We start from the raw sequence: 69,442 nt of genomic DNA, 5'->3' as shown, positions 1-69,442 counted from the left end.
TCACCCTCAGCTGAGCACAGTGTTTGCTTTTTCTTCCCTGCCTGGACTCCAAGACTGACAAGTGCTGGGAACATTCCATGTCCTACACTAAAAAAACCCCAAAAGACATGCAAGAGAAAACAATGTTCACATTTGGAAGCAAAGAACGAATCCATCATTTCAAAACCAATCCACACTTGGCAGGGAGCTGGGTAGGGAATGGAAACAGCCACATGAGCAAGCTGAATGGGTCACCAAAGACATTCTGGTGGCCCAGCTGTGCTGCCTGGTTTGGGGCAAGTGGTCTTGCTGGTCACCCTGGGAAGCCCAAAATATGCCAAATTGAGGGAGAGGTTTTGGGGTATTTTAGGGCACTTTGGAGCAGGCCATCAGCTCTTGAAGAGCTTAGCATTGGTGAACACAGGGCAGGAAGTGTCAGGCAGTGGCTCCAGTGTCAGTGGTGACTTGTCACAAAGAGGCAGGCTGGGTCAAGCATGGGCACATCTCCTCCCATGGAGGGTGAGCTCCATGCCACCGACTGGGGTGGTTTGGGCTGGCTCTGCCACCCTTCAGTCACATCCTCTGTCCTGTGACTGTGGATTCCTGGCTCCAGTGCAGGCTCGAGCCATTCACATCTCCTGGGGATCTCAGCCCCAGCACAGCACACTGCACAGGAGCTCCTGGATGAGTCCCAGGAATGTGGGAGGGCTGGCAGATCTCACCTCCTGCTTGCCTGATCTCTCACCCTGCTGAGCACCGGCTGAGAACAGCTTCAGCCAGGGACAGAGGGGAGATCCAGAGTGCTGCATCACAGGTTGTTGCAGCAGGGACACCAATGACAGGGAACCAGCAGTTTGCCAGTGACCACGTTCCCTTGCAAGGGAGAAGGGGACAAAGGATCGTGTGCAGACTCCAGCAGCGATTGCAGGCACAGACGTGGTCCCTGTGGAAGGTCTGCAGCAGGGTCAGGGTGAGGAGAGCCCCTGCTCAGGGCAGTGGCCGTGCTGCTGCTGGGAGGGCAGCCCATGCTCCTGCTAAGTAGCTTGGGAAGCCAGCCAGCACCTGCAGCCCCATCTCACCTGCCCTGCTCCTCCTCTCCTGTGGGGAAAGACAAACCTGGGGTTAGCTGTTCCTTACACATTCCAGATACTTACCTCCCAGGATTCCTGCTCTGAAGGACTTTGTTGATGAAAGACACAAAGCTGGAACAGACTGTTTGGCTGATGAAAGACACAGTGCAAGTTGCCAGCAGTGCAAGTTCCCCATGTTCTTGCATCAGGCTCCCAGGTTTCACTGGGGTAAGGCACAGGGTGCTGGCTATTATCCTGTTTGTTTCATTGACCTCCTGTCCCAAAAAGGGATGAGGAAGAACCTGCTGCCATTTTGTCCTTCTGGGGAGACTGGCAGGGGAGCTGGAGAGTACAGCTACATTCCATGGGTGCCCTGAGAACAGGTTGTTCCCCTCAGCTCCCTCAGTGGGACCAGAGAGGGGATTTGGCCCAGGGCTGTGCAAGATCTGTGGCTGGAGGGTAAGGTTTGAGGAGGATGCTGAAGCTGGAGTGGGAGCTGATGTGTCTCTGAGGGAGACAGAGGCATCACCCTGCAGCATCAGCACTAGTTCCTCTGTCCAGCACTGGTTCCTCTGTCCAGGTGAACACCTACCCACATAGGCTGACCAAGGACTTCTCCACGAGCATGGGCAGATGGTGAACCTTTCCCACTGCAGTGATGCAATCCTGGAATCACCCCTGAAGATGCTCGTCCAGACTCCACTTTCTGAGCTGACTCACAGTCTGCTTTCATCCTGGAACACCCCGTGCCTGCAGGGTGCCTTTCCCAAGCATCTGTGGGGGCGAGAGTTCCTTGTCATCCAGCCCTGCAGGTATCACACATCCCAGAGGATCCGGGGGCCTGCAGGGCCTGCATCAGCAGCTGGGGCTCATTGGGGTGCAGGCTGGGCTTGTAACCCAGGGCATCAGCAAAACATTTGTCCTTTCCCTGCCCTGTGGAGACCATGGGTCCCCAGGGCAGAGGTGACCTCCAGTTTGTGTGAGCAGCATGCTACTGAGGATGAGGTGGTCTTGGCAGAGGGATCCCAGCAGGCATTTCACAGTCCTCATTTGACTGCCTCGGGCTTGGCTTAAACATGGGTTGTCTCCAACCCAGTGAAAAGAGCTTCCCTGATGAGATACCATCACTTCCTTGGTAGGACTTTGAAGATCATTGTGTGTCCCTTTCAGCTCAGGGTATTCTATAATTCTACTCCCTAAGAGCTTCTCTGTCCTCAAGGACCTGCCCCTATCACTCTCTGCTGAAGCTGATCCCAGATGGAGGTGTGGAGTGAACCCCACCTCTGTGCCTCTCTTTTACTTATGGGTTGTTTTTTCCCAGCACAAATACATCTGGGCTGGCTCACGGGCTCTGTTTTCTTCCCTGGGCAGAGAGTTGTGCCAACAAAGCAAAGTTTCTTCCTTATCCCTCCCCTTTCTAATTATTTCCCCATGAATCCAATTTCACTATGTCCCGGAGCAGGCTTGGGTTCCCTGTTTACATGAAGTTGAAAACAAGGGCTGAGGCACCAGCTGTTGGCAGCAGAGCATGTCCTTCCTGCATTGTCCTTGGAGCATAGTGCAGTTTCCTGGCTTGGCTCTTCCAGGGGGTGAGACTTGTGCTCCTTCCTCCAGTAATGAAAGACATAGGAGCACCCATGTTGGTGCAGCAGGGCCCCAGGCAGGGCTGTGAAGCTATGGCTGGGCCCTGGGATGGGTCCTGGGCTCATTAACCACACTCCTGGCATTCCTACCATCCCTTTCCTGTGCACCCTGTCTGGGCTTCTTCTGGGACAGCCCCTGCTTGGGGTTCCTGTGGTGTCACCTGTCCCCACTGCTGGCCCTGCCTCTGCCCTGCCACAGAGCTCAGATGGCCTGGGCATGCAATGGCCTTGGCAGCTTAGCACAGCCCAGAAGAGAAACAACAAGCCTCTTTGGAAAAGAGGTTCCTTTGTCTGGATCCTTTTCTGTTTCATGCTGGGAGGCCCTGGAGTGAGTCTTTGCAGAGGAGCAGCGTCACCTTGTCGGGGGAACTGAGAGACACACATGGCAGATTAGGGGGTGCAGCAGCCCTTGACCATGCATCCCAGGCCAGTCTGGCACTGTCAGAGGCAAAGACGGTCCCCACCAGCAATGGCCACACCCTGATGATCACCCTCTTGTTGGAAGGAGCCAGCTGAGAAGTGGTGACAGTAAGGACAGGATGGCTCTCGGAGGTGGCAATGTCACATGCCATGGTTTCTCTGGTGTCTGGTGAGGCTGCTGCCCAAGCTTGCCTGTTCCTTGCCTGCCCGTTATGACCATGGAGAGATTGTCATTCATCAGGTCATGGTCTAGCAACATCTGCTTGTTTTGCTTGTGTTTAAGGGAGCGCTGTGGTCTCCCCTAAATCCTGTCTCCAGAGAGGGGGATTGGTGCACCAGCCCTCTGCATCCTGACTCCGGATGCACAGCAAGAGCAAACTGCTGTCTCACCTTGTTGGTGGCCTCGTGCCCTGTTTGGCAGTTCTGACATGACTGACATTGGAAGGCACCTCACATGGCATCTCCTGGTGGCAGAGGGTCTCTGGGTTGCTCTGTGCTAGGGAGCCCAGCAGGTCTGAGCGTGCCCCAGGCTGGAGCTGGGTGCTGCTGGTGTGGCCCAGGGGGTGCTGCCTCTCCTGCTTGCCCACAGCGCTCAGAGGCACCAGGGTGGCTCTGGGGTGCCCAGGCCCTTCCAGTGTACAGCTTGAGGGGCTGCATGGCACAAAATCACATCAAAGGGAGATGGGACAGAGAAGGACTTGTAGGATGGAGCAGGGATTTGGTTATCAGGCAGAACTGTGGGAAGCAGCTGGCTCCTGTCTCCCTGGCTGCCTGGGTGCCATCCAGCCTCGACAGAGCTCAGCCAGTGCTCCCAGCACTTCCCACACACTCGGCCATCACACAGACTGTTTGGGATGGCTCTGGCACGACCTGGCTTCAGGGAAGCCCAGCCCTGTGGCTTGGGCTGTGCTTGGTCACCAGTGGTGACTGCAGAGCTGTGGATGCTCCTGATTCACAAAGGCCTTTCTGTCTGAGGAGGGCTCGTACTGTGATTGTCCCTGTCCCAGATTCAACGCTTTTTCACACACTGCTCATCTTTCCAGGGCAGTGAAAGGGCCTTTGTATGCCAGCACAGTGGCTCTGTCCCCATGCAGAGTCTACCCCTCACTCCTTGGATCACACTGCATTGTTTGCACTGGGTTTGACCAGACCATGAAGTATCTTCTCATGTTCATCTATCCTCCTGGCAGAGCTGTCTAGCTGGCACTGCCAGGCAGGGAGGGACACTCGTTGGCTGTCCCCTCTGCAGGTAGGGCCTCTGTCTGCATCCCTGCAGCGGTGTGTCCACTGTGTTCCCACAGCGCCATGGGGCAGTGCCACTGCCTGTGTCCATGCAGGTCCGTGCCGTGATGTGGGCTGGGGCATGATGACTGTGCTGCTCAGGGGTGCAGACCTCGGGAGAGGTGATGTTCTGGCAGGTTGGGTGTCCCCTAGCAACTGTGGCAGGGTAGGAAGGGCAGTGTGAGCCCTCAGGCTCTTGGGCTTCCTGGGCATGGAGCGGTGGTGGAAGGACTGTGCCTCAACCCAGGAAAGTTTCTTCAGCCCAGAGCTGAGATGGGGCAGGGGCCACAGGTGATGGTGGCTGTCTCAGACCCCAGTTGCCCAGAGACCATCTGCAGAATGTCCCTGGGTAGCCCAGAGAGCTCTGGGTATCTTTGAAGTCAGGCCTTGGTTTTCCCGAGGGAGGATTTGGCCTGAGCCAGGAGCTGCAGAACCACCCAGCCCAGCAGCATCGTTGGGCTGGGATTGTCCCCGGCGTGTCTGTGGGGTGTAGGGAGAAGCCAGGAAGCTGGAGCAGTTGCAGTCAGAGATGACAGCAAGGGAGGGCTGGAGCACGAGGCACAACAGGAGTGCAGGCTTGGGAGAAGGCCAAGGCACAGGTTTGTGCTAGCAGCAGAGGCTCTGAGTAAGGAAATCCCCTTTTATTGCCTAGTTTGTTCTGGCTGGGCTCAAGGACAAGGATCTGAAGGTTTCCCTTGAGCACCATCGCTGGCCCCAGTACATGGTGTCCGCCTGGCACAGAGCCCTGTGCAGCTGGAGCCAAGTGGGGCAGTGCTGGGCGCAGAGCTGTGTCTGCCACCCCGAGCCCACCCAGCTATGCTGCCTGCAGCTGGATCCCGGGGATCTCACCGCCCTGGGAGGGTGTGCGTGCGCACGTGTGGGCACACATGCCTTGTGCACGCAGCTCGGGCGCACAGGATCTGAGTGCCAGCATGAGAGTGGGTGTATGTGTTTGTGCAAGCAGCTCCTGTGCACAGCTCCGCCCTGTGCCGCTCGCGGTGAGCGCTGCAAGGCTGTTCTCTCTTCTGTTATTCCTTGACTGTTTTTTTCTCCTCAGATGCCAGCATTTAGTCATTTCGCACCCTGGGAACATCACTGCTTTTTCCTGGCAGCCACGCTGGTGCCGTGTGTGGGATGGGGAATCTGTGGAGCTGCGGGCACATGGTCTCGGTGTTGTCCCCTCAGCGCAGGCATTCCGTTGCTGAGGGATGTGACGCGATGTGCTGGTTTGGAAATGTCCATCTGATGGAGCCATATGTCAATACCGGGGCCAGGGGACACTGAGTTGTGGGCACCGTGGCTTTGCTGTGTCTGGGGATGGAGCCTGGGCCCCACTGCCCTGCCCACTGTCAGACGGGCAGGGCAGGACAAGGGAGATGGGATGCCAACCCTCTTTTGGACACTGCACCAAGTAGGAGAAAAGTCTCTTTCCCAATATCAGCCACATGCTGCTGTTTTCTAGTGGGAGAGAAAACCACTGGCTGCACACGTGTGTGCCAGCACACGCCTCAGCCCAGCTCATTCTGTGCCCCCAATCCTGCCATGGCCCCAGGCCACAGCAGCTCATGTCCTTGCAGGTCACCTCAGCCATCAGAACATGTCCAGTGGCAACTCTGTGACTGATGGGGCACAGACAGGGACCCTGCACATCCTGTCAGCCCCTCTCTGGGGGCCTCCTGCCACCTGTAGCACCTGTTTTCTCCCACCTCCCTGCCTCTTTCTTAAGGTTTCACCCTCATTTCAACAGTCAAAACCATCCACCTACCATGCACCTCCCCTCCCTCTCTGAATCCAAGCTATTCTTCCTCTTGTTTTCAGCCAGCTACTATCCTGGAGTTAAAAATAACAAGGAATTTACAGCCCTTGACCTTGAACTTGGCCAAGTGCTTCCACAGATTGCAGTGCTTCCATTTTGTGCAGTGTCAGCAGAGTGCTTGTTGGCTCATCCTGGATTTTTCTCCATCTCCACAAGTCTTTTCCCCAGGGCACAGTACTGGGATGCTGTCCAGACTGGCACCGGCCGAGAGGGATGCTGTGAGCTGGTATGTAAGAGGGGTGGGGCTTCCCACAGTCAGGGTGTGATCCTGGAAGTTCAAGTCCCCAAGGTGTCATGGGATTTGGGGCTTTTGTCACATCTTTTCACATTCTGTCTAACGACATTTCCTTTGCTGATGTTATTAGTGTGGATTTAGAAAGGTTCCCAGATTTTCTCCTCCATAATTGGGAATGCAGGAAACCCAAAGGGAACTTGTTCAGTGTCATTGTCTTTAAAAGGAAAATTGGAATTGTCACTTAATGCTGGGATTCCTGCAGCCACAGGCCTCGACATGGACCCCCAGCCCATATTTGCAAATCATTGCTATTTCAGGGACGAGTGTGTACGTCCCTGTGGCCCTTCATGTGCCTCTGAGGTGAGGCAGAGCTGCTGTGATTTGGGCAGGACACTGTCACAAGGGGGTTTGATGGAAGCAGGGAAATGATACAGCTCCACCGCACCTGTGGGTGGGACACAGATGCACCCTCTAATGCACCCGCTGGTGTGAGACATCCAGACCCCTTGCTCTGCCCTTTCTGCCCCAAAAAGAGGTTGCGGACCATGGGCTGTGTACACACCCCAGGAGGGGATGGAGAGGGCTGACAACCCGCCTAGGTCAGCATGGACCCGAGCAGTCAGCAGAGCTGCATGGATGGACCAGTCTTTGGGAGCACCAGCCCCTTGCCAGTGGTAGGGCTGGGACCATCGCCTGAACGGGAACGTCCTGCACCGCTCCTGGTGCTCCTGACACCAGTGTCAGTTGTGACATGAAACTAGGGGGATATGTTCACCCATCTGGATGGATGCAGTGGAGTGTGACTCAGCCTTCTGGCTTCCCATGGTAATCCAGTTCTGATGAAGGGTTCTGCCAGGTCGCCCAGGATCGTGTCCCTGCTGTAGGACAGGGCTGAGTCCTACTGTACAAGGGAAAGCATGCAAGGTTGTGCTGTCCTCTCCCTGCCCCAAATTAGCACACAGCCCACTTGACTGTTTCCTTGTGGGATGAGTTTGGAGTGTCCATCATTTGAAGAAGTAACATTGATATTACTGCAGGCTGACAGCACAATCCTTTCTGTGACGGAAGCCCAGAGCCCCTCGGCAGCTTGGTGTGGGCTGGGCCAGCACAACCTGCTGTGCTCTGCCTGGAGATGGGCACACAAAGCTGTTGTCTGCAGGTGCTGCTTGTGGCCTCCCTGCTGTTCACTGTTGGCTGCCAGTGTCCAAGCTGCTCGTGCTGGTGTCAGTCGTGTGCCGAGTCCATCACTGTGGCCTTGGGTGCCAGTGGGTCCCCAGAGAGCTGGGCTGGCTCTCACCTGGTTTAAGCATCCCAAGAGGTAGCAGCTAAATTGGCCCTGCATTTTTCCATTGTGGCTGTTTCCAGTGCCTGCTGTCTTATTCCCCACTTGGTCTGGGGAGGCCAGGACAGGCGAGCTGGAGCTGTCTGGCTGTGGAATGCCGTGGAGTCTGGGGATGTGGCACCAAGGTGCCAAGCAGCTCCCAGCAGTCTGCAGAAAGGCTAGGTGTGCTAGGCAGGGCAAAGGAACTGTGGGGAAAGAGCAGGCAGTGCTGCTGGTGTTGTTCAGGGGACATTGCCTGGGTATTTTTTGCCTGTGTTGTTTCCCAGAGCAGGGGCAGTAAAGTTTGGCTTTGGGAAGGGAGCCCACAGGGAGTGGGAATGATTCATTGACTGAATTAAGCAGATTTATGAGGTGATTTCTCAAACGTGTGTGTCATGCCATCCTGGCTTGGCTGCACCACAGCACTGCTGCTAGGGCAGAGCCTGCCAGACCACAGCCCTTCCAGCAAAACAACTCTAGTGGGCAGCACAACTGGGAAAAACATAGCAGCACTGGTTTGGTCTGCACGGGAGGCCACGCATCCACACATCCCAGGGCCAGGCTGCTGCTATTCACAGTCACTGAGGAGCCCTGAGCAGGGGCAGGGACAGACCAGGGCTCAAGGAGTTTGAGCTGCAGTTGGGGATTTCAAGCTGGAGAGTAACTTGCTGGGGAAAAGGTGCAATTTCTCCTTTTTCCCTTGTTTTGCAACATCTGAGTTGCCTTACCAGGAGCTGAGGGCCACTGTTCTGCAGAACAGATGTCCTATTGGGCACTGGATGCCATTGGGGCCACAATCCATCTAGGAAGGATGCACTGCAGAGCTGTGGTGTCTGTGAGAGGTTTGAGACTGACTGTGGGGTCATGCCAGTCCATGGGCCCCAACAGGGACAGTGGGAAGAACTCAGGAGGTGCAGTGCCTGTGCCCAGCACTGGGCTAGGGTTAGGGGACCCACAGCTGGGGTTGTGCTTGGGTTATTCCAAGGAGTGTCCATGCCTGAGGAAAGGACACTGTTTGAGGATGGTCCAAAGGAAACCCTCATCCATTCCTTTGGATGCTCCAAAGGAGACCCCCAGGCTGTTTCTCAGGTTCAGTTTTCTACCAGCACTACCTCTTAGCCATGAGGGACCTTCCCATCAGCAGTGAGCTCCCCCAGAAAACATCACCCCTCCAGCTTGGATGGAACTTTTGGTGTCCTCCCTGCAGTGCCTGCCACACCCCAGGGCCATCACAGCCCTGTGGCACCCCCAACCAGGGACAAGCCTGTTTTGCTAAATGAGTATAAAATGAATCCTGGGACATTCCTGCCTGAGAGTAATTTAAAATCTACTAAAAGAGGTTACAACCTTCCAAGAAATATGTCTCTGGGAAGCTGCCCAGTGGAAAAGAGGACAGACCCAGAACATCCCAGCAGTGAGGGAAGATTGAAAACAAGCTAGGAATGAGAAAATGACTGTAGATATAAACACGCCAGGCAGTGCCTCAGCCTCTGTTCTTTGGTTGTTGTTGTTGTTTCTAAAGCTTTGATTTGGAAACTTGCTGCTATTTATAGCCCTCCCCTTTCCCCACAGTGGTTACTGTGCTGATCCCTTCCAGATGCTGGCTCCTCACAGACCTGTGCTTGGGGGGGCTATTGGGAGCTGGGGATTATTTTGCAGCATTGCAAATCTGGAGATATGAAGGGGAGAGGTGAACAGCCTCAGCACCTATGTGGGGGTGGGTTCACAAAGCACATGGCAGGAGTGAACCCACACAGGCACCACAGCTGCTGAGCTGCAGGAGCAGCTGCTGAGGAAAGATTTTTCCTGGATCCATTCTTCAAAAGGATGAAGCAATCCCCTACCATACAGCCCCCAAGGAACCCCAACATTCCTGTAGAGCGTGGATGTGCTCTTGGCAGTTCCTGGTGTAGACAGCCCTGGTCCCTGGGACATCCCTGTGATGTCAACATCTCTGTCCACCTCCAGCAACATCTTTCCCCATCTCAAAAGGTTGAATGAGTTGTAGGAATCCCATGGAAAATATGAGTCTGGGCTTTCCTGCCTGTGAGAGAAGTTTGGTGGTGACTCAGTGGCTGGTAACCAGGGCAGCAGCATACAAACAGGCAGTATGGAGCACGAGGGGGGCAAGGGGGTGCTGGATGGAGTAGGAGGAGTGCTGGAGACTCAGGGCAGCTGGCTCCTTGCCTGGCAATAAGGAGGCTCGGGGTATCTGTGCTGCTCCATGATGGCATGGGGATTCAGGGCCTGCTTGAGAGCCACCAAGGAGAAGGTACTTCGTGATTCAGAGGAGCAAGACAAAGGAAGCCTGATGCTGCTGTGTCCCGGGATGGGCACAACAGAGATTCCCTGGGATAGTCCGGGCCCTCCCAGCTGAGATGTTGAAGCCCAGGGAGAGTCAGGGGGTCTGGAAGCAGCTGTCCCTTTGTTTGGGTACATTCAATGGGTGGCAATGGGCAGCAGTAGAGCAGCTGTGATTTTGGGCTTGGTCTTTTCTTTGCCTTCTCAAGAAAACTGCTCCTGAAAAGCATCACAGCACAGCTCTGGAATCCTCCCTCAGGATTCCCCTGTTCACGAACAGATCAGTTTTAAAACGCCTTCAGCAGGTTCTGGGTCTGTGTGCTGGGACAAGCAGAGAGACCCTGGGGTGCCTGGCTGCGGGGGACGCTCCCCCAGGAGTGGCCCTGTACACCCAGCTCTGCAGAGGCACTGTGGGGACAGCCCAGCCTGGGGACTGTTGGGGGAGTTCTCCAGCAGAGCAGGGCTAGGGAGGGAGAACTGGGCACAGGGAGTTTTATGCAAGTTTAATAGAGGGGGATTAACATTCTCCAGAGATGCTGTGAGGATTTCAGGATGGCTGATCCTTGGGAGACATTGTTTGTACCCCCAAACCCACTCTCCTGATCTCTCCCCTGGCTGGTGAACCCTGGATGACTCCAGCTCGGCATCTCCCTGGATGGTCTGGCAGTGAATCAGGATTAACCTGAGGGTGCTGGGAAGCATTTCACCTGTGAACAGGATGCTTAAGGGCAGCAGCGTCCTGGCCCTTGCTGGATGCCCTGGCGTGCTCAGGATGGAAAGCGAAGGAGGCAGAGGGAGCCTGTGCAGAGGTGGCTCTGCCTGAGTTACTGTCACTCGCACAGCGGGGACACGCCAGGGGAGCTGTTGGCTAATCCAGAACCGGGCTGGAGAGCTGGGGACACCCCATCTCCGAGCCTGAACGTGCTAATCGTGACCCAGGCTGCCGGATGGGCGTTCTAGGAAAGGCAGAGATGCCCAGGCATGGTGAGAAGGGGAGGTCGGGCAGCAGGCGGGGCCGGTGGCCAGCTCTGAGTCACGGCCGGCTGATGACGTCGTGTCACCCGATTTTGTGGGAGGAAGCAGCAAACGCTGAGCTGTCGCCACAGCAACTGCTGTTTTCCTGCCCGCCTGGGGAAATGATGATCCCATGGGATGTACGTTTTTGGGCTGGTCCCTCTGCCTTGCACACACTCCTACGTCTATCTCGGGCTACTGGCTGGGCTGAGTGGGCAGCGGTATTTTAGGGCTTTTGGAGCTATTTTGGGCCGTGCTGTGCGGGCAAGCGGAAGTGACAGGTGTTGGTTCCTGCTCCCGGAGCAACGGCCGCAGTGGGGATGGGGCGGCCGGGGCGGGGCAGGGTGGAAGGCAGCCAAAGGAGAGCCGGGAGGGCTGGAAAGATGCTCATGGCTGGGCAGCATGGTGGGGAGCTGGGGGGGATGCTGGAGAGGCTCCTCAGCCTCCCAGGAATACCGCCCTGGTGCAGGAGCTGTGGGATCAGCTGCTGTGGTGCAGCAACTTGTTTCTCAGCCCTGGGGATTTTTGCACTGTGTTTTGTGAGGTGCTATTTCAGGCAGGCCAAGAAGCGGGTTGTTTTCCGAGAAACTCCCTGGCTCCAGCAGGCAGGCATGTATGTGAGGGGACAGTGCCATCTGCCTGCTGGGAGAGCCGGCAGCGGGGCGGGGGCACCGCCATGGCACTGGCAAGGGGCTGCAGAGCTTCAGCGTTAAGGACGGACAAAAGGAACTGCTGGGCTGATCCTGTGCGGAGTGAGTAAAACAGCCTGGAACGACCCGCTTTGGAGCAGCACACCCGGGTCTGTTTCCGCCTCTCCGTGTGAGCCTGGGCACATCCCTCCCCAGCACTCCCTGTGCTTGGCGGGGGCCAGCAAGCTCCCACTGCGAAAGCAGAAGTTGGCCCTGGCCAGGCCTGGCACAAGAGGAGCGAGTGGCAGAGGCAGCTGCACGTGGGGGCACGCTGGGCAGCGCAGCCGCCGCGCCACCAGCCTCATGCTTCTACTGCTCCCACCCATCTCGGTAAACAAGTCCCGGGAACAGAGATCTGAGTCATCCGCCAGCTCAAAAACACCCAAACATGGTCATGGCCAAGCAGCAGCTCCTCCGTGGGCCAGGCGTGGAAGGGGCTGCAGCAGTGGTGCAGTGCCTGGGCACAGTGAGGATGCAGCAGCCCTTCCTGGGACAGACAGAGTCAGCAGTGGGACAGCCCGAGGCTTGAGGATCTCTGTTATCCCATGGCTGTGATGCACCCAGCTGGACAAAAATGGGGATGGCCCAATCCTGCCAGCCCCAGGCATGTGGTGTGCATCAGTCCCTGCGGCACCAGGGGCACCGTCCGAATCTGCTCCTTGTCCAGGGAAGGATACAACAGACATGGCAAACACATAAAGAGACCAGTTTAAATAAATTTTTAACAAAGTCCTACTCTGCATGACTACGCTCAGCAGCAGTATAACCCTGCTGGGGACAGAAGCTTTTTGGGTGTCCTAAGGCACGTCAACTTGGAGACCCAGTTCATGGGGTCAGAGCAAGGTAGGGGGGGGTCTGGACTGGGATCCAGCTGTCTGTGACCACCTTCTAAAAATACAGGGCATAGCACATCTGGGCTTTCAGCCCAGGGGCCCTCCCCACCAGACTCCATCTATGCCAATGAGGCATCATCTGAGGGATCTGTTAGACCTGAAAATTGGGAGATTCCCAAAGGAAACAGCTTGCAGAAGCACACTGCCTCTTTCCATGTTTACGGTTCATTAAAAATAAGTGCTCATTTCTGATGCAAAAATTAAGCTTGAAACGGGAAGAAAATGTTTTGCATTTGATGTATCTGGGAGTTGATCCTTCTTGGAAGAGGTTTTGGCTGGAAAGCCCCTTCAACTTCTTCCAGGCCCCAGTGCCTTAGTCAGTACATGTGGGGACATGTGTTCCCCACTTGCACATGATCCCTCACCAAGACATCTGGATGGGATGAGGGGGATTCAGCTGAGGGGGATTCAGCTGAGGGGGATTCTGAGGACTGCGGACCCAGCTCTAGCAAATACCCTGGAACAGGTTGCCCTGTGCTGCTCACAGCCGGTGGCAGAAGGTGTGGGAGCTGGTGAACAGACCCAGGCTGAGCAGGACAACTTGCAAGCTCGTGGGAGGAAGAGGAGGAGGAGGCTGAAGGCTGAGCCCTGGCAGCATAACCTGCCAGTGATGGGAGCATCCCAGGGTTGGGATGCAATGAGATAGGCTGGAAGCAGGGGTACCAGGCCAGCCTCAGGGTTTGGTTCCTTCCCTCAACCTTTCCCATGAGCTGTCCACCTCCATCTGCCCTGCTGCCCTGTGGAGGTAGGAAGGGAAAGGCATTTTTGGCCTGGTGCCCTCTTGTCACTGCAATGGGAGCAGCTGGCAGAGAGCAGCTGTGCTTATTTAGTGCACTGTGCCTGGCTCCTGGCACCTGCCTCCTGGACACCACAGGGCTGAGTGCACTGTGGTGACAGGCCTGTGGCTCGGGTGGGGGTCAGATGGCCATACACCTCCAAGCTCTCTCTTCTCACGAAGCCCTGTCAGCTTTCAACCCCCAGCTGCTGGCCCCTCTTGGCCATGAGGACTGAAATGTCCCCAGGGTGGTGGCAGGGGCTGGTTCTTCCAGCCCTAGGCAGAAGTTGGTGACCCCAAACCACAGGGCACAGATGCAGCCCGAGGGTGAGCACACTGGCTGCCAGATCCAGGCCCTGGTTAGACACCCACCTCCAAGAGGGGAATTTTGTTTTCTTGCCTGAGTTCCTGCAGCCCTGGAAGGTCTATGCTGGCCCCAAGCCAGTGCCTGGATTAATTAGTATGTGGCATTCCCGTGCTGCAGCAGTGCTGTTGGCAGCAGCCTCTGGCTGCCTAATTGCGCCCAGCGTGTGTGCAGAGTGACCCTTGCCCCTCTCCCTGGCCAGCCCTGCCACGGGGCCTGTGGGTCGCCTGCCAGCAGGGTTTTTTGTGGGGGGCAGGCAGAGGGGAGCAGAGCCAGGTCAGAGCTGTTAAAATGATGCGTTCCTTCTCTGTTTCCCCAGTACAGGAATTCTGAGCGGTCACAGCCTCAGTGGTTCAGGTACTGCTGCCCCTCACAGTCAAGGCACAGGTTCTCCATGTGTGCCCACATGTCCCCACACTCCTTCTCCTAGGCAGGACTGTGTGGACTGCAAGCAGACCTGCTGCTGCCACAAACCCCTTGGTGTAATGCAGGCCTGCCTTGGAGCAGGGATTTGCTCCTGAGCTGAGAAGGACCTTCCTCCACTCCATGCCGTGATACAGTGGCAGGAGAGGTGTGAGCTCTGTCACAGCTGCACTGGACGTGGTGAGGCACAGCTGGGGCTGCTAGAAATGCTGCGGGTGCTCCCAGGGTGCTCAGCCCTGCGAGAAACAGGAACGGCCCTGCTCCCCCATGGCATCCTGAAGGAAGCAGGCAGCTGGGGCAAAGCAGGAGGGATGGGTTCCCTCACTGGGTGCAGGCTGTGCTGGGTGTCTGGGTGGGCGCTGGGTGCTTCTCTAAGTGTGAAACTATAGAAGAATGAGCAGTTACAGGAAGCTGGGGAATGTTTCCCTTTGTCCAGGACAGCTGCTAAGCTTTTGGTTAATATTAGCTCCCAGGCACTGCTTCACCACCCCAGGAGTTTTGGCGCAGCCCTTTCACTACCTAGGAGAGCTGGCAGTTCCAGCTGTGCAGCAGAGCCCCTCCAGGACCTGGAGGTTGAGAATGATCAGGTGGCATGGAGGGAGAGAGGTGGGCAGCATTCCTGCTCCAACTTCCTGAAGGAGCAAAGCCCGGGCCCTGTCAGCTGGGCTGGGCTCCAGCACTTTGGGTTTAGCTCTCTGGCAGCACCAGCTCTGGCTGGAGAGGGGCTGGCACCAGACTGCTGTCCCAGGGTAATCCCTGGCCCTCTGCAGCCCACAGCCCAGGCCTGCTTGCTGCTCCAACCCTTAATTCTCTAATTCTCTAACAATCACTCCTTAATAGTAGCCTTTTCTGGGGTGGGAGGAGAGCTGGAAAGCCACGTGGGCCAGTCCCATGACCAGGGCATCCTCCCTGGCAGGGTTGTGAGCAGTGACACCCACTCTGGCTGTACCCCAAAGGACAACACACCAGGCTTTGGGGACAGAGCGAGCCGGTCCCTGGCAGGGACTGACCTGGGGAAGAGGCACAGCCCTGGGATCAGCAGGGAGCTTTGGAACTGTCAGCTCATCTCCAGACCCATCTGTCCTCTTCAGTCCTGGAGCATGCGTGGAACAGAGCACAGTCCCGGGCTGTGGGCCCTGGGGCGAGGGGCAGGCTGCTGTGAATACCCTCCGAGAGGGACAGAGGCTTGGCCATTGCCTAAGGCACTTCCTGCCCTGGGGCATCGCTTTCCCACTCCAGTGACAATGGTGATGATGCGGGCAGTGATGCAGTGGCAGCCAGCTGTAGCTGTTGCTGTTATTGTAATTACAATAATAACAATAATAACGGTAATTACCCAGCTAAGGAGCCTGCATCCTCTGCTGCTCAGTGCTTTGCCCTTCACGCTCTTTGCCTGGGTCCTGGCCCTGCTCCCCTTGGTCCCTGAGCCCTTCTACTGTGGAGGGACCAGAGCTCTGGGTGGTGTCAGCACCAAGGATTTCTGCCCCATATCTGCCGCTGGACCCAAATTCCCAAAGTGCAGCTGCAGCAGCTTGCAGCTCTGCTCTGTGTGCAGCAGGGTCTCACCTGCACCTCCTGAGCCTTCAGCCACCCCAAAGGCTGCCTGGGGTACCTTGAGGCTCTGGTCCCACTGAGCATGGAGCCAGGCATGTGCCTTAAAGCACGTGTGTGTATGTGTCAGTGCCATGGCTGCAGCGCTGAGTATGTGTCCCTGCGTGAGTGCAATGTTCCACAGTGCTGGTGACACCAGGGCCAGCAGCAGCACCACCACTGCCATAGCCACAAAGGCTCCCTCTGCCAGGTAGCCCAAGCCCATGTCTTATGTGCCCCCAGAGCTGCCCCTGCCTCCTGGCACTGACCAGGGACCCTTGTGTTTGTCCAGGCACTGTCCCACTCAGCCCAGAACACCTTTGAGTCTGTCTCCCTGGAGTCACACCCCAGAAGTTTTCTGCATCCTCCTGGTTAGACAGCACAGATCCCTGCCACTGTGCTGTCTGTCCGTCTGTTTTGGGCTTGTGGGAGTGCAGCTCCTGTGTCCCGCAGTGACCCATCAGCCCGCCCGAGGCTGCCCTCATTCCTGGCCATCAGTGCAGGCTGTGCTTGTGAGCCTTGCTTTGGCCCCTGCAGTGCTGCTGTCCCTGCTCCACCCCAGCCACTCTGAGGCCTGAGCTCTGGCGAGGGGAAGGGGGCGCTCAGAGAGAGAAGGCACCAACTCCCTGGCCCCAGCCCCATGGGGACCCTGGCCATGCTTGCCCGTCTTCCCTGCCACTCCCTCTTTCTCCCTCTTTGTGCCTGGCCAGGGTCGTGGGGACCTGAGGCAAGAAGGGCTTTGATGTGCAGCTCTGCTTGGTGCCACAGCTTCTGGGCACAGCGGGCTGGCACCAGAGGGGCCTGGGCCAGGCGGCCACTTCAGAGGTGCCTCTGGCTTACAACCCAGCATGGCGCTGCCTTGTTTGTGCCTGGTGAGGCCAGGACAGTCCCCCAGCACTTGGCTCCTGCTGTGATATGTTCCCAATAAGGCTTATGGAGAGCAGCAGGGCCAGGGGAAGCACTGCCCCGGGAGATCAGGCCTCATGTTACACAAGAGAGCAGGTGCTGCCCTGGGGATGGCGAGGGCATCGGGGGGACAGGGAGACCCTGGGGGTGGCCCAAGAGGCCGCACAACTACAAAGCCTCTGGCTCCTGCATTGCTGTAGCCATCCAAGAAATTGGTTTAATTGGGAGCTGCCAGGGCAGGAAGCTGGTCCCAGCTGGAAGCCACGGCGCCGACACGCAGCCCCGTGCCCTCGGCCCCTTGCTGCTGCCAGGCACGGGGCAGGGGCTGCTGCTGCGGCCGCGTGAGCGCAGCCCGGGCTGCAGGAGCTGCTCTGGGCTCTGGGCTCAGTGCTGGCCTGGAGACACCCACAGCGAGCTCTCCTGCTCTCTCCTCTCTCTGTAGCTGTCGTTAGGCTGATGGAGCCCCTTCACACCAAGGTGGGATGGCACTGCAGCCTGGACCTTATTGGGACAGAGACAAGGCCCTGCATGCCCTGTGCTCACAGCTGCTCACCCTGAACAAGCCCCTGTGCTGTGCATTCACCCACGGGAGTTCCCAGCCTGGCAGTCACCTCGCTGATGGAGGCCAGACAGACAGAGCCCAGCCTGGACTCTGCCTTTGCCCCCACCCTCCCTGAGCCTCGAACCTTCCACAGTCCAAAGGTTCCCTCCTGGAGAATGAATTACAGACTGCTGGCAAGGCTGCAGCCATCAGCCTCACACCTGGCAGTGGCCACCCCCTGCTGGCTCTCCCACTGTGGGACCATCTCCTCGGAGCTCCAACCCAGCTGCAATGCCCCTGCCACCACATCACCTTTGTCACTCGTGGTCAGCCCATGCTCTGGGGGGCTGGAGAGGAGGCCAGGGCAGCTGAGGGCCTCCAGACCCACAGACAAACCTTCCTACACCTTGGCTCAGGCACCTTGGGAGCTTCTCCCAAGTGCACGGGGCTGTTCAGCATCACAGCAGCTCTGCTGTGATGACGCTTCTACCAGAGTTTGCTCATTGAAAATGGGGCCATGCTGATGTTCCATGTTCCAGAGCACCAGAATGCTCCCAGCAGGGCAGGAGTCCCATTTCATGCCTCTAGGACCTTTGAGACAGGACATTTAGCTATGTTTGGCTCAGAGGTGGCCAAGGACTATCTTTAACTTTGACAGTGTATCTATTGCTGTGGGCACCGAAGAATTACTGAATTGACTGATAGGAGAGTGCAGGAAGGTTGAGAGGGAAGTTTCTCCAGGGGTGGAGAGGAAGAACTGGAAGTGTTGTGCTGCTTTGCACTGTGCAAGTACAAACAGAGCCCATCCATTCTCCAGGAGAGCGGGGGCTTTTTGCAGCCCACTTTTTGCTATGTCTTCCAAGACCTGGGTACCCCTGGTGCCTGCTGCCGTGAGCCCTTCACCTGAGGTCCCCTTCTCTGAAATGCCAGGGTGGCTGCACAGCAAAAAGCAAAGGCCAAAAAATCGCTCTGGCTTGTGATCCCAGAGCTGGGAGATCTCCTGCCATGAAGCCAAGCCCCAGCCCTGCCGGGGCTACAGCCACCAGCTGCAGCAGGCCAGGCCCAGGCAGGGCAGTGCGGGGCAGAGCAGGGCTCAGACATGACAAATAAACTTGACCACTGTGTGGCAGAACCAGCTGGAGTGACCTTATGCCAGGGCCCTGACCTCCGGTGCAGCAGCCCGTGACCTGTCCCGTGGCAGGGCCAGTGTCTCCAGTGGGAGCAGAGGGGCCATCACAGCTGACTCCCAATGGCAGTAGGATCTTGCTTTTGCAGCGGCAGGGAGGGGCCTGGGGCCTTCTGGGGTTCTGCTCTGTCCCACTGCAGCAGACCACCAGCTGGCAGTGGGGTGGCCCCACACACCTTGGCTGTCAGCAAAAAGCTGTGCAGAAGTTGTCAGGACCTGGCACCCTGCCTCGGCCAGCACAGCCAGTGTTTACTTGGGGGTGTCATTTGTGTTCTCTTACTGTCCTGGTGGCTCTTGGGTAACCTCTATCCTGAGTAATCATTGACTGGCCTGGGAAGACTGGCAGGAGACACCTCAGATACCAGAGAGACCTGAGTGCTGAGCTCAGGGGAAAATGTCCATGTCACTGTCTGGAAACGGTGTAAACCTGGCACAGGGCTGCCCCCAGTGTCGCCCATAGCAAGATTAGGAGCTGTCTATGCCTGCCTCAGCACGGCCTGCAGGCAGCCCTGCGCTGGAGCGGCAGTGGGATTTGGAGGAAGCAGACGGAGAAGTCGGCCTTACCCAGGGTGCAGGACAAGCCTTGTCCCTCTGTTCTGCCCTCTGCTCTGGGAGCCAGGCAGTGTGGGCAGCTGCTTCTGCAGGCAGGGCACCACCCAGGCAGCTGGGGACTGAGACAGGCCATGGGCAGCCCCCAGACGTACAAGATAAGCCACTCCAATGGAGGCAACCCCTTTGTGACTTGTGTTCTCTTGTAAGCCCTGGCAAAGTCTGGAGCCTGGCGCCCAGATTTCCCACACTGATTTTCCTGGGGATTATGCTGTTTCTAATGATCAATTAAAGCAAATTGGCCAGGTCCCCCAGGCCCCTAAATCCCAGTTAATCCCTGGCACCTTCTGTAACTCCAAGTGCTCATTCATTAAGCGGCAGTCCCATGGGGAAGTGTTTGCTCCAAGCGTGGCTCTTCCCATATGAAACCTTCCGGGCCTGGGTTGTTTGTCTGGGTTCGAGAACTTGCTGTTTCTAATTGAGTTGTTTATTCTGGTGCTGTTTGCTCTGAACCAATCTCCCTTTCTTGGCTGGAATGAGGAAGTTCACTTTCTCAGGAACATTTTACTGCTTAGCTGCCTCCTTATCGCCACTAATGATCCCATTAACCTCCTAAGAGCTGTTGTGCTGGCTCTGGCATGGACAGGCAGGAGGCATCTCAGGTTGTTTGTGCCTTTTGCACTCTTGTCACCCTCCTGCATGACCCACCTGTTTTCCACCTGCCTCAGCAACTTTTGTCGACAGTATCTCCTGCTCTTCCCTAACACAATCCGACACACTCCATCCCCTTCCCTCTTCTCTCATCCTCTAAGATTGTCTCTTTGGGGCTGTTCGACCTTGTTTCTACCTGGGAATCTGAAGTCCTTTTGCTACAGCAGTCCCACTCCCACAGCTGTCCCAGCCCTGGGGAGTGTCTGTCCCGAGGATTACACACAAAGCCACCTCACCACGGGTACAAAGCTGTGGCTCCCTGTGTGCTGACCCATGGCAGACTGGGGGCAGATGGCTCCTCACTGGGCTCCAGCTGGGTGGGGGTGACAGAGCAGCCAGCATGTCTGGCTCCCAGAAGCATGACACCCCTGTGCCACAGCTGGACCCAGCCAGACCAAAGTGTCACAGAGTCATGGAATCCCAGAATGGTCTGGGTTGGAAGAGACCTCTAAAGGTCATCTCCTTCCAGCCTCCTGCTATGGGCAGGGACAACTTCCACTAGACCAGGTTGCTCCAAGCCTCCTCCAACCTGGCCTTGAACACTTCCAGGGATCCAGGGGCAGCCACAGCCACTCTGGGCACCCTGTGCCAGGGTCTCACCATCCTCATCATAAAAAACTCCTTTCCTATATCCCGTCTAATTCTGTCCCACTTGTCCTATTGCAACAGGCCCTGCTGACAGGTTTTTCCCTCCACAGGACTTGACCAGGCTGGGGACACAGCTGCAGCCCACAGGGCACAGGCCATGGCATTATTTTTATTTTTGCCAATGGGAAAACTCATCCTGCAGCATAGGAGGATGTAGAAAGGACACCTGAGGACTGAGAGAATGAGCCAGCTGCTCTCCTTAGGCATCCCCAGCAGTGCTCAGGGCAGGGAGAGGTGCTGTGCCAAGGGCAGCTGGTGGTGGTGAGGTGTCAGCAGGAGTGCAGTGCACCCTGTGTTCCCAGCACGCTGGGGTGGCTGCGGTCTTGCTGCCAGGTTACTGCCTGCTGTTTGTTTCACTTCCTGATACCAACAAATGTCTGTGGCTGGGTGTCAGGGCAGGGTGCCGGGGACACAAACTGCCAGGGAACACCAAGTATCCATCCCAGCAGCCCTGCCCCGGCCCCTGCCCTGACAGGGAGCCCTGGGCACAGGCAGCCCCTGCCCTCTGCAGCCGGCTGGGCTTGCTCCAGCAGGTCCCCATCCCGCTGGGGCTGTGGGGTTGGCAGTGTTCCTGGCAGGGGGGGACAGCCCTGGCACCTGTGATGGGGCCAAAAGCCCTGAGGGGGCTGTGGCTGGCCCTGCTGGCTCCTAGCCCAGCCCTAAGCAGAGGGCACAGGCCTGGGCTGGCTCCCCAGTTATGTAAGGGCGGCATGGCATTGGGACAGCACCAGCCGCTCCGCCAGGACTGCCTGTGCTGTTTTGGGATGTGCTGCCACTACCCCACAGGTGCCAGTGCCTGTTGGGCTGGCAGTGCTGGCAGAGGGCACAGTGCAGTGTGCCTGTGGTGGGCAGCCCTGCCAGCAGCTCCTGGCATGCGTGTGTGCTGGGAGCAGCTCCCTTGCCTCTGCCTGGGCCGTGGCCTGCCTGAAACCTCCGACCCAGCTGGGACTGCTTGGAGGCATGCTAGGGTCTCAGCCTGACTCGACCTTGGGAAAACCCCCTGCACAGGGAATGTGAACAGAGGGGAAACTGAGGCACGGCAGAAGGGTGGGTGAGCTGTGGGAATGGGCTGGACGAGGACCCTCAGCTCTGGTGCAGCTCCTCTGTGCCCTCCACCCACCCTGCTGCACAGGTTCTTGGCGGGTGGGCTCTGCACGCTTGGCTTATTGCTGGTGCATCCTCACACTTGCATCTCGCCCTCTGCAGCTGTCCCAGCTGGGGCAGGGTCCCAGTGCTCGTGGAACGCTTGTGCAGGTGTCCTGGGAGGCTGCTGCACACAGAGTCCCAGCACCGTGGCTGCCTGTGTAGGCTCCAGCTGGGTCTTGCTCTCACCATGCACCAACCCCCACGGCACTGAGCTGTGGCTCGCCTGGGGCTGGCACCACGGCTTGTGCCACTCTCCAGTGAGAGCCTCCACTGTGCAGCACAGCTTCCCCTTTGAGAGGGCCCAGGCCTGGGCAGCTGTGGGGGGCTGAGCTGGATCCACGGGGGTGCGGGCACCAAGGAAAATCCCACACATGCATGTGTGGAAAATCCCACACATGCATCTGTCTGCACAGCTCCCGCAGGACTGGGCTGGGCTGGGACATGATGTTCGGTTTGAGGAGCAGGGAAGCACACAGTGTTTGAGACACAGGGAGGGATGTTGCATAAGGCCCTTCTGCCTGGCTGGAGTGGAATCTCCCCAGGAGAACACAGTGAAGGAGTGAGAATATGCAGGGCTGGGGATGTCTCCCATATATCCTGGCCCTCGGGCAGACCCTCAAATTCTGCTGCCCTCCCTGTGCTGCTTCAAACCCCCTCCCAGGTGCTGCTCACCCACGCTCGCTGCACCGAGCATCACCCACACAGGCTTCCCACCCTCTGCAGCAGCTTGCACCTCCCGAGCCCTTTTCTCTGTCATTCCCCTGAGCTGAGCCAGTTGGGGCGGACCCAGGGCTGGGCTGGGAGACCCTGGGGGCCAGGGGAGGCCGGGTGCGGGATGTCAGGGGGTGCAGGATGCCGGGGTGCTCGTTAACCCCTGCAGCACCGTGGGGCAGTGGGGAGGTGGGGGCCCTGCAAGGGCTGCCCTGTGCCATTGGCAGGCACTTTGTCACACCACGCCACAGGACGGGAAAGGCTCTGCCTACCCGAGGGAGGAAGGCTGAGCTCTGAAACAAGCGGTTGGGAGCGGGTGGCTGCAGTGAGCGCGTTTTGCCACAGCCTGTCCCCGTCTGCCTCTGTGCTCTGCAGGACCCCAAGGCTGTAGGGACGGGACAGAGGACAGGGAGAGGCAGCAAACAGGACTTCCAACACCATCACTGCTCCCCTTGAACACAGCTGGATTGAGGGTGCAATTAAAACAAATGTGGCACAGAGCTCATTGCTGCAGGCCAAAGCTTCCCCAGCCAAGAGGGGCCAGGATGGCCGGACCATTTCCCAGCACCCACCGTAGTGACCTGGACAGTGCAAGCACAGCTGGATCCAGCTGCCCTTCCTGGAGCAGCTGTAAAACCTGAGAGGCTGGCAGCACTTGGGGGTCTGCTGTGTGTGTCCCCTACAGGCTGCTGCAGTGCCTGTGTGTGCAAGGGATGTGTATGCACGTGGTAGAGGAGCCTGAACCTGTTTACACACACACAGAGGAAAAGTTATTAGACACACAGGGAAAGTCATCACACACAGGCACTCACAGGGCACATGCGTGTGCCCTTGCACTAGAGCACTTGCAGGGCTGCCTGCACAAGGCTGCTGTGGGGTCACTGTGTTGAGACAGAACAAGGAGGAGAAAGCCACCCAATAGTGATTTCAAGCCTGTAGCCCGTGTTTTGCTGTTTACCCAGCGTTTCCAGGGTGCCAACCACCCCCAGCTCTGTGACTCACACAGGGCTGGGACTGAACCTCCCTCCCAACAGCAGAGACACAAAACTGTGTGGAGCTGTGCTGCTGCAGCACAGGGTATGGCCAGCTAGCTGCTCCCCAGCCCCAGGCACTGCTGGCCCAAGGAGGGCTCTGGATGGCCCAGATGTGTCTCTAGAAAACCCCACGGGAGGATACTGCACCTTGCTCCACACATCCTGCCAGGCTGGGGCTCTGCACAAGCACCTCCAGGCTTTAACCTGCAGTAGCCATCAACAGCCCCAGAGATGGAGGGTTTGCACATTTTTTTGCCCTCCCTCACATACCCCATGGGGTTGAATCAAAAGCTGGCCGTGCCCTAGAACAGGGTTGGGGGATTCCCCACCTCTGTCCAGCACTGTCCAATCCAGATGACCCAGATGATTACTCTCATATTTTGAGATTAAATCTAACATCTTGAGATAGCCCAAAATGAAAAAAAAAACCCCAACCAAACAAAAAATATCAATGATGGCTGTGAGAACAAGAACACCAGAGGAAGAGCACAGCTGGGGGTACATACAGCTCCACACAGCCTGACAAGAGCCTCCTTTCTGCTTGTGCCCCCACGTCGGCCCTGTTCAGGTGAGACACAGGGAACAGAGACCTGCAGGTTCACAACACTTTTCCCTACCACACATCCAGCCCCTGGAAGGGGCTGCCTGCTCACATTTCCAAAAACCCATCTTGGCTCAGCCAGGGCCATCTAAGGGGAACTAAACCCCACTGCAAAGGTGGGGAGCTGCCAGGTTTTCTCAGCTGGGGAACAGCATCAGCCCAGTATCCTCACCAGTCCCATTCCAGCAATTCCCAGTCCCTTCCCCACTGCCACCACCCTCCCGCCCCTTCCCAGCCACAGACACAGCTTGGGGCATGGGTATATATAAAAAGTAGAGTTTATTGCCACTTCTATCTAGATTTACACAACAGTGTCACCGCTTCTGACATCAAAAGCAATGTCCCGTCACATCCCAGAGAACGGGCCAGGGACAGAGGGGAGCCCAGGAACACGGGCTGGCTCCTCCACCCCGGTAGGTTAGAGCACAGCCTGCCTTGTGGCTCTGCCCAGTGCTCAGTCCAGATCCTCCCAGTGCTGCCGCACGGTTCTGTCAGGTGGGATGCCAGAGAGGAGTGAATCTGCCCCCTCCTTGGTGCCACTCTCCATAGCTGGCTGTCCACTGCCAGGTGCTCACCATCCCAGTCTGCCTTCGAATGCCCCAGATGTTGAGATGGGCATGGCTGACCCAGAGCGGGCACCCCACAGCCTCAGAGGCACCTCGTGCACATGTTTATACATAGATACAGCTACAGAAGATGCCCAAACTAACAAAACAAGCTTTTTTTCCTTGTAATCTCCACACTGCTGTGCGTTCAGCCACGGTCTACGTGCAGCTGCCACCCCTGGTGCTGCTCAGTCTGGGTTGGGTTCCAGCAGGCTCCTGGGTGGCTCACGGGACACATCTGCTTTGCTCACTAAACATGGATTTCCCTCCAATGCCAGGCTTTGCCAGAAAGAGACACCCCCTGCAGAATGCAACCACGGCCTGGGGCCTGGCGTGCGCTCCTTCCAACCGCAGGTTACCGTCACGGTGCCAAAGACTGCCCACGCCTGCCGGGACAGGCACCCCAGATCTCCTCCTGGCACCTGGGGGGCGGCTGGATGGGGAGGGGGGGCCAGCTGCCCCTGTCCTCCTCGCAGAAGAGCATCCTCATGACGGAGATGGCCACTGGCTCTGCGGGCTGGCCAGGGCTGCCCGAGGGGCACGGCGCAGTGCCAGGGTCTGGCAGTCCTTCGTGTGAGATGAAGGTGGAAACGATTTTGCAGGAGATTAAGTAGAAAGAGTTCTGTGGCTCTGCCCACCCCGAGGACAGAGCCACCTTACACCGCAGAGCCCCCGGAGTGCTGAGCCGGGGCAGCCACCCCGGGGCTCTGCTCCTCAGGGCACAGCACCTCTGCTGGGAGCCGCGACTGGAACTTCTCCAGCTGCTCAGGACTGGCCAGGGTCTTCAGGAGGCTGTTCTCACGCTCCAGCTGGGAGTTTTTCTCCAACAGTTCCTTGATTTGCTCTTTCAGGACCTCCACTTCCTCCCGCACGGCATACATTAGATGATTTTTCACGAGATCCTGCAAAAGGCCAAGGAAGAGACCAATTAATGGAGAGTTAATGCTCAAAGGGTTGATCCCTTCTGTTCCCAAGTGCTGGGACAAATGCCAAATGGTGCAGAAGCTTTTCTCAAGGACCATCCCTCCCCACCCCAGTGCACTCTCGGAACCCTGGCCAGGGCTTGGTGCTCATCCAGCATAGCTCCCTCAGCCGCCATCTCTTTGGTCTCTCTGCATCCAGAGGCACTTTCCAGCCCCCTCACCTACTCCGGCATTTGGGGGGGCTGAAGCTCCCGAGCACCCAGGGAACGGGAACCCGGCTCGGGCAAGCCCAGACCCCGAAAGTTCCCCTCCACGTCCACCCTCGCTGCCGGCGCACTGCGGAGCCGCTGGAGCCAATGAGCTTCGCGGCGGTCGCAGACAAAGAGGAGCCGTGCCTGGCAGCGCCACGGGGAGTGGGGACCCCCACCCTGGGCCGAGCACCCCCCCGGGAGCGGGAAGATCACCCCCGTGCACAGCACCCGCGGGGTGACGGGGAAGGTGCGGGAGGAAGGGGCAGAGCTGCAGCTCACCATCGCCTGCTCGATCTTGTTGTCAATGGCCACCACGCTGGCTCCGGAGGCGCTGCAAGAGAGCGAGAGGCCGAGGGTCAGCACCGAAATCCTCCCTTCCCCAGGGGTCCGTGCATCCGCGACACCTCGCCCCCAACCAGCGGATCGGGGCGTCCTCCTCCCCAAGGGAATTCCTCATTTCAGGCACCGGTCGCGTATGTCCTTTGCTCCCGGAGTAGCGCTGCCCCCCCACCTCATCCCCGGGGGTCGCAGCAGCACCCTCGGGCACTGGGACGCCCCTTCCCCCAGATCTCCGCGGCGAATGGCGGGGACGCAGGGCGCACCGGGGCCGCCCCTACCTGTTGTCGAGCTTCACGGAGACTACATCCCCCCCGAGCAGGGAGGAGAAGAAGGAGATGGAGAAGTTGTGGAGCTGGTAGACAGCCACCTCCATGGGGGACTGGTACATGCCGGTGCTCATAGCTGCGGGCGCAGGGACACACACTCGCACAGACGGAGCAAAACGCACTGCCGGGGCCTTCCCGCCGCCCTCGCTTATATTGGCGGCGCCCGCCTTGCCGGGAGGGGCGAACGCGGCGGAGACCGCCCGTCGCCCGCAGCGCCGCGCCGGGGGCTGCGCCGGTACTGCCCCCTACTGCCCCCGGTACTGCCCCCGTACTGCCCCGGTGCGGCACACTGCCCCTCAGTACTGCCCCCTCACCCCGGGTACTGCCCCGGTGCGGCACACTGCCCCCGGTACTGCCCCCGTACTGCCCCGGTGCGGCACACTGCCTCTCGGTACTGCCCCCGTACTGCCCCGGTGCGGCACACTGCCCCTCGGTACTGCCCCCTCACCCCGGGTACTGCCCCGGTGCGGCACACTGCCCCTCGGTACTGCCCCCGTACTGCCCCGGTGCGGCACACTGCCCCTCGGTACTGCCCCCTCACCCCGGGTACTGCCCCGGTGCGGCACACTGCCCCTCGGTACTGCCCCCGTACTGCCCCGGTGCGGCACACTGCCCCTCGGTACTGCCCCCTCAGCCCGGTACTGCCCCCGTACTGCCCCGGTGCGGCACACTGCCCCTCGGTACTGCCCCCGTACTGCCCCGGTGCGGCACACTGCCCCTCGGTACTGCCCCCTCACCCCGGTACTGCCCCTCGGTACTGCCCCCTCACCCCGGTACTGCCCCTCAGTACTGCACCTCTCTGCAGCCCCTGCGCCCCTTCCAGCACAGCGCCGTCCAGCGCAAGGACCCCGCGCTTCAGCACCGTGCCCCCCAATCTGCACCCCCATTCCACACCCCTCGTCTGTTGCAAGCAGAGTCCTGGGACCCCCGGCACCCCTCGTACAACCCCCCATAGCCCACAAGCCTCAGCATCCCGTTCCTGTGCTCCTGGGCACCCAGGATGGGGATTCAGTCGGGGGGACACATGCATCTGCTTGGGGGCCAGGAGAAGGGGTGAACCCAGTCTGCATTTGGAGATGCAGCCTGCAGGTCCCGCACAGTAAGGCCCCGTGACTGTGAAAGAGAGGCAGGAGGGAAAGGGGAGCCATGGGCATTCAAAACAGAACCCGGGTGGCAAAATAGAAACGTGAGAGAAAAACAGAAAGGGGCTGCTAAAAACCGGGGTGAATAAGAGAAACAGGTATGTAAAACAAACGGAAACAGGAGGGACAAACAAGAGAAACGAGAGCAGAGAAACAACCCAGGCGTAAAAAACAACTCCAGGAGGAAAAATGAAAGCCTGCACGCAGAGAAAACCCGGGATGCAGAACCAACCCAGGGTATACAGAACACACCCTGAAGTTGCAGAACAACAGCTGCGGAGTGCAGAACAGCGCCCAGATACAGAACAAAGCAGAGGTACAAAACGAACTTGGGGTACAGGGCAAAACAACCCCACGGTGCAGAGCCAAGCCTGTGTGCAGAACCTAGAAAGAAATCTACGGTGCAACAGATTGACCTTGGTTGCACAACAAATTCGGGCTACAGAACACGCCCTGGGTGCAGAACAACAACTAAGGGATGCAGAGCACACCTGGGGTCCAGAACAAAATCGGGCTCCGTAACAAACTCGGGAGCACCAAACACCACCAGCCCAGGGCGTCAGAACAGTCCGGGGTCACAGAACAGCGACGCGGGGCGGGGCGGCCGCGCGGAGCCCCGAGCGCTCCGGGCACCGAGCGCGCCCTCGGCCCGGCGGCCCCGCCCAGCGTTGCATAACCGGGCTGCGGGAGGGCGCCCCCCGGCGGGCACGGCCGGCACTGCAGCGGCTGGGGCGGGGTCCGCAAGGCTGCGCCGAGCGGCGCCCCCGTGCGCGCTCCCCGCCGTCCCCGTGCGCGCTCCCCGCCGTCCCCGTGTGCGCGCTCCCCGCCGTCCCCGTGCGCGCTCCCCGCCGTCCCCGTGTGCGCGCTCCCCGCCGTCCCCGTGCGCGCTCCCCGCCGCCCCCGTGCGCGCTCCCCGCCGTCCCCGTGCGCGCTCCCCGCCGCCCCCGTGCGCGCTCCCCGCCGTCCCCGTGCGCGCTCCCCGCCGCCCCCGCGCACGCGCCCTGCCGTGTGCACGACGGGTCCTTCCCGCGTTCACAGACAGATTTATACACAGAGCAGGTGGGTCTCCTCCGAGAAGTGGAAGCAGCGCCCCTAAAATGCCCCCAGCACCCTAGGGGCTGGGCTGGCACTGCCCACCCTGTGCTGCCTCCACTGCCCTTGGCTGCCCACTTATCTCTGCCATCTGGTTCTGGGGGGACTTTGCTCAGTGGCTGCCTGCTGCCCCTGACCCCGGGACCTCATTCCCTGCTGGGCATGGCGAGGCTGATGCTGGATGGCAGACCCCACACACGGCACAGTATCCAAGAAAGAGTTAGTGCTGGCAAGGCATGTGCATTCCAGGGATGCTGCAAAGGACACTCAGCACCCCGATCCAGGGGGCACTGAATATGACTGGGACTTGGCTGTTGGGAGAGGCCAGCGAACCCTGACTTGTGGGTGTGCTGCTGTGCCCCTTCCTCGAGCAGGGAGGGAGAGCAGAGTGGAATTTCCCCTTCAGAAAGGGAAACTGAGGCACAGCGCAGCACATCTGCTGCTGGGAGCAAGACCTAGCCAGGCAGCTCCCCACAAACCCCATCTCAGAGCAGAGTGAGGATGCTGTGCCATCTGTGAACTGCAGCCGGGGCATATGTGGGTGCCCTGGGACATGCGGGTTTGATGTGGGGATGTGAGAAAGCATTTTCTCCCTGGTGGGCCCATCTGGGACCTGGGGGAGGAATTGTGCACATCCCCCTGTGTCAGCACTACTCCGGCCCCTGCAAAGCTGCTGTGCAGGGGCTGAGCAGGGTGCTGGCACTGAAGAGAGTAGGCAAGTGTCTGTCCCCCAAGCCCCGAGGCTGGCCTGTGCTCCTCCCCTCACCCACACCAGGCCCAACTTACCAGTCCCTCCGTCTGAAGAGGCTCGGGGAGTACGGTGGCTGGAAGGCCATGCCACCCTGACCCTGCTCCAGCCCCTCGCTCCAGATGCTGGCTCTGCCTGTGGCTGCGTCCCCCAGCTTGCAGTGGCAGAGACAGCCTGGGTGTTGGCTGCATCCAGGGGCTCCAGCCACAGGGTAAACACGCTGGGAGATGACCTCAGCTGCACTCAATTGGCCCTTTCAAGGCCGATGGCCAGTGTGCCATCCCGAGCTGCGCGGGTGCCCCCCTCCCTGGGGAGATGAAAGGCCTCTGTGTGCACTTGTCCCCAGAGTGGCCGGTGGTGGGCTTGGTGGCAGCCCCTGGAACACAGATTTGTCCCCCCGCTGGGACAAGTCCAGACCACCCACACCAGGGGATGTGAAGTGAGTTTGCCACGGCAGCTCATGAAGCGTGCTGCTTTCACAGGGGAGAAGACAGGAGAGATGGGGAGAGCATTTTCTCCTACAGTTGGGCCACCTCCTGCCTTCTGCAGAGAGCTGTCAACAGCAGGGAGCTGGGGTGGCTGGAGCCCAGCCTGCCCCAGCCCTGGCAGCTGTGCCTCTGTGTCACACCTCCTGCAATATTGCCCCCCAGTCCTGGTCCAGCCTCCTTCCCAAAGGAAGCCCTAAATCATGAGTGGCAGGGACCGAGGGCTCCAGAGCCGGCACACCAGAGCCTGCCTGGCAGTCCTTGTCTCACAGCTTGAAGCTCCTGGTCCCTGCCTGGTATCTTTCTGATGCAGCACTCAGGCACCAAGGACTGAGAAAAAACCCCGGATATTTCTGCAGCTACTGGAGGGCAGCTAGAAAATGCTTTGGGGGAGATTACTTCAGCTCTGCCACCTCCAATATTTTTCCCATGGAGCTGGGACTACTGCAAAAATAAACTGGATTAAGTCACCGATTTCCCTGCAGTCCTCCTGGGTCTTTCCAGCCAGCACTGCTCAGGGCATGGGTTCTTCACTTAGGCTGGGCAGGATCTGTTGGCCTTCGAGAGGCCGCAGCAAGGGATGCTTGGGAGGATGAAGAAGCAGAAGTTTCTTTCCTGGCATTCAGTTAAATGGGGGATCCCTACACAGGCGATCAGGCTGGGCAGGGGGCTGCAGCCCCCTCGCAGCCCCACACCTCACATGGGGGCTCCTGAGTGTGTAGTGGGGTGCACACAACCAGGGTGCACCTTGCAGCCCCTACAAGCAAGTGCTGCCTGCACATGTGCGTGCACACACAGCACAGCCACACACCCACGTCCCCTGCATGCACACGTGTGTCTGCAGCCCACACGGGCGTGTGCTCTGCACACAGGGGCACGCCCTGCACATGCATGTGCACCTTGGTGCACCCTGCTTGCACACATGTGCAAGCACGTTAGTTTAGTACCTGGAGCTGATGATCTTGAGGGTCTTTTCTGACCTGTGACTCTGTGACGCACACTTTGTGCTGCTGCTCTGCGTGAAGATGCACGAGCGCTGCTGGCACCCCCTGCACACGCTGCCCTGACCAACAGTGATGCCCAGCCCTGCCTGCACACCCTGCCAGCGGCACAGGGCACAGCGGGAGGGCACCCCCAGCGCTCAGGCATCACCTGCAGCCCTGCTGCCACCTCCACAGTGCGAGCAGCAGGCTCCCAGCTCTGCCGCATCCTGCTTGGTGCCAGCTCTCTCCAGGAGTTCCTCTGAGCTGCCCCAATGCCCCCACAGCAGCAGGGTCCTACACGGGGCTCCAGCTGCACCCCAAGTGGTGGGGGGGGCCCTTTCCTAGCACACCACAGCCCTGGCCCTGCCAGGCTGCTAGCAGCCACCTCCTCTCCCATCACCTGCTCCTGCTTCTCCAAGCACAGCAGGGTGGGCAACACCCACCTTGCTCTTCCCAAGGAGCAGGTCACCATGGACTCCCAGTTACCCCGTGGCACCAGTGATGAGCGCTTGGAGCAGGCTGGGCAAGAGGGGCCAATGGTGTGAAGTGCATCCCTGAGGCAGCAGCATGGCAGCTCCTGCATCTGCACACAGTGACAGGAGGGTCATCAGGCTGGGCCCAGCTTGTGCCTGTGGTTATTTTGGTAACAGCGACAGCAGCCGCAATACAGGGCAGTTGTGACACTAACTGTTGTGCTCTCTGGGGGAAAAAAGCACCCACAGTTGTCATCAAGCAGTGAGGAGAGGTGGTGACGCCAGCCAATGATGATATCACCCCAGCAGTGGCCCTGCAGGACACCCCAAAGCTGCCAGCAGCCCCTCAGCCCTTACACAGCCTGTGCCTCAGCCCAGAAGGTGCCAGCCCCGCTACTGGGTGACATAAAGTGACAACCCCCTCCCCAGCAATGGGACTTGGAGCTCTGCAGCCACCACAGAGCTCTGCCAGGCTGGAGCAAGGGGTGACAGGGAGGAGGACGAGGGGATTATCTCTTGCTGCCTGGCATCCTGCACCTGCACAGTGCTGTGGGTCAGGGGACACGCCCTCTCCTCACAGCCCCGGGGACAAGCCGTGCTTTTGTACTGAGCCCCGTGTGTTGGACCTGCTCCAGGCACTGCAGAGCCACACACCGAAGGATGCTCCTGTCCTGGTAGTGGCCAATGGAGCTGGAGGGGTGGCTGGGGCTTCAGGAGCAGCCCTGGCTCCCCAGACTTGGCTCTCCCCCTGCTCCAGGCTGTGCTCATGGCTCCGTGGCACTTTTCCTGGCTTGCTCTCTCCCAAGGACTCAGCTCAATGGGAGGAAGGCCCTTCAGAGGGTCTGAGGCGTGGGAAATGTTTATAGCCTGGCCTCAGAGACACTGGAGAGCAAACTGGGAAAGGCGCAGAGCCAAGGCTGTCCAGGCTGCTCTGCAGAGCCAGATCTCCTGCTCCAAGGGTCAGAGCGGAGTGGCAGAGGAAAAGCTACTGCTTGCAAACACAGCTAAGAAAACTCTGCCTGTCACAGCCCCAAATCTGCAACTATGGTGGTACCAGCCAAGGGGCTGGCAATGCCAGCACCAGGGCATCCCTACCATGCTCTGCAGGAACAGGGGAAGTGTGGCTGGGGACACTGGTGATGGCTGGGGCCTGTGGGTGCCTCTGGCAGGAAGGGCTGGCTGTGGGACAGGGCCGAGGAGCTCCAGGTCTTGTCCAGCAGCTCCATCCTGGTTCTGGGAAAGGAGAGGTAGTGCTAGGGGCTGCCCAAGGGCAAACAGGCAGCTGAGTCTGCCCTGGAATCCCAGGATCCTGAACAGCAACTGCCTGCTCTGTGGCACTGGCGTGGGGCTTTTGTGCCAGTCCCAAGGGCTGTGGGCCTAGCACTGCCAGAGCACACCGGTTGTCCAGATCTTGGTTTCCTCCTCCTGGGGATTCCCTGGCTGAGCTGCTCCCTGCAGCCTGGGACTACCCTCCAGCTCAGCTGGTGCCTCCTAGGAACTGTGTGAGACACACAGGAGCCCCATGCAACCAGGAGCCCTGTGACATGGGGACCCAGGTCATGCCCATCAGAGCCTTGGAGGGGTCACAAATCCCCCAACATAGGGCATGTGCTGCTCCAGAACAGCAGGTAACCCCTTCTGGGCACACCTGGACGTGCCTGGGCAAGGATGCACCCCCTGCCTGCAGAGCTGGTGCTGGTGGCCTTGCCTGGTCCCAGTCCTAAGCCAGGGGACACCAGAGTCACGTGCGGCCCATACAGAGGTGGTGGCCCCTGCCACGCTGGGGAAGCCCAGAGACGGTTTCAGTGAGGGAAGGCCAGAGGGAAGCTACCCTTGGGAAGGCTGACAGGGAACATGTCCTCCTTCCCTTCATGCCCAATGGAGGCAGAATGAGCTCTGTGGCCACGGGCAGGGGACACAGGTGACCCACCCCACCAGGCAGCAGGCATGGGCAGGGATTGCGGTGTGGAGACTCCTCCAACCTGTCGGGCTGGAGGCAGTGTGGGGTGGTGGAAGGAGCCCTGGTAGGCTCCTGTGTCCAGCTGTGGGGCTGACTGCTTCCTCTGATAAAGGTACTTGGCTGTACTCCCAGTTCTGTTTTTTTCTAGCATGCGAGTGCACACCCTCAAGCCAGCCTGCTGAGAGCTGCAATTTTTCTTTAACTTTGTCTCTGGACCCTCTTCTTCCTCCTGTGCCCCTAGCAGGAGTTGCCTCCTAGCAGTAGTGTGAGGAGGGGAGGTAGAGAGGACCCAGTTTCAGCCATGTTGGAAGCCAGAGAGGACCCAGTTCCCTTCTCACCATGTTGGAAGCCCCCAGAATCACAGCTTCCCCAGGCATGCTGGTATAGGAGAGGAAGAGGAAAAAAGGCTTATTGGGTTGTTACCAGCCCTGGATCCTGTGGCCAAACATCCTACCTTGCTAGTGTTTGGCAACACCAGCCCCGTGCTGCGCTGCCAACCCAGTGCGGACACCCTGGTGGGTACCCTGCCAGGGACTGTGGGGCACCCTCGCACCTCACTGCTCCCCCCAAAGGGTCCCACAGCTGCCAAGTGCTGAGGTGAGAGTGCCAGGCATAGCACAGCCCAGTGAAAACCCTGCAGCTTTCTCTGAGCACCACGCCAGCTGTTGGGGCAGGGCAGCTAACCTCCACCATGCTACCGGCTCCCATGGACCACGGATGCCCAGCCCCAGGGAGGATTGCAGGCTGAACCCTTGGCAGAGCTTTAATCCACAAATCTGTCTGCAGAGCAAAGTGTTTCACACCCAGGGGCCGGGCTGGAGTGCTGTCACTGAACTCGGTGTTATCGCTCCCCGCCTACCTGTGCCCTGCCCCGGCGCTCCTGCCAGCCACGGCTCTGAACTCAGAGCTGTCCTTGCTTCTGAGCTTACTGGGTCATCCTGGAGAGCCCCAACTGCATCACCTCCATGTCCTGGGTGCTCTTTTTGGGTCCACTTTCAGGGCAGTGGGGATAGAGCATAGGTGGCTGCAGCACTGAAGGGACGTCCCACAGCACAGGGGCTGGCGGTGCCCTCGCACCCCACAGCAGGCACGCAGGGGCTGCCAGCCCGGGCTCTGCCCCCCAGCCCCTCCTTCAGCTCTGCAGGGATCCTCAGCCCAGAGAGGAACCCCAAAGCTGGGCCTCTGGCATCCTCCAGAAACAATCCCAGGCCCCTTTTCAGGCAGGAGCAGGCGCTCCAGAGCCCTGCTAGGTGCTGGCAGCTGCTGCCCTGCGGCGTGCAGGAGTGCCCGCTCACTAATTGGGAGGCAGCTCGTTATGTAATGAGGACGGAGGCAGGGAAGCTGCGGGAGCTGTGCAGCACACCCCACGCTACCCAAATCTGCTCTTCCAGCCCAGAATAAGCCCTGTTTATGGAAGCCCTCAAGCCCTTCTCTGGCCCCTTCCACAGGTGCTGGAGCCTGGTGCTCTCCTGCCTGGCCCAACGCTCGAGGGGAGCCCCAGCAGGAGCCCCAGCAGCCCCTCAATAGCCGAGGGACAGCTGGACCCCAGCCCCGCAGAGCTGACCCGGCAGGGGCTGGGGCAGAGGAGCTGAGCTCGGCTGGCACCCACAGCAGGTCAGGCAAGGACACGGAGGGCAGCACGGCTCCAGCAGAGATGGTTATTAATACCCTGCCTGGCCTTTGCGTGGAATCCCGGGCATTTCAAATCAGGACCTTCACTGAAACCCTGCCGTCACTGACATTTCAGAACAATAACAACGTGAAAGACAATCGGTTCCTGGCAGGATGCATACCTGTGGTGCTGCCGAGGCTCTCTGTGTGCCCAACCTCAGCAGCCAGCCATCACCTTGCTTGTGCCAACCCTTGGGAACAGCCTGAGAACACCCCCTGCCTCCAAACCACCCGGAGCAGTCCTGCTCCTTGTCACAGGCATATCGCTGTGATGGTCTCACTAAAGGACATGGAAATGTCTTGTCCTGCCCCATGGCATCTACCACCCTCTGCCAATCTGGACAGGGCTGCCATCCCCAGGGAATTGCAGGTGAGGCAAGGACTGGATCCCACCCTGATCCTGGAGTCTGAAGGGCCCAGAGTTTCTTCTCTGCCACTAGAGCTGTTCTGCAGCAAAAGCCCCCTCAAATATATATATAAAACTCAGCACACAGACAGAGGATGATGTCCTGTCCCAAAGCCAGCCACGCTCAGCACCTGGATAAATATAACTCAGAGCTCATTTGCAAAGCATCGGGATGGGTTGCAGCCTCTCTCGCCTCTCCAGCCCTCTTCCCCCAGCACACACCCTGGGGTAAAGTTGGAGATGATGACCTCAGGAGTCTTTTCCAACCTAATGGGTTCTGTGATTCTCTGCCCTCTACCAACAGAGCCTCAGTCCTCCTCAAGGGCAGGATCCACCTGGAGCCTCACTGGCCTTGGCAGTGCACATAAAGCACACGGACCCATACATGGTCACGTCCCCTGGGCACACACACGGCTGCCAGGCTCTGACAACATATATCCCAAGCCTTTCCAAGCCCTTTGGTCCCAGGCAGGTCACGATGCTCCCCCAAAGTACAGAGTCAGCTTTAACCCTCTTTGTGCTGGGCAGTGGCCAAGGAGGTGGCGTCAGGTCCCAGCACAGACTGTCCAGGATCAGGCCGTGTCTCACCAGGAAAGGATAATGTGATGCTGGAGAGAGGAGGCATGATGCTGGGATCAGGGCAGAGCCCTGCAGCCTCCTTCAGCTCCAAGCTCTTCCTCATCTTTACAGTTAAAAGCTGGAAAAAATCCTGTCCAGCCTTTTCCCCATAGGGCCATGCTGTCATCCCTGCCTCACCTTGGGACACCTACTTCTGCCTGTGCAGAGCCAAATGCCTGCCCTAGCAGATGGGTAGTGCTGGAGAATCCCCAGAGAACCAAGATGACAGGCTGCTGGGAAGCTGACGTTGGCATCACCAGACTGGCTCAGCTGTGCCAGCCCCCTTGGCCATAGCCTTGTGGTCAGGGGCAAATGATTCCCTCCCAAGGGGCTGGAGGGGCTGAGCATGGCTCTCCTGTGCTCCAGAGAGTACTGAGAATATCCTTCTGGAGGGAGCTGGGTCTTGCAGGAGCAGGCAGGGACGGGCATGGTGCATGGCACGGCACAGGCTGCTGCCAGCCCAGTGTGCTGTGGCACAGCCCCTGTGAGCCTGGTCTGCTGGGCCGTGGGGTGGGGGTCCCAAGGTATTGAGATGCCCATGGTGGAGACCAAGCTGAGCCAGCTGCCTGCCTGACATCTTCCCGAGGGTGGCAGCATTTGGGTATGCCAAAGTAAGCACCTCCCAGCAGTACAAGCTACTCCCTGCCACTGAAACAACATCTCCCCAGCACCTCAGTGGTGTGCAAGGCTTGCAACCAACACTGCAGGCCACAGGTCAGGCCACGTGCATCTCTGTCCTGTGGGAGCAAAGCAAAGAAAGCCCTGGTGCATGGCTGTGGGGGGCACGGGGACCCTCCTGGCCCCCTCCATGGCAGAGCTCAGAGCTGTCCCAGGGCCAGAAGAAGGAGAGTAGCACAGCTTGGTCCTACACCCACACCTCTCTCATGCTCACTCATGGCCCCTCTCCCCATCAATGTGTCCTTGTTGCTTCAGCCCACTCGACCAGCTGGAATGCTTGCCCTGGCCCTGCCACCTCGGGATGCCCTTTATGCCCTGGCTGCTCTCCTCCTGCATTGCTGCTGCAAAGTGACACCCGACAGACAGGAACAAGTGGTGCTGTGACACAAATGCCACGCTGGTACTGCTGCCCTGGCAGCTCTTGCTTGCTGGCCTGCCCTTACATTGGGAAAGGCAGTGCTGTCCTTGCTTTGCCCAAATTTGTGCTTCCCCCACCCCTCACACAGAGCTTCCCTGCCTCCCCGTGACTCCCATGGCTTGCCCAGGCCTGGGAGAAAGTCGCCCTCAGCTGCTTTCATGGCTCAGACCAAAGGATGGGTCACTGCCCAACCTGTTGGATTGGGCAGCAGCTCTGGCAGTGCCTACAGATGCTGTGGCTATGCAGAGGTGTCCCCTCACAGCCTGGAGCAGGATGGGCACAGGCTGGCCAGGCTGCCACGTGTTGCCTAGGAGTGGCTGGTGTGTAGCTCCTCTTCCCACCCAGAGCCAGGCAGGTCTCGCCTGGATCACAGGCTAGCACAGACCCAGGGGCTGCTTCCCTGCAGGGCCGACCTCCTCCCACCCCCCTGGCTCCCCTCAGCCACCTGGCCCAGGAAAAGGTGGTCATGGGCCTGCTCTCCTGGCCTACACTCAGTTGGGCTTGTGTTTGGGTCTTGTCCATGCTTGTCCTGGATGTCAGCTACATACTAGGATGTGTATCCACACATCTTTCCCCTCCTCCTGTGCTGCTGTAGGAGCACGTCAGCCAAAACAATGGGCACCAAATGGTTTGGGTTCCCTGGTGCCAGCAGCAGGGTGCCCTTATCAGGCATGTTATCGGGGTGTTCCTCTGGCACCCACAATCCTCCGCTGCGTATGCTATCTCCTCTTGGATGTGTTGGCTCATTCCCCAGAAGGAGAAAGTTCAGGCTGCAGCAAAACAACTGCAAACACAGGTGTGGGCACACCTAGCTCCAGTGCCCGGGGCCATGCACCCAGCCCCCCCGTGCTGTGCCACCTAGGGGTGGCAGGGGATCACCCAGGCAGCCCCCGCACCGAGGTGCCCGGACACCGGGCATGACAGAGGGACACAGCTTTGCACCACAGCACAGCCCAGCCCGTGACAAGCACAATGCATGGAGCTTCTTGGGACGCATCACACAACAGGGCATGGAAGACAGGCAGCAAGGATTGCCAAGGCACACTGACAGCGAGAAATCCCTGTCCCTTGGCATCTCTGCTCACTCCCTGCCTCACCAGGAGCACCACAGGTGCTGCTCCAGCAGCGATGAGTTTGAAAGCAGCCTGCAGTGCCCGTATCAGTGGCCTCTGGCCCACAGGCACTGTCACCGACTGCCCCAGCAAGCCGCCCAGGCGCTTGGCTCTGACCCCAGCCCTCGTAGCCCGTGCTAGGGACAAGGTCTTGCTTCCCCCTTCACCCACGGTGCCAACTTGCTGCAGCCTCCCGGGGAGGAGAGGAACCTCTCGCTCCTGCTCCTTCTCAGCGGGGCAGGTTCGCTGCTCCCCGTCCGGGCCAGGCACCAGCGCCTTGGCAGGTGTCCTAGCTCCTCCCTTCCCACCTGAGCGGCAGCTCGGCGTTATGTAAGTGCAGGAAGAGCAGGGCCGGCTCGAGGCAGCAGCTCTCGGCGTCAGACGCTGCTGGGCGAGGAGGCGGGAGCGCGCCGGGGCGGCTCACACGCGTGGGGCAGCCACGTGTGAGCCCACCCGCTGCCGCGCAGCCCGGGAGCGCGCCCACGCCGCGTGTGCCGGGAAGGGGATGCTGAGGTGTCTCTGAACGCCTGGCTGCCGCTCCCCGTGCGCAGCACCCACCCATGGCGGAGCAGCCAGCCCCAGAGCCGCTGCCCGCCGTGCCAGCCAGGCAGACATCTGTACCCGAGGCACCGATGGGCCACAGGTCTCCTCAGGGTAGTGGATGTGTCCCACCTGCTGAAGACGCTGGAAGTCTCGGGCACCTGCGGCACTACTGGCACAGCTCAGCTCTCTCGGGCTGAACTGGGGAGACCCAGACCTGCTACCCCTCACACATGCTGCTCCCACACAGGGTGTCACCAGAGCCAGCCCCATACGGCGCCAGTGCAGGACCTGAGACAGCTCTGTCCACTCCTCCCCTCTGGGGTTCACCTCATCAGGGCTGGGGAGCCTCCAGAGTGGCAGCCCCCAGGACCCCCCGTTCAGCCTCCTCTGTTCTCACTGCTAGAGGAGGGAGCAGGGCAGACCCCGCAGTTCTGCCTCCTCAGTCTGCCGGGGATGGATGGGAGCAGCCCCCAGCACGTTCAGCTGGGGGACACAGGCAGTCTGCCCAGAGCAACCCCGAGACCAGCTCGGACAGGACAGAGCCACTTTCCAGGCACGGGAAGCACCACTCCAGGCCAAACCTGTGTCCATTCCGGGGGAGGGCCAGGGGAGCTGCTGGAAGGACAGGAGCTGACATTGGGACTCTCAGACTCCCTACCCAGGCTCTCAGTGACACTCAAGATGGCTTTCGAGGCAGCACAGCTGCTTCCCAAGGAACCTGCTGCGCTCTCCACGCAGGATGGGGCCGATGCCTGCCTGTCGCTGGACACTATCCATGCCCCTGCGGGCACTGTCTGTGTGGACAGAGGTAGCCAGGGAGATGAGCACACGGTCCAGCGGCCAAGACACACAGCTGGGGGCTGTTGTCACTGCCCGGCAGACACAGGGCACCACAAGACAGGCACGGCAGAGCAAAGCCACCCGGACCCGCACCCGGGGACGGGCCGGCACCACGCACAGACTCCGTGCCAGACGCGGCCTCTCCCCACCCAGATTCCACCGCCGCCGACACCCCCGAGCCCGGGGGTCACACGAGTTCCCTTCTCTTGCCAGCTCCGAGCCCGCTGCCCCGGGGCACCCGGCCCCCGGCAGCTCCCGGGCTCCTGGCGGTGACACCCACCTGTGGAAGAGGAGGAGGATGGAGAGCAGGGTCTGGTCGATATTCCTGTTGCAGATACCCTGGTTGAAGAGGTAGCAGGGGTCCCGCACGACGGGTTCCAGCGAGTCCTGGCGCATGATGGAGCTCAGCTTGTCGGTGTTGAGGTTCTGTCGGACCAGCTGCTCCCGCAGCTGCCGGAAGCTGCTCACGGTGGGACTGCCCGGGTTGTTGTTCTCGCCCCCGGCCCCCTCCTCCAGCCCGCTCCGGTTGGCCAGATCCAGGCAGCAGCTGCAGCAGTCCAGCCCCACGGGCGACCGGCACTCCTCCGTGGGCGACGAGGACATCCCGGGGGGGCCCGTGCCTTGCCACGGCGGCGGCGCCGGGGCCGCTCCCGGGGCCGCGGAAGGCGAGCGGCTGCAGGACGTGCCCGGTGCCGAGCGCCGCGAGCGGCCCCCGCCCGCCCCGCTCCCGTTCCGCCCGCCCCGGCCCCGCCCCGGCCCCGCCCCGGCCCCGCCCCGCCCCGCTCCCGGTCCGCCCGGCCCCGCCCCGGCCCCGCCCCGCCCCCGTTCCGTCCGCCCCGGCTCCGTCCAGGCCCCGCCCCGCTCCCGTTCCGCCCGCCCCGGCCCCGCCCCACCCGCCCCGGCCCCGCCCCACCCGCCCCGGCCCCGCCCCGCTCCCGGTCCGCCCGGCCCCGCCCCGCCCCCGTTCCGCCCGCCCCGGCTCCGTCCAGGCCCCGCCCCGCTCCCGTTCCGCCCGCCCCGGCCCCGCCCCACCCGCCCCGCCCCCGCCCCGCTCCCGTTCCGCCCGCCCCCGCTCCGCCCCGTCCCGGTTCCGCCCGCCCCGGTTCCGCCCCGGCCCGGCCCAGCCCAGCGCATCCTGCCTCCGCTCCGCTCCTCGCCGCTCCGCCCCGAGCCGTCGTTCCCCGGCAGCGCACCCACCCCGCGCCTGGGGCCGGGAAAAGCCGGCCGATTGTAACCTGAGGTGACGCGGGGTGACGAAGGGCCGCGGTGCCCCTTTCCCGGTGGGGATCCTCGCCCCGCTCTGTGCTTTCCGGCGGTGGCGCGGGCGCTGAGGAGGCTTGCGCTGCCCGCGGCATCACTCCCTGAAGCATTGGTGCGGGCAGCCCGCATGGCCCCGGAGACGGGACAGGAAATAGGAAAAAGGGGATTAAAGGTCCCAGGATGGGAGGAAAAGCCAGGAAGGACCTGGCTTCACTGCTGGGAACGGCTGAGAGCTGCCTCGTCCGAAGCCAAGCCAGGCATGATGGAACGCACGAAGACTGGGGGCTGTGGATGTTGGGCACATTGAGAGTCTCGGCAGATGCCTGGGGGTCGCGGATATCCGAGGGGAAAAGGGACTTCTAGGAGGAGGAGAAGTGGCTTCCCGGCACTGCTGCATCTCAAGGTGAACATTTCTGCCACCACTGAACCGCACTGGGGGCTAGTGAAGAGTGAAGAGTGATTGGGGCACATGGTGCTGTCCTGGTGGGGCTGGGGTATGGGACAACACCTCAGGGAGGTGGGGACCACTGGCCCAGGACCCTGCGAACGAGATCCGTGAAGGCCACAAGGTACTGGCTTTGAAGAAGTGCAGAGATGGGGTGAGAGGGAGGCTGCGAGGTTGGGCTGGTGGTCAGTGAGCCCCAGGGACCAGCCCAGGTAGCCCTCACCCTTGATAGATGAGCAGCAGCTGGGAGCAGGTGGGGAAGGGCTGGGCAAGGGTCCAAGGAAGCAGAGCTGCCAAGGGGAGGAGCAGGCAGGCTGGGGAAGCCCGCCAGGGGCAGGCAGGATGTAGGGACGGCAGGTGGGTCTGTACAGCAGGGTTGCAAAAGGGCTGGCGGAAGGAGCTTCAGGAAGCAGCAATAGGAGGATTGCAGCATGTCTGAAGGGCATGGGATTGATAAGAGGTAAACCAGGTCAAAATCTGGCCAGGAAAGCCACTAGAGCACTTGAAGAGCAGAGGTCCCGGTGGCACCAGCGTTGTTAATGGGGTAGCTGCTGCCACTGAAGAAGTGGTGGGAGCGTCCAACTAACATTCCTGTTCTCTGCTTAGCATGAAGAAGGAAGATGCATGCCTTGAGGATGAAGCAGTTTCCAGGCCATTAGTACGAGAGTCATGAGACTCCCAGATCTACCACAGATCCACAGCTGGGATAGTGGCCATGGCGAACTTGGGCAGGGTTTCCCATGCCAGACCGCATCGGACCCGGCGACCGGCGGGATCCGACTCCCGCTGGAGGTGGCACCAGCCTGGGCTCCAAGTGTGGGCAGGGGAAACTGTCAGCCCTGGAACGATGCTGAAAACAAGTGAATTCCTAAAGGACGGACAACCCACAAGCTGCTCCAGGAGTGTCCTCTCCTTCTATGCGCTGGTGGATGCTGAGGGCTGTTTTTGAGGCGCTTCCTCAGCCCTCCTTGTGGGCTCTGAGGGAAGGAAGGGAATTGAGTCATACCCATCTGCCCTGTGGCAGGGGCTAGTGAGGTTCCTGGTGACCCCATTGTTGCGAGGACCCAGGGAAACAGGAGGGCGCTGAGATTTCTTCCATCCTTTGGGTTTCAGAGCGGCCCCCGCGAGCTGCGCCCCGGGCGGAGCGGAGCCCCACGGTGTGGGTGGGTGCCCGCGGGCCCGCGGGAGGCTGCTGCCATCCCGTGGGCACACAGGGAAGGGCGAGCTCAGGGCTGGCACCCCTTCCTCGGCCCCAGCTCTCCCAGCGGCTCTGCCCCGGGCCCCGACAGTGCTGGAGGTGGCTTCGGCACAGGTCGGTGACTCCTCCAGGCTCCTTGTGCCTTCTGGCTGTGCCTTCTCGCCCACGCCCCGCCAGCTGCACCAGAGCTGCCACACAGGTCTCGGGGCTGCTGCCCAGCCATCAGCTCCTTGCTCCTCATCAGCAACCAGCACACAATCATGGGCTACCACCTTCTCGCGTGCAAGCCACGATGAGCTCTCTAAAGCCCCAGATCCGGGAGCCACATCCTGGTTCAAGGTGATCAGCTAGTGGTGGCAGCTGGAAAGTAGGTTTCCTATGTTTAGCCCTGGCCTTTTTGGGTCCTGCTGTTCATGGGACTGGGACAGTGCTAGTTTCTGCACACCTGCTTCCCTCAAGGGCACCCACGGTGCTCCACACTCACACATGTCATTGCAGCCCTAAGCCACAACTGGCACAGGGTAGCATGCTGGAGAGAGTGAGGACTCAGCTGGCTCTGGGGCAGGGCAGGGCAGGGACAGCTTTAGCCCAGAAGCCTACTGCACTCAAAGGGGCTCCGTGTTAACCCCTCAGCTCTGAATGGGATTCCCTACCCCTGGCTGAAATGCAGGGTGTTCTGCTCCCAGCTCAGGGCAGGGACTCCAGTCCTGCCTCGACTTCTCCTGCAGCCCGCTGGACAACAGGGGGTAGTGGACTGGGAAGGAGAGAACAGGGGGAATGTGTGGGGGCCTGGGTGCAGCCAGCCCTGTGCCAGCCATGTCTCCAGCCATGTGCCATCTGTCTGGTGCCTGTCCAGGTCCCCCAGCCACAGCCCCTCTCCCCAGTGCTCACTTTGGGAAGGCCCTCCCAGTGGAGAGAAGAGGCAGCACCCTGCCCTGTTCTCAGGTGGTATCCAGATCACCTCTGCTCCTCAAAGACCCTGCTGCAGCTGGCTCAGAGCCAGGCAGGGCTCTGGGTGCAATCTGCCTTCCCTGTTCCTTGCCCGTTGGTGAGGTGGTGAGAGCTGGCTCATGCCGCTGGGCCATCTGCTCCAGGGGAGCCCACCAGTGCCAGGCCCCCTGCCAGGCGAGCCCCCTGCGCCTCCACGGGTGCTAAGAATAACCAGCGCCGTCAGCAGCCTCGGTATTTGCAGCACCGCCAGTGCCACCCCCATGCCAGCCTGCTGGGCACAGGATCCATCTGCTGCCTGACGTAAGTCACCAGCCGTGGGGGAGATGGGGGGGCAGTCTTGGGGGCCATGTGTGGCTCTGAGGAGGGGTCCTGTCTGCCTGCCCCCCCCCGAGCTCAACAGGAGGCTGTGTGGGACATGGAGGTATTGCTGCCCAGCGCCCAGCATGGGGAGCTGCCTGCCTTTCTTTAGTCCTGCTTTTCCCAGTGTTCCACAGACACCCTGTCCCCAGCTCTGCAGCACCCCTGGGAGATCGGGGCAGCCCCCAGGGCTGGTGCCAGTGGCTCTGCCTTCCTGCCTGCAGAGGGATGGGGAGCCAGCAGGCTCAGTCACCTGGAGTCCCCATGAAGGGAGATGAGCCGCCCCAGAGGCGGTGCAGAGCAGTGTGTGGGGCAGCTCCCCTGAGCACCAGAGCAGCTCTTTCCCCTGTGCGTGGGGCCACATGAGCTTCATGTGTTGGGCAGAGATCTGCAGCTGGCAGAGGAGTGGGCTGGGGATGCCTCTAGCTGTTGCCACTCTGTTATTGGGGGGTCCCACCTGGACTATTCCCCAGGAATGCAGAGCTACTGCTTCTCCTCTGGGACCTATATGAGCTGCATTTGCCCCTGTGCCCAGGCTCTGAGGAGAGGATTCTGCAGGGACACCGTGCTCCTACCAAGGGCAAACAGTGCAGAGCCTTCTTCCCAGGCAGTGAAGGTGAGCCATGCAGAACCAGGCTGGGATGGTTTCTCTCTGTGTGACGCTCCAGTAAATCATATAGGATATGCTGACAGCCTGGGCCAAGGCAACCTGTGGCATGTGGGGCTCCTGGCTCTCCTTTTGGCATGGGGACTCACACAGCCCCGGGAGTGGCCCTGGGCACAGTGGTAATTGTCCAGGGGCATTGCCTACTGAGACAGAGGGTAGTGAGCTATTCCAACACAAGGCTTTTCAGCTCATTGACGAGAGATTAAAACCAAGCTGGCATTTCCACGGGACTGATGAAAGCCTGGGGTTGTCTGGCAACAAAGAGGTAAAACTTGCTGTTCATCCGCATGGCAAGCACTAATTGGCACCGAGAAACCATCTTCAAGCTCTGTGAGGAGCGCAGCAAAGGGTCATAGGAGCTGCAGGGATGCACTGGGGGAGTATTGAAATCATTATGGCATCCAGGAGTGTGGGTGCTGCTGGGAGAGCATGGGGTGGGCAGGCAGGGCTCAGCTCTGTGCCACTTCGCCTGTTTGGAAATTGGGGTTTGGAGTTGAGCAGTCTCTGCCCATGGTTTGAAACTGGGGGCACTCCCTGCAAAGGACAGGTGAGGTTTGGGTAGAGGTTCAGCAGGGATGGAGCCACACTGGTCGTTTGGGCATTTTCAGATTTAAATTTTTTTTTTTTTTTTTTTTGTAAAATAGCCTATGCTTCCCTCTGGTGGGGAAGAATTGCTATGCCAGGGGAATAAAGTCTATGGATGCAATTAGACATGTCATACCACAGTGAAAAGCCCTCCCTGGATGCCCACAGTGGCTGGGGGTGATGAGCCACCTATTGTGCCACCCACAGGTAATGCCCCTGTCTCCTATGCCTGGAGCTTTGCACCTACCCACTTTCCTGCCTTCATTCCTAGCCTGTGATTCTCAACACGTTCCCAGGTGTCAGGGAGGTTGCTCCCATCGCTGGTGTTTTGTTCCTGCTTGGCCCAGGTGAAATGAACCCAGAGGGCCCCAGAGCTGTTGGCTCTTGCACCACTGGAACAGAGCACACAGGGCATGGTGGAAGCTTGGGGAAGGTGGGATGGCAGGGTGTGGGATGTGGGAGGCTGGACCCCACGAGGATCATCCCAGGTCAGGTGCAGATGGGGCAGCTGAGTTGTTGCAGAGGATACACAAGGTGGTGGGAGCCATCCCTCCTTCCTGCAGCGGACTCAGGAGCACACAGCCTCCCAGGCACGAGTGTATGTGTGTATGTATGTGTGCATACTTCCCTTCCTCATCCTCACCTCTGGGGGGCTTCTCTGTGCTCCAGCTGGTGTTGGCAGTCATGGCAAGTACCAGGAATATCTTATTTTTGAAAGAATGTACAAATATTCAATGAGACGTTACATCTTTCCTCCAAGACTTGTTACCTGCCTCCCCACAGCAATAAACTCCAGTTTTGAACGTTTTGAATTAAGAAGTGCTTTTGGCTGTGAGTCCCTCTTTCCAGCCCTTTTGGGGAAGGAGGAGCAGGGTGTGTGAGTGCCTCAGGGCTTGCCAACACACCCACCCTGCCAGCTCAAAGCAGCAGCAGTGGATTTAGCCTGAGGTGCTGTTGCCTGGCACCTGCTGGTCCTGCAGGTAAACCCATTACTGGTGCCACCACAGAGTGGTGATGTCCCACTCCTCTGGCAGGGCTGCCTGGCATGTTGCTGGAGGTGCAGCAGATACATCCCCCTCCAGGCTCATCTCTGGGGACTGAAGGGTCACAGGATGGGAGCACAGTGGGCTGCAGGTATGTTTGTTTGGACTGTCCTGGCTCCTCCTGGCTGGGTACCAAGCAGGCCCTCAGACTCTGAGCCTTGTCTGGAGGGATTTTGGGGATGCCACCGTGCTCAGACCTTTCCCTCAGCCCATTTCTTTTGCCCAGCCTCCTATACCTGTCCTCAAATTCCCATGGTGGGCGTGCAGCAGGTAGGGAGACCTTGGAGACCCTTCTTGCCCTGGAGATCTGTGGCAGTGTCTCAAGGAGCAGTGCCTGATTTGGCCCCCACCTGTGGCCACCCTCGAAGACACAGGAGCTTCTCCTTCAGTTCCCATCTGCCCCGTGCTCACAGCATGCTGGCACCAGGCAGGGATTGGTGTTTGCTCAGTGTAAAATAATCCCCCCCACCCCTCTCCTGGGGTTGATGAGTGCCTCCACCTTCAGTTTGTCCTGTGAAGGTGGAAGAGCCTCAGTGTCAAAAGTTGCTGCTGGAGGAGGTGTGACACAGCAGCTGGGCTTCCAAAAACACCTAATTTGGGATATTAAAAAATAATCATCCCTGCAAAGCAATTCATTTCTCTGGAAAGCCCCTGCAGTTTTGGAATCGTTTCTTCCCTACACTTGTTAATTTATGGGAGACATTTTAAGTGTTAATTTACAGGAGAGATTATAACTTATCACAAAGCAGAAGCAGAAAAGCCATGGTTACAATTTCCAAGTCTGACTTTAATTAACACCACTGATGGGCTGCCCAGCTGTAGCAGTACCAGGATCTGCCACACAGTAAATCCTGCCTGAAACACTCACTCGAGTGACCGCAGAAATGTGGGCTTTATTAATATCAATAAAGTTGCTTTATGGCAATTTAACAATTTAGTCGTGCTCAATGCTTATCCAGTGGATGGCCAGGTGAGTGGAGAAAGTCTTGCCCATGCCAAGTTTTCTATGGCCAAGGATGAAGATGGAGGCTGGCCAAGCTGTGGAGATGAGCTGGGCCTATTCTGGCTGCAGGAATCGAGCACTGCCCCAATGTGTCTCGGTGCTGGGGTCTGTGGGGACAGTCCCGCTCACAGCCTGGCCAGGGAGAGGCAGCACTGCCTTGCTGTGGTCACAGGGAGATGTTCCCTGGCTGCTCACTCCCTGAGACAGAGCCTTGCTGTGGTCACAGGGAGACGTTCCCTGGCTGCTCGCTCCCTGAGACGCAGCCTCGAGAGGGGCAGCCCCGGGTGTGTGCAGGGACCTTCTCGGGGGGCAGCGTGTACAAGGGGCTCGCAGCTCCCTGCGTCTGGTGGCTGTGCCCTGGGTGGCTCAGCAGCAGCACAGCACAAAGAACCAAGGCAAAGGAATAGGGAGGGATCACTTGCTTGAGTTCCAAGGAAGTTTATTTCCCCAGGGGAGTCAGGGACAAGTGACATCAACTGAGGGCAAAAGAACTGCTTTTAAGGAAGGGAGGGAATAAGGGGAGGACACAACTTTTCACCTACAGGAAGGCATTAGGGCAGGGGTGCAGGGTAAGGGCTATCTAATAGAAGCCAAGAAGGGGAAGGAGCAAACCTTGCAATCCGATCTTACTTTGAGGAAAGGATGAAGGACAGGGAACATCCAGAGTAAAAAGGTGTGCTATCTTTGACAGACAGGGGTAAGACAAGGGAATGAGGGAGGTACAAGCAGACTGACAGGGGGATTGACATACACTTGGTGGGAAAATCTTGGGGTAAACAACTCAGGATTGAACCATCAGGGAAGCCAAATGGGGTACGAGGAATGAACCATTACAAACTTATAATAAGGAATATTACAGAAGAACAAACTGTAAAATAACAGACTACCACAGAAAAGTAAACCTGTCACCCCCAGATCCTTACATGCTGAGCTGGCTGGCGTGGGGCAGTGCCATGGCAGAATGGGGGGCCTGGCTGCACCAGGGCAGTCGGGGGCTCCGAGCAGCAGCAATGGTGGACAGTCCTTCAAGGTTACATAAAGAAGGAGCTGTACTAATTAATGATGTCCCTGTGCTGCTTTTGGGGAGGGAATGAGTGGAGCTGCGTGTCCCATCAGTGCTGGGGCAGTCTCCCACCGTGGAGATGCCTACAGTCACCCTGGGACTAGAAACTCTCTGCCATCTTCTTGGCAATGACACCAGAATGCACCCCTTGGAAGATGGGTAGGTGACAGGAGCTAGAACATGATACACACACTGAGCTCTCTTCTGGAGGGTGCATCCCAAACCCTGCATCCAGCTGCAGAGTTGTGGAACCAGCTGTGCTCCAGTGACACCCACATGGCTGACCTGTGCTGTCCCCCACCCAGATCCTTCTGGGAGAGGACATCCTGCTCTGTACAGCTCACCTGTCCCCAGCTGCAGGTGGTGAGATGAGCCGGGACCTGTGATGGGCAGCAGGTGCGGCAGGTTCGGGGCAGCTCCCTGTCCCTGCTCACAGCACAGGAAGAAGCAAAGACGCCCCTGCAGACACTGAGAGGCGTGCGAGAGCAGCGGCACACGGGGACACGGACACACGCGGGGGTTCCCCGTGCTGGTTCCCCGTTTCTGTCTCCGTCCCCGGGCAGCAGCCGCGGGATGGCAGCAGGGCCCAGCGCTGCCGCCAGGGCCGTGGCTGCAGGAGCGGCCTGTGGGGCCCTGGGGAGCCTGCGGGGACCGGGGGCGGGGCGGGCAGGCCCAGCGGCAGTGTCCCGGAGCCAGGGTGTCCTTCGTGGAGCCCGGTGGGATCTGAAGGGGAAGGATGACTGCTGGGCAGCGATAAACTGGCAGAGCCAGGGAGCAGAGGCAAGGGGCAGCCTGGAGGCCGGACCAGGTGGGCAAGGACGGGTCCCAACCTCCCCAGGGGCGGGGGCACAGCACCCACCTGCCCAAAGGCGAGGGCTACGAGGTACCACAGTGTAAGGGATGCGATCATAGAATCATAATTTTTGTTGGCAAAGACATCTGAGGTCACTGAGTCCAACAATTAGCCCCGCACTGCCCTGGTGCTGTTTGGCCCACAAAGCCTCCTGAGCCTTTGATCCCAATCATTATAGACGTAATGAAAACACTCCGGCTGCCATCCCTCTGGTGGCCGCCTGTGCAAACACCAGGGGGGAGAGCAGCCCTAAGGAATTAAAGTCTTCCAGCAGATTCTGTAGCAAACGGCTTCTGATCCTACAGATGGCCTTTGCACAGGAGGATACCTCTGCACAGGCATGAGCGCAACACCCCAGTCTGATTCAGGTGTTTCACACCTCTATCATACTTCTGGACTTGGCAGAGAAAATAAGGTCCCAGGCTGTTGGCTGCTGGAACCCAGGAGAACATGGAGCTCTTTTGGAAATGCTTCCAGTGAATGAGGGATGCTGCTGGCTCAGCTGCAGAGGGCTCTTTGGATGAGAGAATGAAGGCTCTTTGCATCCATTGAAATGTCCCAGAGATGGTTCTGGGGTGATGACGTGCTCTCACAACTGAGAAGGGTTGGGAAAAGCACTCAGGGCAGCTGTAGCTGAGGACAGCAATGACAAGAAGGATCCGGGCCAGAATGGCAAGGTTGGTCCTGCTGGCAGCAGAATCCCTTGTTCCCATGCTTTTGAAAACAGGAAGCCAGTCCCAGGGAGATGGTGGGGAGGAAACCATGAGGGAGGAGCTCTGTGGACCCCTGGACCTTTGCAAAGGGCTCCTTGTTCCCACCTGGATTTCTGGTTCTGCTTGGACTCTGTGAGCTGCTGGAGCTCTTTTTCTCAGGCAATGTCCCTAAGCCTCAAACAGGAATTAATGGGCTCATGAACAGAATGTGAGTCTGAGTGGCTTAGGGAGAATGTCACTTCTAACAGCTAACCAGGTACATGAGTGGCTGCAGGAAGGTGGTGGGTGGAAGAGCAGAGTCCAGCCTGGCTGCAGCTGTGTGGGATTCACAAACACCCCCAAAGTGCTCATGAGATAACTGGGGCACTGATGGGATTGGCACACTGTTAGCAGTATGGGGATTACAAACTCCAGGGCTAAGTAAACCAGGTAGCACAGGCTGTGCTGTGATGGGCTACTATTCAACCAGCTGGGAATTGCTCATCAGAAGCTGGTGCAGAGCAAAAGAATAAACAGCATAAATAACTTTAGAATGAAGTAAAAGTTTGTTATAAGTTTAATGTAATTAAGGTAAATTAGTCATTACATAATGGTGAGACATGGACATGTAACAATGCCCTTTGGGTCAGTCTTATTTGCGTGGCCTTTATGAGTAAGAGCTGCTGGGATCCCTCTGTGGTGTAAGTGGGTGCACGATGAGGGGAGCACCTGCACCCTAAGTGATTGGACTTGTGTTCCTGAGCACAGCCTCTCTCACTCTCCAACATCCAGGCTGGGTTTCCTCAGGGACAGGAATAGTCTCAGCACAAAGAGAGAAGACAAGGCAAGATGCTTTCCTGTCAAAGCCTCATTATTCAAATTCAAGCTCCTCTTCAAAAACCAGAATGTCAAGAAACAGCACAGCTCAAGCACCAGTGCTCTCGTGGGAGAAATGTTAAAAGTGGGATCTTAAGCATCTAGTTTCTGTAACACAGGAAAGCCTTAGGTTGGTTGTGCCCTGATGGATTCCCCAGGATGACTTCAAAGGAGCCTCTCACCCCAGCCCCCAGCTCATCACCAGTGTGGGGTTTCATCTGAGGAGCCAAAGCCCAGGAGACAGAGGGGAGCCCCTTAGAAGCTGAGGTCCTGGGAGGCCTTGGAGGGGTGGTTTTGGTTTCAACAGCACATGGTAAACCTCATGCTCAGCCCTTTCCATTTCCATGCTGTGTAACAGTCTCCCTGCTGCTCGCCTGAGCAGCGCAAAGGTGCCTGGCCAAGGTAGTGCCTCCAAGGTGGGGGAGGCACAAATGACCTTCCTTACCCCAAAGAACTTTTTTCCTTGAGCACTGCTTTGGGAGATGTGTGAGCAGGGAAAGACAGCCCTGGTCCCAGACCCTCTCCTTGGAAGAACATCCTGCCTGCTCCCTGTTTGCTCACTGGGGGACAAATAGCCCTGTTTGTCTGCTGCAGCCTGGCTTGTGCTAGGTATCTTGCAATGCCTCAATTTAAACAATGAGGGACTTCAGATCACAACCTGACACCAAATAAAGGACAAACCTCATACAGCTGAGCTGGGCTGTATGTCCATTGGCAGTGTCCTGCCCTTGGGAGGCTGCTTGAGAGTGTGGGCACTCCAGGGACAGCAGGGAACAGGGTGGCTCACAGGTGGATAGTTGTCTCCATGGGAGGACGGAATTCCCAGACCCAGACTGGTGCCAGGGCTGTGGCTGTCCCAGGGCTGTGTCTGGACTCAGCACTGCTGTTGCCCACAGGAAGGGCCTTGTTCCCAGGTCTCTGCTCCCATATTTCAGAGCTGGGGTTTTAAGCCCTTGCAATTTCCCAGTGAAGGAAATCCCTTGGCACCCTGATCTTTGGCACCCTTTGAGTGCTTTGCGGCATTCCTGGGAAGAGGGGTACCTGGCTGGGAAATGAAGGTGATTTTTCTGCACTGTGTTCCTGTGGGCTCACATAAACCCATTCTAAACTCTCTGAGGATCCAGAGACAGGAGTGAGGAAGAAGGGCAGAATTCAGCCCCACCATCAGAAACAGCCCTTGCTTGGATGTATTGTCAAGCATCCTCAGGGCTCATCAGGGGTGGGAATAACCTGCTTTTCCTTCTCTACTGCTTCCTTTCCATTAGCATCAAGTTTCAGCAGTGTGCTGGCACCATGAGCTTTGGCTGCTGCTGTCTGGGACACTCCTGTGTCCATGTGAAGTCCTGCTAAGGCTGACCTGGAGGGGACTTCCTGCCAGAGCATAAGGACATGGACCTGAGGTGACAGCAGGCATCTTGCTGGGTGAGGGCTGCCTTGGTCAAGGTCTGTTCAGCACAGATTGTTTTGTCCATTAATTGCTGGTGCATAACCAAGGCACATTCAGCATCAGGTGTATCCCACACAAGGGACCTCAGGAGATGCTGATGGACCTGACACATTGAGCAGAGTCAGCCTGGTCCCTCTTGCCCCTCGTGATGTTGGTGCACGCTCTGGGTATGCTTTCCCAGTCTAGGACTCCTCTTGGCTCTCCCACATCTTCTGGTGCTAAGGAGGGTGTCAAGGGCCACGCTGGAGCACGGGGGCAGACTCCCAGTCACCTCTGCCTCGGAGCAGTCCCTCACTATTGTCAGAGTGCTGCTCCGGTGTCGCTCCTGCAGAGCTGCGTGCCCCAGCTGTGTCCAGCTCTGGGGGCACGTGCCCCTCGGGGACAGGCTTAGGAGGAAGGAGCTGGTGATGCCAGGAGAGAGACACCAGCTCGTGCTGCCAGCTGGATGCCTCAGCATAGCCAGAACACGGCACCAGCTCCCAGCACTGGGCCCCCACCCCATCCTGGGGCACGGCTCCAGCCATCCTTACAGTGTAACTTTCAGGCTTTTAATTAAACGACCATGAAACACTCATTTGAGATGCTTAATTTAAAGTGAGAGCTAATTAATTTTAAGGGCCTTGGCCACCTCTGTTTCATTTCTGAGTTAATTCCTGGGCTGTGCTGGTGGAGGTGCAGAGAGCAAGGAGTCTCTGGCTTCTGGGACAGTCTAGACAGCCCTAGCTGTGAGTGTGGCTGGTAGCCCAGGCAGAGCCTGGTGGCCCTGTGTGGGGCTGGTGGCCCTGTGCAGGGCTGGTACCTCACTCAACCTCCTTGCCAGGCTGGCTCTCACTCCAGCTCAGCTGAGCAGGAGGAAAATAGGGCTGAGTTGGGCCCCTGTCCCAGCTGGTGCCACAGGGCTGGACTCACACCCAAGCACCCCATTCCAGGGACAGGCTCTGCTCTGCAGCAGTGTCCCTGCTTCCAGGGACTGGCTCAGCATGGCATTGCCTCACGCGTTGTTTGCCAACCTTGCAAGAACCTTTTCCCCCACTTCAGAGCGGATTTGCTTTCTCATGGCTGGCCTCCCCAAGATCCCCAGTACCTTTGCAATGATTCCCATGGCCATGGGAGCTTGGAGGAGCTTCTCCAGCAGCATCTGCTCAGCTTGGGGATGCTCAGAGCACTCTGTCCAGCCTCCCAGTCCCAGGGTGTCCCTGATTATGATCTCATCGGGAAAAACATAGAGGGGCAGCCAGCCTCCACCTGCTCCCTACACCTGTGAGCCAAATGGCCACCAAGGGGGACAGCAGTGGCACTTGGCAGAGCCCCTTGCTGCTGGCTGCAGGGACGCTGGGAGCCAGCCCACGAGACCTGGAGAGCAAAGCTCCTGCCAAGAGCAGCCCAGGGCTGAGGAAGGGACAGAATTCCCTGCTAGAGCTGACACCATGCCTGAGGCATGGGAGGAGAAGGTAGGAGGAAGGGGTGGTCTGTCTCTCCCATGCTTCAGACCCACTGGGAAGGGGCTGTGGGTGGCTCTGGTGAAGGTGTCCAAGTATCCAAGTACTGGGGTCCTGCTGGAGCCCCTGGCATGGTGACCCCATGCCTGCAGAGCTGCATGCACCACAGGGAACACAGATGGGTTGTTTTTGAGGGCCTGGCAGACCTGCAGTCTCCTGCTTTATGGCTGACTGTAAAGGGCCTGCTATAAACTGTGATTGAAAACATGAATCATCTCACTAATTAAACAGAGTTAATTCCATGCCAGGAAATCTGTCTCCTTGTCAGGATCTTTGTTTTCAAATGGGAATAAATCTCAGGCAAAGCTAAAGATTGGCTCCTGAACGCTTTATCACCAAGCAGCAGTGATTTATCCTGCGATTTACCATGGCACCAGAGAAAGAACAGAATTAATAATAAATATTCATTTCTAAGCCACATGTGCTAGTTTGAAAGACAAGTGTCTTCTAGGGAAGGCAGGAACCTCCCTTGGAATGGAGAATGTAAAACCCTCCTCTCTGAATTATTATAATTTTGAAATTAAGGGGCTCTTAGGTAAAGATATGAGCATAGGGATAATAGTTCTTTACCAGTATGTATAACAAGGCAAACAAGAGGGCATTCAGGGTTCGGGATTCCTGGGCGCTCGGGGTTTGGCATTCCCGGGGCACTCCAGGTTCAGGATTCCCGGGGCACTCCAGGTTCGGGATTCCCGGGGCACTCGGGGTTCAGGATTCCCGGAGCACACGAACAGATGTTGCTCGGTCCCTCAGGGCTGAGCTCCAGCAGTGCCGGTGATTTCTCCCCACAGTAAGCAACAGCCTGCCCGTCCTCCTACGCCAAAGAGCAAGAGAGCAGCTGCTCCAACTCTCTCTTTTTACCTGCTCCCCATCCTAGCGGTACCTCTGCCCCTCAGAGAGAAACTTTCAGAGAAAAAAAAAAGGTATAGTCAGATGCTCTATTCTTCTTCGGACCTCAGACACAGTCTTTTGTCTTTTTTAATTACCATAAGTATCCGTAAGTACCCACTAGTTAGTTTCTTAGCAACTTATAGGAAAAAAAATCTGTAAGTAAAATAAAAAGAAAAAAAAAAGGAGGCAAAAAAAAAAAAAAAAAAAAAAAAAAAAGAAAAAAGAAACCCAACCCCCAACCCTCAACACCACACCAAGCCTGGAAATGTCGTCTAAACACCCACCAGAGCAGCATTACCATTCCACGTTTGATTTGGCTCTGAGAGCAACTCGCCAAGGCCAGCCTGGTGTGGTGAGGAAGATGAGGGCACTTTGGCCACTGCCCTGTCTGGCAGACTCGGTCAGGGGGGGTTGTGTGCTCCTCCCACGTCAGCTGGTGAGGATGACAAGGAGGGCCACAAAGAGAGCTATTTGTGCTTTAGAGCTTGTAGCAAAGCATCAATCGATGTGCTGCCCTACTCTGCATTGCACTGGTTCCTGCTGAGAGCAGTTTGGGTAAGGGTGGCTTGATGCTCATATCCCCTCTGAATCACCAGACTCTGGGCATGGCCTGATTCAAGGTGGGAAGGAGATTCTCTGGATAGCCTAGGTTTCAGGAGGGGTATGCAGGTGGCCCAAGTCCCCATCCTGACCAGGTCTTTGTTCACTGGGGCCATGAGCCTCTCTCCTCCTGTCCCAGCAAGCTGGGACTCATGCTGTCCTCATGGGACGTGGTGTACCCACGCTCTTTGCAAAGAGCCTTGGCACTTATCCATGACAGTAAATCCCTGCAAATGCTGCTGGCAGATTTCTTTCCAGTGCTGGGAGAGCTGGAGGACCACATCACAACGGTAATGTTAATATCACAATGGTAACATCACTATGGCTGCAGCACTGTGCAGGTACAGCAGCCTATGGTGGGCTTTTTCTAGTGGGGTCCTGTGGTGGGACCACAGGTTCTGCCAGCCCCCAGTCCTAAGGCTGTGCCTGGTCCCACCAGCTCCCATTTGCTTGTAGTGCCTCATTGGTATTTACAGAAGGTTTCCAGGGAGTTACCTCACATCCACCAGTTAGTGTCTCAACAATGACAGAGCCTGCATAAACACTGGAACAAGGCACGAGCAAACAATGACAAATAGTGCAAGGTGTTCACCTAGGAAGATCCTCTGACCTGTGTTAGCAGCATCTGCACAAGGCAAGAGAGGACGTGGAGCAGCTCAGAGCAGTGGGTGCTGCAGCTGAAGCCAGATGTTCATGTTACTACAATGAGGGGGAAGGAACCCCAGCCCTGAAGGAACCTCCTTCTCCTCAGCCTGCGCTCTCTGAGTGGATTTATTTGCATTCATGTCTTTGCAGCAGCTCAGCCAAGCAGCCCACAGCATGCTTGCAGTCATGCAGAGTGGACTCAGCAATGCCAGCAGGAAGGACCATTATGGTGGGATGTGACTCTGTGTCTTAGGTTGGAAAATGCAAGATGTGGCTGGGGGTGTGTATTCTATTACCATCTGTTTTAGACATGGGGCAGTTATCCTCTGTTAATTGGGCCACCTGTTAAAACCAGGTGGGGCAGTTTTCTTTCTCTCTCCCACACCAACCCTCCCTGCAGGAGATCTCTGCTGTCCATGGCCACTGAGTGTCCCTGCAGGGCTGATCCAATCCCAGCATCCCATGGGGAGCTGCTCCGCCCAGGGGAGGAGCCAAGCATTCCTGCCTGGATCCAATCTGAGCCTGGCACAGCACAGCAGCCTTTGCCCCCTGCACTGCCAGAGGAGCAGCTTTCTGCTGCCCTGCATGGCCAGAGGGAGCCCAGGCCCATCTGCAGCAGCCCTGGAGCTGCAGAGGAAAACTCCCCCCTTGTGCAGGATCCCTGCTGCAGCAGAGCCACAGCTGGCACTGCAGGAGGGCTGAGCCCCCATGGCATGGGGCTGGGACACCGCCCTGGCACACAGGGGGCAGGGCATGGTCTCACTCTGGCAATGTTGTCTTGTATTACTCACATATCTTTGCCGAGATAGAGAGCCCCTTAATTTCAAAATTGTAATAATTTGGAGAGAGGGGGCTTGCATTTTCTGTTTCAAGGGAGGCTGCTGCCTTCCTTAGCAGACACCTGTCTTTTCAAACCAAGGCACTCTGGGATGCCAGAAGAAGCTGCTTACGGCTGGGGCTGTAGTGCAGTTGTCGTGGAACACATCCCCAGATTGGCTTGTCCACTGTAGATGTGGCCCCAAGCCCTCATCTGGTTTATAGAGGGTACCAAGTAGGGATGTCACTGCCTCAGGACCATAGGGCTCACCAGGATTCTGGTGGTGCATCCTTGTGCACTGCTGTGCCTGTATCCATCGCTGCTTGAAGGCTGTGGAGAGACCAAACCCCTCCCAGCTCTGCAGAAGGCTTGGGGCTCCATGGAGGACCTGCAGAGAGGACTGGGGGACGTGCTGTGTCCCCCACTACCTGTTTGTCCTGCAGCAAACCAGGTTGGGATCTCTTCTTCACAGCCCAAAATCCCAGCACTACCCCAGTTGTTTTCTGCTGCCTTCAGAGCACTGGGAGGGAAGGATGGGGGCTTGTCATTGTCAAAATGATGTTAATTGGCTGCTCAGACTTCCTTCTGCAGCCCACTCAGACTTCCCCTGAGCCACTCCAGTCCTGACAGAGTTTGCAGGTGCACTCAAGCCCGCTTTGGGACCTGGGGTACATCTCCATCCCATTCCAGAAGGGAACTGGGGAGCACTGCCCGGGGTATGACTGGGCACCTCGAGACTCACACTGGGAGAATGGGAATCAGGGAAGGGTTTGCACCCACATCCTCACCCATATCTACACAGATGTGAGTGAGTGTGCTGTGACCCACTGTGGCCAGTGCAGGGACAGGGATGTGCCGCTGGGCATGGGGACGAGCGTGTCTTGCTGCAGAGCGTGGCTGACATGGGGCTCTGCAAACCAGCTCTGCCATTCCAGGTGCTGGGTTTGCTCTGAGTGTCTTTATCCAGCAGCAGCAAACAGCAATGAGGTAATTAGAGCTAAACCATGGAGTGCAGCAGGAGAGCACTGCCCTGCGCTGCCGGGAGCTGTGCTGTGCTTGGAGTTGCTCTTCCCACAGAACTAGGCCTTGTCTCCTGCACATGTGCTGATATAAAACCTGCTCCCTGGGTGATTTTGAGTGACAGGAAGAAAACAACGTTATTACCTTGAAAAACCACCAGCACTCATCACTTCTGCTGCAAGGCAGGTGGGCACTGCCAAGAGTGAGAACCAGCTCAGGAGCAGGCAGTGTCTGGGGGCAACTGGAGAGAGATCTGGCAGTGCCCTGGGGCAGCAGAGCTGTCATCAGCAGTGCAGGGAGCTGGGGGGTTCTGAGCTGTGCCTGGGCTTCCCAAAAAGCCCTTTCAACACCTTACTCCCTTTCAGCTCAACTACCTCCAATCTTCAGTCCACAACTTGTATCATTGCCAGATGTTTTCTCCTGCTGTAAACAAGGGATTTTCAAGGAGATGATTTTCAAAACCATTTGTATAGTGAAGAGCAGTAGATGAGAATATCACTGACAGTACAAAAGGCCTGGGAAGGATGTGAATGCTGCTGGAAAAGTTTTTTAGGTGAGTAGATGCTCAGGATTGTTTTGCCAATGTTTTCAGAGCATGTACCATTTATGCACAGGGTGCCCTAAGTCACCCGTGATGGCCCTGAGGGGCTCAGTTCTTGCCTCCAAAACACACAGAGGGACTTACTAGAGAAAATTTTAACAAACACTTTTGATGGTTTCAACAGTTTCTTGCTGTCTGGGAGACACATCAGTGTGTCCTGGCCAGAGCATCAGGCAACACAACCTGCATTTTTTGTTGGCTACTACTAATAAAACAGCTTCAGAAACGGTTCAAAGGGTCACAGTCATCAAGAGGTCACTTGTGTTGTTCTAACATAGGTCTGAAAAGGGGTGAAAAGGAAGGTTTGGGACCCTGGGGATGATGACATCCTAGTGTGCTGGTGAGGACTGTGAGGGCTGTGGGCCCTATAGGTCCAGGGGTAAGTACAAGGATGGTGCTGTGTGTGGCCAGGATGATGCTGTGCATGACCAGGAGGCTGCTGTGTGGGGTGCAGGGGGGGATATGGCTGCAGCACCAGTTAGGCTGGGCTCTCTGGTCTCAGGGTGCTGGCAGAGCAGGCTGACCAAGTGTTCTGGGGACCTCCACAGCCCTGTGCTCACTTTCCCCCCTTCCTCTGCACCCCATCCCATCTCTGTTCTGTTTCTGTCAGTCTCTGGCTGTTTCAAGCTCTTTTCCAGGGTGGACTGTCAGGCTGGCTGTGGTTTGAAGCAGAAGCTCCTGACATACCATAAGCACGTGGTGAATGGAGAGAGTCTGCAGGAGCAGTGGGAGATGTGGTGAAATGCTGCGGGCGCAGCTTTGAGCTGGCAGCAAGGTGGGAGCCCCTGGAGTGAGGGGTGGGCTCTGTGCAGTGGCTGCATCCCCTCAGCACCCTGAGCAGCTGCTGGGATACTGAGAGGCTGGGCTGGGGCTTGTGGAGGAACTGCAGCATTTGTAAAACCCTGGCAATGTCCTTTCTGTGGTGAGAGCCATCAGCCTTGCCTTCACCCTGCACCCACTTGTACCTCCACGGCAACTGGTGGTAGCTGGGGACAGCTTTACCCTAAGACCAGCCATGCTGGGAGGCAAAGCTCCTGCACCTACAGTGCTGGGAATGTTGCTGCCCTGGTTCTGTGCTTCCAGCAGGCACCATGGGCTCCCTGCAGCAAGCAGGGTAGCTAGTGGTTCTTCTCATCTCCTGCCTGCACAACAGCATGGATTGGCAAAAGTGGGTCAGTAAGGGGGTGAGATGTGCTGGTTCCTCTCTTCTGGGCTTTAGCTCAGCAGCTGGGAAGCCCAGCACCCTCCGGCAGACAGAGCCTCCCGTGGCTCCTTGTGGGCTGGGGGAGATGGAAGAAGAGCAGCGAGTTCCAGATTAATTGCAAGTTCAATGACTGTGTACATGAATATTTAATTATCTACATCTGCCATGAATATGCATGATATGCAGATGTGAATGGGAGGCAGCAGAGAGGTGGGTTTAGGCAGGAGAGCAGAAGAGGTCTGGAGTGGGAGGAAAAACTGGAGCCAGCAGCACCAGCTCCCAGGGAACCCACTTGTCCCTGCACTCTGGCACACAGGGACACCAAATGGCTGGAGCTGTGGGACTGCAGGGGACAGCCTGGGGCAGGCAGCAGGCACCAGGGTGGTGTTGGCACCAGGGTGGTGTTGGCACCAGGGTGGTGTTGGCACCAGGGATGGTGTGTGGCACCAGGGTGGTGTTGGCACCAGGGGTGGTGTTGGCACCCAGGGTGGTGTTGGCACCAGGATGGTGTTGGCACCAGGGGTGGTGTTGGCACCCAGGGTGGTGTTGGCACCAGGGATGGTGTGTGGCACGAAGGGTGGTGTATGGCACCAGGGTGGTGTTGGCACCCAGGGTTGTGTTGGCACCAGGGTGGTGTGTGGCACCAGGGTGGTGTTGGCACCAGGGGTGGTGGGTGCCCGCGTTGGTTGCCCTGCTGGCTCACACACATCTGCACTGTGCAGAGCAGGCCTATTCCTTTTGGCAGGGAGAAGCAAGGACACATTGAGAACTTCCCTTGTGCCTGAGAATATATTTATATTTCCCAGCCCTCCTCAAGGACAGGATCTCTCAGAGAGCTCCAGAGGTGCCCCAGGTCACCAACAGCCAGCAGATGCTCCACAAGCCAGGCACCCCAACACCCCAGCCCAAGGCATTGCTGCCAGATAAGAATAATCTTCTCACGGGAAGGAATTCCTCCCTGTGGGGATGCTGAGGCCCTGGCACAGCGTGCCCACAGCAGCTGTGGCTGCTCCATCCCTGAAGTGTCCAAGGGCAGGTGGGATGGGGCTGCAGTGAAACAGATGCAGAGCAAGGTGTGCCAGGGAAAGCCTCATATCCAGTCCTGTGGGATTGTTATGGGGTTGGTGTTGCTGGGGCCAGGCTGACAGAGGTGGGTACTGGGGTGCTGTGTATCTGTCAGCACGGAGCTTTTTATTACTTGTAACTACAGCATGAAATAGCTTTGTTTTGGGGTTTTTTCTGGCATTACGGAAAACTATTATGATATGGGGACAAGGCTGTTACTCTCCTTAATTTTCTCATCAAGAACACTGTTGGTGGCTCCTGGGGCAGAAGGGCCACGGTGGGGCCACATCTGTCACTGTCCCCTGTCTCTCTAAGACCGCCCAGCACCTGGGCATCCCCGTGAGGTGGCTCTGTGCCAGCCAGGTCTGTGCCATGGGGTGTGTTGCATCTCTTAAGCTTTCATGAGAACAGCTCAAGAGGAACAAAATATACTGCCCCAAATTCTCTGGAAGGATTATTTTGGTTTAAAACAGCATTTCACATCAAAATACATGAAATATGTACTCTAGCTTCCTCCCAAAGAAGAAACAAATGTTTCCCCCAGCCCAAGCTTTGGTATGAATGTGGTGGTGAAGAGCCAGTGCCTCCCCAGTTGCCAGCAGATGGGGATGTGCAGGGAGAAGCTGGCTCTGGAAAGGGCTCCCGGCCGGTCCTGGAGGATGGGAGGGGAGCTTGTCTACCGACACCCCAATGCTGCTGCTTTTCCTCTCCAGCCCCTGTTTGAAAGGGATTAGCTGAGAACATCAGAAGCATTTGCTTTCAGGACTGTTTGATGCTCCCCGGGGCTGGCTGCGTGCTCCCTCCGGAGCGCACAGAGGAGGGCACCCGTGTGCTGCCTCAGCTCCTCACAGGGCCCTGCTGGGCAGCGAATTCGCTCTGGGGCTGCAGCTGCGGCCACATCCCCTCCCAGCCAACAGAGCGATGAGAGGGTTGCAGTGGAACTCAGGGCTCACTGGTGGCTGCTGCTGTGGCAGAGGGTCCCGCCAACCCCACCATGGCCACTCGTGCCCTCCTCCAGCCCCTGTCCCTCCCAGTCCCACCAGGGAAGGCATCTGATGGGTCATTGTCAAAGGGACTCTTGGGTTAGGTCTCCTTTTCCCTGCTGCTTTTGCCAAGATGCAGTAGGCAGTATTGATGCTGAACACAGTTCGTGGATTCTTTTAAGCATTTTGTTTCCCTGCACTGCACAGATTGCAGCGCTAATCTTCTGTTCTGAAAAATCATTTAATATTTCTGAACCCACCATTCCCCCACATTTCTTCTCTGGAGTCCTTGTTCCTCATGATGTCCTGTCACATGCACATCATTTCTGTAGAACAACAATCTTTGAGAAGGAAATAAATTACATCCTTTCAGTTCTTCAAATAACAGGAGTTGCTCTGAGAGTTCCAGGATTATATTTCCTCCTTCAAGGTTTCTATGCAAAACGATGTTGCTGAGGGATGGACACAAAGAGGAAAAGGCATTTGCCACAGAGTGAGCACCAGGCTTGGGGCTGGCAGCAGAAGCTCACAGGTGAGCCCCAAGGGGTTTAGAGAGTGCCAGCAAGCCCAGGGACAGGGCAAGGGCAGGACCACAGCTGCTGGCAGCTGCATCCATCAGCCCTGTGCCATTACATCAGCCCTGACCACCAAAAAGCCTGGAACCTTGCAAAACTCCTCTGCTGAAGGATCTGGGGCCACCTTCCCCCAGGAATGTGCCTGTGTGACCTTGTAAGGACCCAGTGCCAGGACACACTGGGAGCAGAACTTGCCTTTCTGCTTTGCCCCGTCAGCTTTAACCCAAATCCTCTGCAGTGTGTTTGGGGTTACAGCTGCAAACCAGTGCTGCAGCAGCAGGGCACAGGGAGGGGACAGGCAGGACATTGAATGGAGTCAGTCAGACTGAATGGACAATGCTCAGGGGGAGACCTCTGGCCTGAACCAAGGGCTTGGACTTTGCTTCTGTGTTTGATCTTTCCCCCAGGGAATCAGGGAGGAAGGGCAGGATTTTCTCTGGCTTTGGCAGCTTCTCTTCCTGCTTTTGCAGATCTAGGTTAATAAATAAATCAGTGCAGCTTATTTTCCAGCCCAGATCTTCTGGTGCCCTGGTTTGCTACACTGATGGGTTTGTTCCCATCAGTGAGAGGTGGTAGGTGAAGGGCAGTGCACCCATGGGAGACCAGATTCCCTGTGTGCCCTTGAGCCAGAGCAGTGACTCGGGATGTGCTCAGGAAAGTGGCACATGGATTAATGGCACGGTGGCCCTGGGGTTGTGTCTGGAGCGGTGCTGTCCTCTACACCCCTGCCTTGGGAATGAGGGTGTCCATGGAACCCCTCCAGCATCTTGTAAACTTGCAGCAACAGCACCTCTGGTGCTCAGGTGTGGCTAAGAGGATGAACACACCTGCTTCTGCCTCTGGAAGATTAGGGAAGAGGAGGACAGGTGCTCATCACCAGTCCCTTGAAAGTGGAGGGTGCAGAACTACCTGCACTGGTGCTGCAAAGAGCCCACCTGCAGCACAGAACCACTGGCCCTGAGGAGCTCAGAGAGCTCAGCATGGAGCCTGTCCCCCTGTTGGGGTGCAGGAGAACAGGGCTCCCAGGGGCTCCCTTCCATGTGCCCAGAGCCCAGCTTCCAGCCCAGTGCCACTGGGGTACCAAAGACCAAACCCACGAGACCTTTCTCAGCTGGTAGAGGCTGCTTGTGAGCCAGAGGGGATCACGCTGAGGGGACGCATTGCAAGGGGACCCTCTCCTTGACCCAGTGCTGTCCAAGTGCTCTGTCAGTGGGCTGCAAGGAAAGAGGGGGGGATTTCAGGCTGCTGGGGTTTCAAACATCAATAGAAACATGGCAGATGTACGGAGTGGTGGGAGCCAGAGGGGAGCAGGACTGGCCAGGGTGTGGGTGCAGCTCCACTCTGTGCAAAGGATCCAGCTGCTCCTGCCTTTGCTCCGGAGCCAGGACGCCTGTGCCTGTCCTGTGCACGGCAAGATGCTGAGGGGTTGGGAGAGGCTTGAAAGCCGGTGACAGGAGGGTGGGCTTGTCAGGAGCACTCACATCAGCCTGCGAGAGCACAGAGGCACCTGGCAGGGTTGCTGGGCTCAGCTGACCGTGGGCATCGCTGCCTCCAGGCTGCTGCCGCCGGCGTTCCCAGCGCTGCTCCTGCCTCTCGGGCTCCCTCACTGCAGCTCCTGGGGCCGCCTTGGCTGGAGGAGCACAAACCCTCGCTCAGGGACAACAAGACTCCTTAGAAACGCATCCTCTGGAACACAGGAGCTGTACGTGGGGCAGAACTGCTCCCTGCTCCCAGAAAACTCGCCTGGGAGGAAGGAACAAGCAGCCCACATGACCTTGGCGCAGGGAGAAAGGTTCTGCCGCGTCTGGGAAGGGGCTGACACATGAAAAGTGCATCTCTGGCCCCCAGTAGCATCATGTTCTCTTACAAAGGTCTTTAAGACCTTTTATTCAGAGATTGGAGACAGATGGCTCGGTCCACTGTGCTATCAGGGAGGGCAGCCCGGGGGGCCAGGACACAGACCCTGGTGCCACTGGTGCTGTTGGTTCCAGGCAGTGACGTGGGCAGCAGAGGAGCTCAGGGGGCAGACAGCTGCCCTGGGGCTGTGCTGTGCTCTTTGTGTCACAGCAGCACAAATGCTCTCTCACTCCTGCTGCTCTCTCACCGGTCACTGACATCAGAGCCATCAGCACTGAGAATATCAAAAGTTTGGGAAACTGCTGGGGTGGGAATGCTGGGGATGCTGGTCGGAAGGGTGGGGATGTTGTGCAGCACAGCCCTTGCTGCCAGGCTCAGCTGCTAACATGCCCCAGCAGTATCCATCAGCGATCAATGGGCCACTTCAGTGTCAGGTGAAGGAAGAACAGGATGGGACAGAGTGGAGAGGAAGCCCCACACTGGCCTCTTGGGCATTAAATCGTGCCACGAGTCCTCAGCAAACCTCTGCTCCACTGAGCATCGCACCTGGGCACCTCAGTGGGTAAATTGCTGCCCTAACACTGCACATCCCATCACTTTTTTTCAGGAGCAAGCATCTCTTGTGAGAGGTCATTCAGTACCTGTCAATGCTGAAAATGTCTCTCCTCAGAAGCACACAGCACGCCTGCTTGCAGATCCCACCCAGGAATGACTGCCAGGGGATGTGGTGGGAGGAGGTCACAGATGACCAGGACTGGGCATCTGTAACCCATGAACTGTGCAGGTAATTGAGTTCCTTCACAGCTGCCTCTCCCTATGGACAGGGGGGATGGAGGTGACTCTTGGCTCATGACCTGTGCTAGAGTTTGGCTCAGCTCCAGCCCATGGGCAGCTCCTGGCTCCAGGCTCTGGGCTGTGAACAGTCCAGGAACGGGGAGAACGGGGTCAGTGCAGAACAAGCCCTGCTCACAGTCACCATCTCCTCCCTGTCCTTGGACCCAGCCAGTACAGACTGAACCAAGCTGAGAAATCAGATGGCTGAAAAATAACCTTTCTTTCTTGCCTTTCTTTTTCTTTGGGTTATTTCTCAGCTGGATTTGTCCCTGCTCTGGTTCACAATGCTTTGCCCCTGCTGTGGGTCACGAAGGATTGGGCACAGCAGAAGAACAAACTCCTCAAACTGTCCCTGGAACCATGGGAGGTCTGTGCCAAGCTGTGTCAAGAGGAACAGGCGCATGGGCTGGGGGCCAGTGTGATAACCCCAGAGCTTTCCAGCCCAGCTGACACCCAGCGTGTCCTTCAGACAGCACTGAGGGAATTCCAGAAGGGATAGGAGGCTCTGAATCTGGGCTGCAGGCAGAGGCAGAGCCAGCCCTTGGGGCACAGACAGCAAGCTTTGGGGTTTGTACCCTGGGCTATTGGAAGCTGTGGCTGCCCCGTGCCTGGAAGTCTCCAAGGCCAAGTTGGGCATGACTTGGAACAACCTGGTCTAGAAGACAGTGTCCCTGCCCATTGCAGGGAGGTGGAACTGGATAAATTTTAAGGTCCCTCCCAAACCAAACCTGTCTGTGATTCCAATGTTCTATGATTTGTATAATGGGATTTGTACTCTGTATTATTATTTGTACCCTGGGATATTGCTGTCTGAGTTTTTAGACATCCAGCCTGAAAACAGGGAGAAATACAAGTGCCCACCATCTGTTACCAGCAGCATCCTTCCCCTGATTGTTTGTGGTTGATGCCAGTCACCAGTTACCCACTCGACATGTAAGTGACTCTAATTGAAATTTGATTCTATTTTATGGCTGACATAATCCATATGTGGTTTAATTTTCTATCTTCTTTTGCAGCTCCAACGATTCAGTCAGGGCTGGGGAAGATTTGAGGCAAAGTGGCAAATATTGACCCTTCTTTCCTAGAGCCCATCCTGCCCTGAGCTGGGTCCCTGCATGGCCAACCAGGGACCTCAAGCAGCCAAAGGAAAAGAAGGTTTTTGTTACCTGAACAAAGTGTCTGCTCAGCTGGGTGTGGGGTGACCGGGTTTGTCTCCCAGACACAAGGGGACTCCAGCAGCCCTGGCCGAGGGCTGATGACCATCCTCATTCTGCTCCTGCTCTGACAGCGTGGCCAGGCTGGGGCCCATGGCACTGTGGAATTCCTGACATGTTCCCAATGTTTGTATTTTCTCAGAGAATTCAGTGAGGGCGTTAGGTGTGAAGAATGGATCTGCCTTGGAAAGGGAGGTGTTACCAGGATGGTGATCTGAAAGGAGTCAGCAGAAACATAATCAGAAACCAGACTGGAACTAAACTGAAATCTTTTTTGTTTTAACCCTGGGGACTGGCATGATGCTGCAAAGCAGCTGCTCTTCCTTGGGAAACAAGGAGCCAGCTCTCCTGTGTCCTGATGGAGAGGGATCAGTGCCAGGATCACAGCAGCACCAGTAAAGAGGGCTGGTTTTTGGACTCTCACCCAGTTCTCTGATACTCAGTGTTCCTCTAGACCAGGGACATGTAATCTGGAGACAGGGGCAGCATTTCCAGCGGGCTCTTTGTGCATGGTTCCTGGGGTTCCCTGCCTGGCCCTGGCCCCAGTGCAGGTGTGTGGGATGGCCAGTCTGACACAGCAGCTCCACAGCCTCCATCTCGCTGTGCCATGGACCAGTGTGGAGGGAAACAAACCCAGTGTGGGCGAGCAGCAGAGCCAAGGCCAGCACCCCTGGGTTTTGCTTTGATGTGTGTTTATTTCCAAAGAACCTGGACTGAAATTAAAAACCTGGATGGAGGAGAAAAGGTTTTTAATAGCAGTGGGTCTGCTCTCTTCTGGTATTACCAGCACTGGCAGAGATTTGGCCTTCCACACAGGCCGCCCAGCAGACTCACAGCCCTTCCTATTGCCCGCTGCCATGAGATATTGCTCTGGTTCCCAGTGCCACATGCCAGCCCAGCTGTGCCTGGTTATGGTGGTGGCAGCTTTCTTTGGGAACAGATGGCTGACTCCCTCAGCCCTGGTGGCATTAGCTCCCCTCTCCTCCTCACTAATATTCACGTGTTTTCCCCTCTCCTGGGGCTGCTGTCCCTCTGTGCTCTCCAGTGAGGGCTCCCAAGGGCTGGAAACATTCACAGCCCACTAATGAGGACCTTTGTCCCTGGTCTGGCTAACAATTAGATCTTGCTTCAATTAGTGCAAGAGAGGTGACCATAGCTAGTCAGGCCTGAGTCCTGAAGGCAATTTCCCTGCTGGCCAAAGGAGAAAGGAAACAGAGGTGCCAGGGAATCCCTTCTCTTCCTGCACACCCTGCCCAAGCAGCCCCAGCCACATCGCCCTCCCCAGACTTACAAATCATTGAGCAATGGGCACAAATTCATCTACTACATCAATTAAAACAGCATTTCCTCATATTTTTTTCACTTGCAGAGAAACAAAAACAGTGCTAGGAAGGTATATAATTATGGCTTATGATGGCAAATTTTACATCTCTAAATTGGAGTGTTTAATTCAATTAGCCGTTATAAAGCTCTCATTTTGCCCTTCAGATATTAATAAACTCAAGAACTTACAACTCACTGTATTTGCAGCTCTCATCACCCCAAACTGCTGTTCTTTATATGTTTCTAAGCTGTTTCTAAACAGAACAGATTTTTATTGCTCTCTGGCCCTATGCCCAGAATGAATGGGCAAAATTTTGGGGAAAAAAATTGAAAACTGAAAACTTCTCTTTCTGTTTTTATCTCCTTTGCCCATTTCACTGAGGGGTGCATGAGCTGTGAAAAAAACCCCAGAGGGTAATGCAGTGGGGGTTGTGTCTGAAACCATTCGGGAATGTCAGAGAGGAGCATCCTGTGGGAGCTGGACAGGAGCACTGCCCTCACCCCGTGTCTGCCATCATGACACTGCTTTTGGGAGCTGCTTCTGGAAATGGGTTTTCTCTGACCCCTTTAGGTTGTGTGCTGTGGGGCAGGGCTGCAGCACACATGGACACAGCCCAGCCCTGCCAGCACGGGGGCCGAGGTGTGCAGGCAAAGTTCAGCAAACAGGGTTGCCAAAGTGTGTGTTTGTTCACGCTCTCTGGGGATGTTGGCTCAGCAGCCAGGCCCCAGAAGGATTTTATTCCCAGGGCTCCGAGATGACCACAGGGTGATCTCTGGAATGACTCAGAGCATGCTTGGCTGAGCTCAGGCAGCTGTGCCCAGCTGAGCTGTGCTGTCATGAGATACAGTCCTGGAGGTCTTGTCAGCTTCTTGTTTTTACTTGTGGGAAATTGGGATAACTGGGGGAACCCAGGCTAGAAACCATCCGGAAACCATCTGTGATGCTCCTGGAAGGCTCCCTGCCATTCCCTGTGGCTCACCATGTCCAGTCCCCGGGTGCCCACACAGCAGGATGCTCAGGTGCAGGAGGTTTCCCACCCACACTGGTACAGTCAGGCCCTCTGTCGCCCCTGAGGAAGGCAGTGCTGCATTAAAACGGAAAGAGGGAAAATTCAGGTTAGGTATATGGAAGAATTTGTTCCCTGGCAGGGTCCTGGCACAGGGTGCCCAGAGCAGCTGTGGCTGCCCCTGGATCCCTGGCAGAGCCCAAGGCCAGGCTGGACATTGGGGCTGGAGCACCCTGGGACAGTGGAAGGTATCCCTGCCATGGCAGGGGTGGAATGGGATGAGCTTTAGGGTCCCTTCCAACCCACACCATTCCATGACTCTCTGTCCCCAGAGGTGTGTGGATAATGGGGGTTTTGGAGATCACCTGCCTCGCAGAGGTTTAGGGAGCCTGGTTTTGCCTGGTTCCCAAAGCTACAACCCTTACTGGCCACGCTGAGTCAGTGAGGCCCCTGGTTTGATCTGTGCCTTACAACTGAGTCGAATGGTGGCACGTCCCAGGTCACTGTGGCTGTGGGCAGGTGTCAGGGCTGAAAATGGGGACAATCTGCTGTGTGCCAGTGTGGAGCCCCGGGCAGGCACTGCCTGCACAGCCCCACACACTTGTCTGGGAGCAGCGCCTGGCAGGGCAGAGCAGGGAAGTGGAGATGTTTCATAACCAACAGCAGTGGAGGAGATGAGGAGTTGGACACACATTGCTTCAGACATGCTTCTGACAATCCTCTAGCTCCAGACTCTTTCAACTTTAGCTGGAAAAGGTTGAGCTATTAGTTCATGGTGCAGAAGAGAACTGCCCAGGGCTCGTGGGGCCAGGAGGGTGATGTGAAAGTCAGAGAATTCTTTTGTATAAATGTTCTTTATTTTCCACTCTTTCCCTAAGTCCCTGAGGCTTTTCAACTTTTACATCTGTACACTTGTGTGGCAGCTGCATTGACCAGCTCTGTAGTGTCAATAACCCATGTCACACAGCATTCTGGAGGGCTCATTGGCATTGGGGAACACAGCAGCTCATCCTGGTGCTGGGATCCACTTCCAGAGTTGTCTTCTAACCTAAACTGACTTGCATGCATAGGATGGGAGCAGTGGGAATGCTGAGGACTGGAAAGAAGGATCGGTGTCAGACCAAGCTGAGGATCCAGGTGAGTTGGAGCCTTGTGAAAGAGCATCACTGCTGTGAAAACAAGCTGCAGAGAGGGGCTGGGATCCAGAGGAGCAGAGGAATATGTCAGTCTTGGCACAGTGAGCTCTGAGATGGGCACTGAGTGTGCCCTGGAAAGGCTCCTTCCAAGCAGGAGGCACCTGTGGCGCTTCTGTATCCCTGTTTGAGAGAGGCAAGTGTTCTGAACCAGTGTTGACCAGGTTCAGTAAGAGTATCAGAAATGAGAAAGCACATCAGGACCAGTGATTTG

General features: G+C 57.7%; 1 protein-coding gene across 2 annotated transcripts; it reads right to left on the bottom strand.

Annotated features, from left to right (window-relative positions):
- Window positions 1-24,107: 24,107 nt before the first annotated feature.
- On the bottom strand, window positions 24,108-40,132 carry TSC22D3 (TSC22 domain family member 3). Of its 2 annotated transcripts, none has more exons than XM_058032450.1 (3): window positions 39,741-40,132; window positions 25,906-25,957; window positions 24,108-25,354 (listed from the first exon to the last, which is right to left on the bottom strand). In XM_058032450.1, the coding sequence occupies exons 1-3, from the start codon at window positions 40,061-40,063 to the stop codon at window positions 25,109-25,111; spliced, it is 621 nt and encodes a 206-aa protein (XP_057888433.1). In that variant the 5' UTR covers window positions 40,064-40,132; the 3' UTR covers window positions 24,108-25,108. The 2 variants fall into 2 exon arrangements, with proteins under 2 accessions (XP_057888433.1, XP_057888434.1); XM_058032451.1 differs by lacking the exon at window positions 39,741-40,132 and adding an exon at window positions 26,244-26,413.
- Between the last annotated feature and the right edge of the window lie 29,310 nt (window positions 40,133-69,442).

This window comes from Melospiza georgiana, chromosome 12 (assembly GCF_028018845.1).
Source record: "Melospiza georgiana isolate bMelGeo1 chromosome 12, bMelGeo1.pri, whole genome shotgun sequence".
Classification (NCBI taxonomy): Eukaryota; Metazoa; Chordata; class Aves; order Passeriformes; family Passerellidae; genus Melospiza; species Melospiza georgiana.
The sequence above is the reverse complement of the archived record's forward strand: the minus strand, read 5'-3'. Positions and strand labels throughout refer to the sequence as shown.

What these genes read in the sequence shown, in the direction of transcription:
- TSC22D3 (XM_058032450.1), bottom strand. Translation starts at nt 40,063, where the DNA reads ATGTCCTCGTCGCCCACGGAGGAGTGCCGGTCGCCCGTGGGGCTGGAC. An exon ending in ATCCTCCTCCTCTTCCACAG is followed by an intron (nt 25,958 to 39,740) that starts GTGGGTGTCACC and finishes GCTCTCTTGCAG; the next exon opens with CGCCTCCGGAGCCAGCGTGG. An exon ending in ACAAGATCGAGCAGGCGATG is followed by an intron (nt 25,355 to 25,905) that starts GTGAGCTGCAGC and finishes GGCCTTTTGCAG; the next exon opens with GATCTCGTGAAAAATCATCT.